Raw genomic sequence first — 72089 nt, forward strand, 5'->3', positions numbered from 1 at the left:
AAATGTGATTTTTTTTATTTTCCCTTATAATTTGGGACGGAGGGAGTATTATACTGTAATAAGTTTGATCGATTGTTGTGCGTTTTGCATTTATTTGTCAAAACTTATTTATATTGTTGTTTTTAAATTATAGGATCTCAATAAATGTAGTGATACTGTCACTAATGAATCTAGAGTTGAAGGAGCCGAGGCAAGAGTCGAGGTAGGAGCCCAAGCCAGGGCAAGAGTCAGGGAACGAGCTAGAGTAGGAGCATCATCACCATAACCTGCAAATATTAACATTTAAATTGAGAACCAAACAAGGGTAGTATTAAATATAGTGTTCTGGGCCGAGCTCAGAGCTCGAGCATCAGAGGGTGTCGAACACATATACCATCCGAGCACGTCCTAACGGTCAGATACCCTTGCGTATTGTAACGGCCGTGAACCGGAATGATGAGCATTTACTGCACATCAAGGCCTCCAAGCCGTTTTCCGGCAGCCACTTGATGGCCATTAATGTCATCAAGGGCCTTAGCCCAGCGCTGCGGGCTATATATATGCATCTCCACTTCATTTGCAAGGTACGCATTTTATAGCTAAGAAAACCTCTATAAACACAAACTGACTTGAGCGTCGGAGTGCCTGCAGGTACACAACCCCCCTCCGCTTCAACAGGGGTCTCAACGCTCTCAACCACCGCAAACGCCGGCGAAGTCGCATCATTCTGATCAACACGATCAGTGGCGCCGTCTGTGGGAATACTAGTTTCCCTGTTTAACCAAACCAAAAACTAAAACTTCCTTCAAAACACCTTCTTCGCGACCAATGGCTGGCGTTAACAACCATCAAATCCCGGAGCACGTGGCGGAGAACAACGCTCAACCAATGGACTACGCGCCGTACCACCCGCTGGACGGCCAGTTCGCCTCCGTAACGGAAGATGGCCAAGAGGGGCAAGACGCACACTACGAGCCCTACAACCCAGAAGAACCGCAGATCCCTGTGGCTACCCCGCCACAGGCGACTCCGGCAGTAGCTGTCCCTCCGGGCGTTCCCATGCAGGAAATGATGGCTGCGCTGGTCAATGCAATCAACCGCTAGTCGGACTTATTGCTGCAGCAGAACCAGCGATACGAGCAGCAGAATCAGAGGCTCGAGCAGCAAAGCCGTCGCATCGACGCAATTGCTGAATCGAGGATCACGGCGCAAGCTCGCCCAGCTCGCCGTTCGCCTACACCTGTGAGGAGCAGAACCTACTCCAGGTCACGCTCACCACCTCGCCATAGAAGCGAAAGGAGGTCGAGCCCAAGGAGAAACGAGGCTATATCTCGAAACTCCACCCCACCGAGGAGACATTCCCCTAGAAGGGACAACCCTCCTCGCCGCCAAAGGAACCGATCCCCGGAAGAAAGGGACAGTCACCAAGGCCCCCTCTCCCGAAGGATCCGAGAACTCCCTCTGCCGGTCGGACTCGAGAAACCACCGGCAATGGATACCTACGATGGCTCGACAGATCCGGACGAGCACATCGAAAATCTTGAAGCTCTCCTCGAGTACAGAAATGTACGAGGCTCTATCAAGTGTAAGCTCTTTCCCACAACTCTGAGGAAAGGCGCTATGGCTTGGTACAAGAGCTTGGCGCCAGGATCCATAGACTCTTGGTCGGACCTGTGCGCCCGCTTCCGGGCTCACTTCACTTCCTCGAGGCGTCACCCAAAAACTGAAGCAACCCTCGAAGCCATTATCCAAGGCGAGAACGAGCCTCTAAGGGCCTACCTCGAACGGTTCAACAAAGCAGCCGTAGAAGTGAAGGTCGGGGAGAGTATGAAGCTGTATCTCCTCGACAGGGGACTACATCCGGACAGCGACTTTGCTAAAGCTGTCGGTATCGAAGAGCCGAAGACGCTGGATGCATTCTTCGAAAAGGCAAAGAAGTACATTGCCTACGAGGAGAAACAGAGGGCCAAAGATCTAAGAAGGCCTAAAAGTCAAGAAAAAACCAGGAACCATGAAAAAGATGAAGCTGGAACCTCGCGAAGAGGTAACGAAAAGCAAAAGGAGGAAAGGATTAAAGATTCCAAACCTCCTCGGGGAAAATTCACAACATACACTCCACTGAATGCGTCAAGAGATCGCATTTTCGCCGAAGTCTCCGCTGCGGACTTCAAAAAGGCTGGGATCCACTTCCCAAGACAGCAGCCCATGAAGGCAAATACTGATAGGACGAAATTCTGTCGCTATCATAAAAGTCATGGACACGTCACTGAGGACTGTGTCCACTTAAAAGATGCCATAGAGATTCTGATACAAAAGGGTTATGCCCGAAGATATGTTCAGAACGACGAACAAGCACAACAACAACAACAACCAAGGCGGGAGCCTCAAGAGGTCGCAATGGCCATTGATGTTCCCGAGCAGGAAAACGGAGGCATCGTCCCTCAGGCGCTTGCCATCTCAGCACCTGAAATTCCACTCCCATCCCCGGGGTCAGACGAGGGAGCGCTCATGAGGCATTTCAACGCTCACCTGAATGGCTCATGGGAAAACTTCCCAAAAGCACTGGTGATAACAGGTGGAGGGCTAAACAAAATCACCCTCGGATCGGTAAAAAGAAAGTTCGAGGAGTTGGAAAACGTTTGCTCGGTGACTCCCATCACCGTCACCAAACCTGAGGGAGACTCCGACCCGCTGGCCTTCTACAAATCAGAAGTTCCTGGGGGCTCGCCAAACTATCAGATACCACTGTTGGTAAGGGCTCGCATGGCGAACTTCGACGTCCACCGCATCCTCGTAGATCAGGGGAGCTCGTGCGACGTAATGTACTCGGGGCTATTCAAAACTCTACAGCTGTCGGAGAAGAACTTGGTTCCATATGTAGGACCCGACCTTCAGGGGTTCAACGGGTCGACTACCAAGCCTTGGGGATACGTGGACCTCATCGTCACCTTCGGCGAGGAAAAGGCTATGAAATCCGTGAGGACGCAATTCATGGTCGTCGACTGTCCCTCGCTGTACAGCTGCATCATCGGCAGAACTACTTTGGCGGAGCTGTTTGCTGTGTCGTCCACCGTTCACTTGAAACTGAAATACTACACACTGGACGGCCAGGTCGCCACCATCAACGGCGACATAGCTGCTGCGAGGAGATGCTTCGAGGCCGCGGCAAAAAATCTGAGCACCGTGGCAACCCCCAAGAAAACTGAAAAGAAAAATCAGGGGGTAAACACTATTGGAGGTTCCATCGACATCGATGCTCGACTCACAAAAAAGGAGCATCAAGAAGAAAAACAGAAGGACCTCGCCGATGCTGAAAAGAAAATCTACCGCCCCATCCCGGACGGAGATTTCGAACTGGTGCCCTTGGGCGAAGACCCCCTCAAAGGGATCAAGATTGGAACTGGACTCCCCGACTTGGTCAAAAAACAGCTGATCGCCTGCCTTAAGGACAATGCTGAACTGTTCGCCTGGAGCGCTGCAGAGATGCCTGGTATCGACCCTGAGGTCGCTTGTCACCAGTTGACTTTAGATCCTAGGGCTAGTGCCGTTGTTCAGCGGCGTAGGAAGCAGTCTCCCGAAAAAGCGGAGGCTGCTGAAAAAGCTGTAAAAGACCTCCTCGAGGCAAATTTCATTTCGGAAGCTAGGTATACCACCTGGCTATCCAATGTTGTACTTGTTAAGAAATCGAATGGAAAATGGCGCATGTGTGTTGATTATACCGATCTTAATAGGGCTTGCCCTAAAGACGCTTACCCTTTACCTAACATAGACAAATTAGTAGATAATTCATCAGGATTTAAATTACTATCGTTTATGGATGCGTACTCGGGTTATAATCAAATAAAAATGGCTGAAATCGATAAAAAGAAAACAGCGTTTATGACCGAATCCGGTAATTATTATTACAACGTAATGCCTTTCGGGCTTAAAAACGCAGGCGCCACATACCAAAGGATGATGAACAAAGTCTTCAATAATGAAATCGGTGACATGCTCGAAGTCTACATGGATGATATGATCGTCAAATCCGAAGAGGAAGTCGATCATACAGCCCATCTAAAAAGAGTATTCGACCAAGCGAGAAAGTATAACATGAGATTCAATCCTGAAAAATGCACGTTCGGCGTAAAAGCTGGGAAATTCCTCGGATTTTACTTAACCGAAAGAGGAATCGAAGCTAACCCCGATAAATGCAGAGCATTCTTTGAATTTCCCACGCCGGACTCAAAGAAATCAATACAATCATTGAATGGGATGCTCACAGCCTTATCTCGTTTTGTCGCAAAATCCGCTCAACACGCGCTACCTTTATTCAAATTACTTAGAAAAGAATCCGCATTCGAATGGACAAAGGAATGCGAGGATGCGCTACAACACTTAAAACGAGCACTATCCGAACCTCCAGTCCTAACGCGACCAAACGAAGGGGAAACCTTATATCTTTATCTCGCCGTAGCATCGGAGGCCATCAGCGCCGTTCTCATAAGAGAAACCGAGCAAGGGCAAAAACCCGTCTATTTCGTGAGCAAGGCTCTGCAAGGACCAGAACTCCGGTATTTACAGATTGAAAAAACGGCCTTAGCAGTAGTCATGGCCGCGAGGAAGCTAAGACACTATTTCTTAGCTCACTCCATCGTGGTTCGAACCGATCAACCGATTAAGCAACTCCTTGCGAGGCCAGATATGACGGGACGAATGCTAAAATGGTCGCTCGAGTTGTCCGAATTCGAAATCTTTTTCGAAAGCAGAAAGGCTTTAAAAGCCCAAGTACTAGCAGACTTCATAGCCGAAATGACCACGTCATCTACCCCGGATAAAAACAAATGGACCATCTTCGTAGATGGATCCTCAAATCCACAAGGGAGCGGTGCAGGTATCATACTCGAAAGCGGTGAAGGAGTGCTCATAGAAGTTTCACTCGAACTCGCCTTTCCAACCACAAACAATCAAGCCGAGTACGAAGCTTTCTTGGCAGGATTAAGGTTGGCTCAGGATATGGAAGCCGAGGAAATTAAGATATTCACGGACTCACAGCTCGTCGCATCACAAATAACCGGAGAATACCAAACAAAAGACGAGCGACTCACGGAATACTTAAACTTGATCAAAGAAAAATTAACCAAATTCAGACAAACCGAAATCAAGCACGTTCCTCGCGAACACAATGCAAGAGCAGATATCTTATCAAAGCTCGCAAGCACTAAAAGAAAGAAAGGCGGAAATCAATCGCTTATTCAGGAAACGCTATCCAAACCAAGCATAGTGAAACCCACTGAGGTATTCCTGATATGCGAGATCGACGCCAACAGCTGGATGACGCCTGTGTTCGAATTTCTGAACACTGGAAACCTCCCACTTGATAAGAAGGAGGCAGCTAAGGTAAAAAGAAGAGCCTGCGCATACGTAATCCTAAACGGAAAAATGTATCGCCGAGGATTTTCCATCCCTCTACTAAGATGTGTCGAGGAAAGCGAGGTAGCCTCGATCCTCGGCGAAATCCACGAAGGAATAAACGGGCAACACATCGGTGGACGCTCCTTGGCCAGAAAGGCCTTGCGAGCAGGATTCTATTGGCCTACCATGCAAGCAGACGCAAAGGAGCATGTCAACAAATGTGACAAATGCCAACGTCACGGGGATATGCACTTGGCCCCGCCAAACGAGCTAAGAACGCTATCGTCCCCGTGGCCGTTTTCTTGGTGGGGGATGGACCTCTTAGGACCGTTTCCAACGGCAGCAGGACAAAATAAATACTTAATAGTAGCTGTCGACTACTTCACGAAATGGATCGAAGCCGAACCTCTCGCCCACATCACAACATTCAACGTGTTGCGATTCTTCAAACGCAATATACTTGCGAGGTTTGGGATCCCTCAAGTTGTCGTTACAGATAACGGGACTCAATTCACGGACAAGAAAGTGCGAGAATTCATGGCAAAAATAGGTACAACCCAACATTTCACCTCTGTCGAACACCCTCAAACGAACGGCCAAGCCGAAGCTGCAAATAGGGTTATACTACGAGGACTCAAAAGAAGGTTGGATGAAGCAAAGGGAAAATGGACAGAAGAACTACACAGCGTACTATGGTCCTACCGAACCACTCCACATTCTACAACGGGAGAAACGCCCTTCCGACTGACGTACGGAACAGAGGCCGTAATTCCAGTAGAAACCGGAGCATCCTCCTTCCGAACGGAAATACCCCTTGAAGGGGAAGACAACCACGAAATGCTCAGAGAGGAGCTCGACCTCTTGGAAGAACTCCGAGATGGCGCAGCCCTCCGAGAAGCTACTTTGAAACAAAAAATAGCAAAACGGCATGACAAAAAGGTCATCAAGCGAGAATTTGACGTTGGGACACTAGTACTCCGACGCAACCAAAAAGATTCTCGCGAGGGTAAACTCGCGGCAAATTGGGAGGGACCTTATCGTGTTCGAGCCAAAACCGAAAACGGTGCCTATTATTTGGAAGATCTTTACGGAAAAGAAATTCCTCGACCTTGGAATGCCGAAAAGCTCAAACAATACTACAGTTGAGAGAAGTTCAAAACCGTCCCTCAACGAAGGCTGTGTTTTCGCCCATGAGAAGCACGCCTATACAACGGAGGAGTGCTTAGGTACGGGCATGAATCTTAAAATATAAAACAAAGTCGAGACGTTTTGAGCTCGATGATGTTGGCGAGGAAAGCTCTAGACCACGGAGCACCATCGTCATAGTACACGCCCGGTAGAACCCCAGCTCGCGATGGGATGTTCACACCCCGAGGAGGAAAGCTTAACAACAGCCCCTCTCCTCGTTGTTAGTTTGGATTAACATCTCCAAACACTTAGAATGGTTCCCCGCACCTTCTGAGCTCGGCATCAATGATACCAGCTACCATAACGATGACCACCATCCAGACACACACTAGCGCGAAGAATTACATAGCTCGGCGCATAGAATGTTTGGAAATTTATCAAGTTAAAAACCTCAAAACTAGTCGAGCGCAAGCATACAGGTCATCCCAACGAAAAAAAATAATCAACGCACGAACCTAAAAACGTTGAAGCGTATAAACGGCCGATTCGACATTCCGAGGAAATTAAAAGCATCGCCATACAAACCCTAAATCTAGATATAAGATAAAGGCGAAAAGGCAAGAGAATAAATTAAAGTACTGATAGTTAAAGACCCCGAAGGGCCATAATTGTCGATTACATCAGAAGGGCAAACGCCCGGACGAAATAAAGAAAGAAAAACAAATCTACACTTCATCATCATCAGGAGTAACAATAGCTCCATCCCGCACCTCCTTCTCCTCATCTAAACCCTCCTCGATCAAGCCGGGGTTGAGAATCCTGAGCTGAGCCACCGCGTTGTTGAAACTAAAGGCTGCAGCAGCCACCATGTTGGACTCAAGCTCCTGGATCTTGGCGATCAGATCAGCGCGAGAGGAGGAAGCATACTCCCCTTGAGGATCGAGCTCCTTCTCCCGATCTTCAACAACCCCGGTGACTTGGAGCCTCTCCAACTTCCCTTCCAGCTCGCCAATCAAAACTTTCTGCTCATCAGCCTTCTGCACCGCACTGTCCCTCTCCTCCGACACCGTCTTGAGCCTATCCTCTGCTTCCTTGAGGTTGGCCGAGAGGGTTTTGCGCTCTTCCCTGTACACCTCGCAGGAGGCCTCGGATTCTGCCAGCCTCCGCTGCAGCAAAGGCAACTCCTTGCGAGCTTCGTCCCTCTCCTCCAAGTACTTGCACTCCCGACCATTCAAAAAAGTCGCCACCTCGACCAATTTGAGCAGAGCCATGGATTGGGCGGCTATCTCGGCACGGAGAGTCTCAGGACCCATATCCGAAAGGATGGCTTCGTCCGCCGGGTTAATCTTCACTTTGGTAACTCCGGTCAGTAGCTCGCTATGAGCATAGAGTGGAGGAAGGACAAAATCATCGGCAGGAACACCGGCAGTCAACCTGTGGGGACCGGCGAGAGGAGGATCATCCTGGCCAGAAAGATCCACAACCACATGATCCTGACGAGAAGAGGTTTCCTCCTCCAGTCGAGTCCTCTTCGAGCGATCCACGTTGGAAGCTGTGGGAGACTGAGGGGCAGAAGATGTTGTAGCAGCACTGCTCGCCTCCCTCTTGTTCTTGGCAGCACGAGCTTTGCGGAGAGCAGCAGACCCACTGGTCATTGTACCTACACAAACCAGAGCAACAGTTAACAAAACAGAAGGCGAGCAAATAAAAGAAGCGAAAACAGTTGGTAAAAAGTAAATAAAAGAAAGCTGCGAGCATACTCTAAAAAGCAGTCAATTTTTCCGAGGTATCGCAAGCGAGCAACTCTTTCGTAGCGATCACCTTCGGGCAGGTCAACCTTCGACCATCTTCCCCAAGCAAAGGCTCGCCATTCGAGTCACTCAGAAGGAAAGGAGGCAAGCCCTCCACAAACTCTAATAATTTTTTATAGTCAGCTCTCTCCTCAGCTGATAACGCTCCCAGCGTAAACACAAATTCTTTGGTCGACATGGAATAATGATCCCTGCGCCAATAGAACGGGAATCTAGCAAAATCCTCCTCTATAGGGAGACCCTGCTCATCAAGCACTTCCTGTCCAAACTCATCAATTCGATGCCCCCTACGAACGAAATTGTTCCAACCTTTCGTCGTGATTGGCCTAACTCCATAGAACACGGATTTGAACCCCCGGACCGACTCGTCAAACATATCAAAGAGGCGTTTCCGTTGCCTCAAAGAAACCCATCCATGCTTGGTGCCCGGTACTGGGGCTCCCTTCGCGAGCTTCCCTTTCGCCTGTTCCCCCCGAGGACAGCTCCGTTGAAGGCCAAAATGATAGAAAAATAAAGGCAAGGTGGGGCCCAGACCCAAATACTCAGCAGTCTTTTCGAAAGCCTTGATAAAGGCCAACGAGTTCGGGTGCAGTTGAGAAGGGGCTAACCGAAGATGCCGAAAGATGGACACTTCCAGATCGGTGAAGGGCAGCCGAATTCCCAAATGCTTAAAAGCAATCTCATACATGGGAATCGTTCCCCAAGCCCAATTGCCGCAGATCCTGTGGCGAGCAGTGGGAATCCGCACCTCGAAATCTTCGGTATGAGGAGTCTGTATATCCGTGCACATCGTCTCTGGGATGTCACTCTCGCAATCCTGATAGACTGACTCCGTCTCTCGAGGTTCATCCGCCACCCACGAAACGTCGGCTCGGATGCGAATTGATGAGGAAGGCTGTTGATCTATGAACGTGAATTGACTTTGAGATCCCTCAGCCATCTAGAAAACCTGAAAAAGCAGAGGAAGGAAAAATGAATTCGACATTCAAATCCACCCTTCCACCGCCAAATCAAGCGAAAGGGCGAGGGTCTCAAACAAAAGATTACGCGGAAACTAAAAGGGACAAAATAATCTCTCCGAACGCGAAATTCATGTAAACAACCGAGCACGAAATGCATGTGGTGCTCGACACTGTTCTAAGATAAAACCCAACCGTCAGTTGGTGAAAACAAGCGATTTTTCGCCTAGAAACCGCGAAAAACCCTTCTTTTGGGGGGAAAAGGGTGCTAATCACCATCTACAACCTCCAAAAAAGACTACCAAAGCTACATGAAAAACACACACTACAACCCCCTACCGCGTGAACTATCTACACAATCAAAGTAAAATCCAAAGCCAAATCTTCAAAGATTAACAAGGATAAAACACTTACTTGGTGATTAATGGAAAGGAGAAGAAGACGCTTGAAGTATAGCAACAAAGAAAATGTAAATCGCCGGAAGGAATGGAAGCAAGGAAGTTGGTAAGGAGTGAGTGAGAAACTGTAAAGTTTCAAACGAAAAAACCTCCCTCCTATATATAGGCTAACGCATCCGTACAGGAAAACCCGCGCCACTTCCATCTGAACCACGGGATCAATCCAACGGTCCGAATCAATCACGATCAAGTGGCTCAGATTTGATCTCAGGAGAAACGAAAAGGCGCGAAAATCCAACGGTTTAGGACGACCTCGAGATTCAAATCTCACTAATAGCCACTCGAGTACTATTTAATAGTCTTTACACGTGGCGAGAGGAAACAAAGCGACTCGTCTTTTCAAGTCACATCCGTCTGCTCGCGCAAATCTCGCGAAATCCAAGACACCACATCCCGAGAAAATCGCAACCAAAAAAGGTAATGCAAGATCCTCGGAACCCATTCCCCTTATTTCTTTGCTAAAAATACGGGGAAGGCCGCAGCAACCGAATAAGAACACCGTGCTCCTCGACAAATTTGTAAAGTCGAAAACATGCTCGAAAAAGGAGTACGGTTTTCGATCGAAAAGTCCGCTCGGGATCGTTCGGGAAATCCTCGACATCATTTAAATTAAAGGCATACATAAAGCATGAATGCAAATAAACTATGCTCGGAAAATTCAAAGGAGAATTATTTTATTAATGATAGTCCATTACAAAGGGAAGAGGATTACAAGGGAAACCGAGCACCTAATCCTCGTGCTCGGAACCTGAGCTAATTGCGGAATCCGAATCAGTCCACAGCACCTCCTCTGGCCATATCTTAGCCTCTTTCCCAACCTGGGACCCTCCTTCACCAGAGGCAGGGCCAGGTGGATAGAGGTGGGGAGATTGACGAGCCCTCAGGAACTCCTCAATTGCCCCAATGAAATCCGCCGATTCGTCGGAACTTGAGGTATCAGAAGTATCCGAGGAAGGGAACATCACCTTAGCTTCTTTCCCCTTTTGAGAACGAGCCGGCGCAGGCTTAGGAACCTCCGCTCTCTTTTTTCCTCTTCGAGACTCAGAGCCATCAGCAACAACCTTCTTGGAATCCCTATTATCCATCGCTAGCCTTCAAACTCAGGATATGGGAAGCCAAAGGATAAGCAAGTATTTATAGCAAAACTTGCCGCCCAAAGGACCAGTCACCACACCTGACATCCCATAAATGCGAGAGGCGGCTGCAGAAACCTAGGATTGACCACTTGGAATAAACGATTTTCCCTTTCCAAAGTTTGACTTTGACCACAGGGACACTGCGAAAATTCACCTGCCCAACTCGGATCTGTTATGTTCGGCAAATCGAGATGAATCGGTAAAGCTTCAAGTCATTACCCTCGCCTACGAGCATAACGACTTGGGGGGCTCCTGTTCTGGGCCGAGCTCAGAGCTCGAGCATCAGAGGGTGTCGAACACATATACCATCCGAGCACGTCCTAACGGTCAGATACCCTTGCGTATTGTAACGGCCGTGAACCGGAATGATGAGCATTTACTGCACATCAAGGCCTCCAAGCCGTTTTCCGGCAGCCACTTGATGGCCATTAATGTCATCAAGGGCCTTAGCCCAGCGCTGGGGGCTATATATATGCATCTCTACTTCATTTGCAAGGTACGCATTTTATAGCTAAGAAAACCTCTATAAACACAAACTGACTTGAGCGTCGGAGTGCCTGCAGGTACACAACCCCCCTCCGCTTCAACAGGGGTCTCAACGCTCTCAACCACCGCAAACGCCGGCGAAGTCGCATCATTCTGATCAACACGATCATATAGTAAACGAGAATTAAAACCTTGAGCAAGGGCAGGAACCAGACCAAGAGTCGGGGCAGGACTATTGTTGTTTTTAAATTATAGGATCTCAATAAATGTTTAGTATGAATATTTAGGATAATTTAGTAAGCTTGATACTAACTAACTTTATTATATTATTATTAACGATTATTAGTAAACTTTGTAGTAATATTGTTGATGTTTCGGCTATAAAAAAATTGTTTATATTTTTATTTTTCATAGAATATTATTTATTTTTTTCTATTTAATTTCCTATTTTTATGGGTTTCTTCTTATTTTTATATATTTTTTTATTGGCTAAAATTTCTATAATTTTTTTATTGTTTTTTTCTTTCTATTTATATATATATATATATATATATATATATATATATATATATATATTGTTCTGTTTTGTTGCTATCTATGGTCTGTTTTATTCCACTATAAAAAAATAAATAAAAAATGATCTGTTTTGTTCATATATTTAAGCATATCATCTTTCTATATTTTTTATATTTTTTTAGTGAAATTACAATGAAAGATATAAAACTTGTAACGTGGTTAAAAGCAAGGCTTAACTATACATTTGGTCCCTTACGTTTATTTTAGGTTTCAATTTGGTCCCTTACGTTTATTTTAGGTTTCAAGTTAGTCCTTTCCGTCAATTTTGTCACATGTGGCAGTCAATTTGCATATGTGGACTGACACGTGGCACTTGGACATGCTGACACGTGTACTGTTCAAACGGTGTTAGTGACAAAACTAACGGAAAGGACTAACTTGAAACCTAAAATAAACGTAAGAGACCAAATTGATACTTTTTAAACGTAAGGGACCAAATTGAAACCTAAAATAAACATAAGGGACCAAATGTGTAGTTAAGCCTAAAAGCAATAAGGATAATTTATGAACTTTGGTAGTAATCGATTTTAATATATTATAGTAAAGTAATAGATATCAATTTAATAGTTATAGTACTTTAAAAAAAAAAATTAATAGTTATAGTAATGGTATATTTCGATCAAAATTATTTATTTTTATGTTAAAAATTAAAAAATTTGTATCATCTTATTCATATTTTTAAATTTTATTTATATACTGTATTATATTATCATATTTCCTTCAAATTTGAATATAAATAAAAGTCAATATGTCAAAAAAAAAATCAATATGTATTTAATTTTGTTTTAATAAAGTATTTAATCTAAATTTGAACAAATATATTTTAGCTTTATTTGAACAAATAAAGCTATGTTTGGATATCTCAAGGATAGAATGTGGAAGAAGATTCAAAGCTGATTAGGGAAGCATCTGTCTAAAGCAGGTAGAGAGGTGTTAGTTAAATCTGTTGCACAGGCCATTCCTGCCTATTGTATGAGCACAATTCTTTTACCAGAATCACTAGGTGAGGAGCTAGAAAGAATGATAAATTCATTTTGGTGGGGATCGAATAAAAATACAGGAAGAGGTATTAACTGGTTACGATGGGAAAAGTTAACTATGAGGAAAGAACATGGAGGTATGGGATTCCGTCATATGTATGGATTTAATTTGGCAATGCTAGGGAAGCAAAGTTGGAAACTTGTTTCCAACCATGATACTATATTATCTCAAGTCTTCAAAGCTAAATACTATCCTATAGAGGGATTTCTTGATGCTAAATTGGGTCATAATCCAAGCTATGTGTGGCGTAGTATCAATGCTTCACGGGTGATTGTTAAAAGAGGCCTACGATGGAAATTGGGTAGTGGGGCGAAAGTTCATGGTTGGAAACAACCTTGGTTACGTGATGACAGAAATGCTTTTGTTACAACTGCGATCATTGAAAGTAGAGCAAATATGAGAGTAGCTGATCTCATAGTTTATAATACGGGGATGTGGAAAAATGACTTTATTCAACAAACCTTTATTTCAAGAGATGCTGATGAGATCATGAAAATTCCACTAAATTTGCTACAGAATGATGATATTCCAATATGGAGATTTAGCAAGAATGGCGTTTACTCGGTTCGATCTGCATATTATCAGCTCATGGAAACTATTGTAGACAACAATCATCTTAAAGTGGAAGGTAATTGGAAGAAACTTTGGCAATTGCAGGTACCGAATAAAGTCAAATTATTCTTGTGGCGAGCACTGCGTGGTTGCCTTCCGGTTCGGGGTCGTTTAGTGCAGAAAGGAATACCATGTAATAATAAATGTCCTCATTGTGATAGTTATGCAGAGAATGAATGGCATTGCTTTTTCGGTTGTAAAACAGCCTATGAAGTGTGGCTAGAAACTGATGAATGGCAGCAGATAAATCATTTCATGACAGACGCGAGAGGATTTGTATCGATGATGTTTGAGATGATTGAAAAGATTGAACATGAAACCATGTCAAAAATTGCTATGATGCTTTGGACAATTTGGTGGAGAAGAAATAAAAAATGTTGGCAAGATAGAAGTCCAACAATCTTTGAGGTTAGGAGAAGAGCAAAAGAGAATTTGCAAGATTGGTTGAAGGTACAACAACAGAAAAATACGAGCTGCAGAAACATAGCACCAGAGGATTATAAGTGGACAAAACCATCTCGAGGGATGATCAAGTGTAACATCGACTCTGCGTGTTATATGGAGCAAAATATCTACAGTGTTGGAGCATGTATTCGTAATGAACAAGGCCAATTTGTACAAGCTTACGCGAAGCGATCTGCAGGCCGCCCAAATATTGCAGAAGCCGAAGCCATGAGTCTGCTAGAAGTATTACGTTGGTTGAAGAGTACAAATAGAACAAGTACACCAATTGTCATTGAAACAGATTGTATGCAAGTAGCAAAAGCCATTCTAGCAAAACCAGTAAACAAGACTGAATTTGGTAGCATAATCGAGTTGTGTCTTAGAATATTAGCTGAATTTGATAACTGTAAGGTCAGTTTCGTTAGGCGACAAGCCAATCGAGTAGCTCATGAATTAGCTCAGGCGACTCGTATTTTAGCTAGTCCTCAAGTTTATAATTTTTGTCCACCTTATATTGAACTTATCATTATGAATGAAATGCACTAAATTTGCTTGCGTCAAAACAAAAAAACTTTTGTGTATATTCCTTTAAGTAAAAAAAAAACTTCTGTGTTTATTCCTTGTAAAAAAAAAAAAGGAAAAAACTTTTGTGTACTGTTAGTTTTTTTTTTACCAAAGTACACGAATACCAGTTACTCCTATTTTGAATCAACATGGGGAATAGTATTTTTTTTTTTTTTGACCAACTAACATAGGTAATAGTTACTCCTAATTTTTATAAAATCAAACTAGTAATTAGTCAATGTTTTTTAATCATAATTAGTCAATGTTTGACCTTTTTTTTGGTGATTTTTTTTTGACTGAATTTATTATTATGATTTAATTTAATTTAATTTAATAAATGATACATTTTTCCACCCCACATTGTTCACATCTCTGTATTGGATTTATTTTAACTAGCGGGCCAGATAGGCGCGTTCTGCGCCTACCTGTGTATAACTTATGTAAAAAAAGACATTTTTATGTTATGGTGAGTTTGTTAATAAAAAAAATTTGCTGCTAAAAAAAATAGAATGCCTTATGTTATAGTGAGTTTGTTAATAAAAGATTTTTATTGTTAAAAAAAAAAATATTGTTGGTATTATGAAAAGTTTACACCAAAATTTTTTGTATCATCTTTATATATAGTATCTAGGGTTAAATATGCATAAGGTCCCTGCACTTATGAGTCATTTGAGTTTTAGTCCCTGCATTTTAAAAACATTTCATTTTACCACTGCACTTTCATTTTACTTTAAAAATGGTCCTCAGACCTTTTTTTTTTTGTTGAAATGACACATTTTTGCTAATCTGTCACTGTTGACTGGACTTTAGAGTTGATGACTCATTTAATTTTGCAGTGAATCGATCAAAATACCCTTAAATAAGTACTTTTTTAAAAGTAAAATAAAATTGACACATCATGAAAAAATGTGTCATTTCAACAAAAAATGGGTTCAGGGACCATTTTTAAAGTAAAATGAAAGTGCAGTGGCAAAATGAAAGGATTTTAAAATGCAGGGACTGAAACTCAAATGACCCGTAAGTGCAGGGACCTTTTGCATATTTAAGCCTAGTATCTATACCCAGGGGCGGCTCCCATGCAAGTGCAAGATGTGCTATAGCACAAGACCTCTGATTTTAAGAGCCTCGTATTTCTAGATAGTTGGAGGTCCCATTTTATAAACTCACCATTTTATAAACTCACGTGATGTTTTATTGTTACTAAATCACTTTGCAGTAATAAGTATTTCCCTTTGTCAAAATGATATTTGGTCCTTATAGTATTTTAGGTTTCAAGCTAGTCATCTATATTTAAATATAAGAGATCAAATTGAAACATAAAGTAAACTCAAAACTAAATTGAAACTTTTTAAGTAAGAAACCAAATTAAAATCTAAAATAAACACATAGCACGAAAAATGCAATTAAGTCACCCCGAGTCACGTTCATGTTAATTATTGATTATAATATGACATTTTTATGTTAGTTATAATATAACTATTTTGTATGTCATTGACAATTTAAATAAAGGATTGTTTTTTTTTAAAAAAATTGTGTTTTTAATAGGGTCTATTCTTAATATTCAAACAGAGTCTCGAAATAGTCAGGGACGCCCCTGTCTATACCTATATATAAAGATGATACAAAAGTTTTGGTGTCGACTTTTCATAATACTAATAATATCCTTGATTTTTTTTAGTAGCAACAGAAATATTTTATTAACAAACTCACCATAACTTAAGACACATCTTTTCTTTTAGCGGCAAAAATATTTTATTAACAAACTTATCATAACATAAGAAATGTTTTTAGTTTTTATGAATAAAAAAAAACCAACAATTTAATAACAATAAAATATATTTTATCAATTTAATAAAAAAAAAAAGGAATTATCAAAGAAGGTTCGAGATGAAGCCGCAAGTAGTAGGTATGCAGAGTCAAGTAGCAGATTCCCCCCGAAAAATTGCAAGTGGACGCCACATGTACATCACAATGCTGTAACAGTGAACGCGATCGACCAATCAATGATTGCCAAATCATCCATTAGAACTTTTCAATTTCCAATAACACAACACTAATTTGACATTTCACAAACTTCCTCTATTAGTAGTATTAAAAAAAAGATCTTCTTTTATAAAAAAAAAAACTTGTTAATTAATATTTTAATGATTTAAAATCTACTTCATTAATATCGCACGATGGTACCACGAAATTTCTACTGATGTTCCTTTAAAACCCTAAATTAGTTAATTAATCACCATTAGCCACGCAAACTGTGATTGTGAAAGTGATACATATCCAATCACATTCACACACCTTAGCTTACTCAATAAGCACACTCTTCGATGCGTTTTGTTCAAACCTTTCTCTTTCATACTTTTCCTTTTCTTCACTTTCAGTTTTCACCATAACATAACAACAAACACAAAATACCCCTTCGATTCGCGATCTCTTAATCGCTTTTTATTTTAATCGATTCCTTTTCCACAATTAGGGTTTCCGATTCAATCCTATCGTATCGATTTCTTTTGATGAATTAACTTGGAGAAGCAATTTTTGTTTCTATTCAAAATTGTTTTCTCCTTGTTTATTGATTAATTGGATCTGAATGGGGAAAGGAGGTGAAAATTACGGGAGAAAAGAGGACACGAGTTCTGGTAATGATAATTCAGACGCTGAAATTTTCAAAGCGTGGGCGAAGGATGTGCGTGAATGCGAAGAACACTTTAAGGTGAGTGTGAAATCAGGGTTGAGTAATGAAGAGGTTGAGAATCGGCGTAAGATCTATGGTTTGAATGAATTGGAGAAACACGATGGTCAATCGATTTGGAAATTGGTTTTGGAACAGTTTAACGATACTTTGGTTCGGATTCTTCTCGCTGCGGCTATAATTTCGTTTGTTTTGGCTTGGTATGATGGCGAAGAAGGTGGCGAGATGGAGATTACGGCTTTTGTTGAGCCTCTGGTGATATTTTTGATATTGATTGTGAACGCGATTGTTGGTGTTTGGCAAGAGAGTAATGCGGAGAAAGCATTGGAGGCTTTGAAGGAGATTCAATCGGAGCATGCTTCGGTGATTCGGAATGGCGAGAAAATTCCTAGCTTACCTGCTAAGGATCTTGTTCCTGGTGATATTGTGGAGCTTAAGGTTGGTGATAAGGTTCCTGCGGATATGCGAGTTGTGGAATTGATAAGTTCTACTTTGAGATTGGAGCAGGGTTCCTTGACTGGTGAGAGTGAAGCGGTGAATAAGACTAATAAGCCTGTTGCTGAGGATTCTGATATTCAAGGCAAAAGGTGTATTGTTTTCGCTGGGACGACTGTTGTTAATGGTCATTGCTTTTGCCTTGTTACTCAGACTGGTATGGAGACTGAGATTGGGAAGGTGCATAACCAGATACAGGAGGCGTCGCAGAGTGAGGAAGATACTCCTTTGAAGAAGAAGCTTAATGAATTCGGAGAGAGGCTGACAATGATGATTGGACTCATTTGTATTTTGGTTTGGCTCATCAATGTTAAGTATTTCCTTACATGGGAGTATGTTAATGGATGGCCTGCGAACTTCAAGTTTTCGTTTGAGAAGTGTACTTATTACTTTGAGATTGCTGTGGCATTGGCCGTGGCTGCTATTCCCGAGGGATTGCCTGCGGTCATCACTACTTGCCTTGCACTCGGTACTCGCAAGATGGCCCAGAAGAATGCCCTAGTTCGGAAGCTACCAAGTGTTGAAACTTTGGGTTGTACAACTGTTATTTGTTCTGATAAAACTGGTACATTGACTACAAACCAGATGGCTGTTTCGAAACTAGTAGCTATTGGCCCTAATGTAGATGCACTGAGAGCTTTTAAGGTGGAAGGAACTACCTATAATCCAAATGATGGTCAAATAGAGAATTGGCCAGCTGGTCGATTGGATGCCAATCTTCATATGATAGCAAAAATAGCTGCTGTTTGTAATGATGCTGGAGTGTCACAGTCAGAGCATAAGTTTGTTGCCCATGGAATGCCTACTGAAGCAGCTTTGAAGGTAAGATATATCTTTATATGTTCTTTGGCCTATTTCTCATGTGTTATTTGCAATTATCTCTGCATGAACTATCCTTTTTAGATAATTGCTTTGAGTTTTAGCTTAGCTGTCTCAAATTAGCATTGTTTCTTGATGATCCGTAGGCAAATTGGGCTATTTCATTATATCGTCCCTGCAAAATTGTCTGCTTTAGCCATAAAAGGTGTCTGACTATTTTTTGTATTCTCCCTTGGGATTCCAGGTGTTGGTAGAGAAGATGGGCCTTCCTGAAGGATCCAAGGATGTGCAATCAGGAAGCAAAAGTACCATATTGCGTAAGTTCAAGTGTCCTTGTAAAATATAATTTGTGGTGATGATTTGATAGCTCCTTTTCATAAGTGTGCAACATGAGCCACTCACTAACCCTACAGATAGCAAACATCAGACTGTAAAACATCATACTTTTGAAAATTATGCACTCACCTAAAGGCTAATCCACTTTCACAAGTTTTTTTTTAAATTTTTAAATTTATTTGTTTTTCATGGAAAAGTAAAAAGTGATACTTTAATCAAAGGCTTGAAAATTTGTAATAGATTCAGAGATTGGCAGAGAGACCAAGTGTTAAGACCAAAACCTGTGGCTTTATTGTCATTTATCTGGTTTGTAATGATACTGATTCAATAAACACGCTTAGATTCCTTACCTTCTAATTTTGATCTAGGTTGTTGTGAATGGTGGAATGAACATGACCGGCGGATTGCTACTCTTGAGTTTGACCGTGACAGGAAGTCAATGGGTGTTATTGTAGACTCTGGTGCGGGGAGAAAGTCGCTTCTGGTTAAGGTATTATCTCTTTCTGCTATAACATAGTTTTTCCCTACTCTGCACTTATTCTCTAGTTGTTGAATTAATATTTGCTGAGCGACAATACTGCTTAATTTGGATTGGTGTAAGATTTTTACTTTTATACCGTATTCTACCATACAATGTATGAAAGATAGCTTTTTTCTTGAGAGGTGAATCTTCTGCCCATTTTTATTTGAGTAAGGTCTTTGTATTGTTCTTCTGGAATAAGGAAATCACAGCAAAAGGTTACTCATGTTGTCACCATTTATAAATAAACCATAAATTATTATTATAATTATAATATTTAACAAAAAAGTATCATCTTGGATCTCCAAAATGCATCTGACATTTTTTTTTTGAGAGTAGTCTATGAACAAAAATTGTGTATTTTTCCATCACTGGTGTAGTACTATGTTATTGACACCAGTTCTGTAGCATAAAGACATAAAGTTCTTTTCAAAGAATGATATTTTTCATCTGAATTTTTTAAGAATGGGACTTTATGACCACTCTATTCCTTTTCTCGTTCACCTTCATCAGACATTTTTTTGGACTGTCTAAAGAGCAAAATTTATGTGTATTTTGCCATAACCGGTATTGGATTTTATTAAATACCAGTTCTGTAGCATGAAGTACAAAACTGGTATTTAATAAAATACAATACCGGTTATGATAAAATACACATAAATTTTACCAAAGAGACAGTCCCAAAAAATGTCTGATGAAGGTGAACCAGAAAAAGAATAGGCTGGTCATAAAGACACATTCTTAAAGAATAGACTGTCCTACATCTGTTGCCCTTAGTCTATTTATATGCCTAGATATCCTTTGGTTTCTGGTTCCCTTTTCTGTAGTTTTGGGAAATATTTAAAACTGACTCTTGGCCCTAACTGTTGATAGGGTGCTGTTGAAAATGTGTTGGATAGAAGCTCTAAAGTTCAGTTGCGTGATGGTTCAATTGTGAAACTGGACAACAATGCTAAGAACCTCATATTGCAAGCTCTTCATGAAATGTCCACCAGTGCATTACGCTGTTTGGGATTTGCCTACAAGGATGAGCTAACTAATTTTGAAGGCTACAATGGTAACGACGATCATCCAGCCCACCAGCTTTTGCTTGACCCTTCCAATTATTCATCAATTGAAAATGAACTCATTTTTGTCGGCTTGGTTGGGTTGAGGGTAAGTTTTGAGCTTTCCATTTTGCATTTTGGCCTTTCTCACTTCTATTATTTTGTTTGTTGTAGTAACTGTAGAACTGATCGTTGAATTGTGTTCAGGATCCTCCTAGGGAGGAGGTATACCAAGCAATAGAAGACTGCAGAGCAGCTGGAATTCGTGTTATGGTTATAACCGGAGACAACAAAAACACTGCTGAAGCTATATGTCGGGAAATAGGTGTATTTGCACCCAATGAAGACATTAGTTCAAAAAGTGTAACTGGTAGAGATTTTATGGAACTCCGTGATAAAAAAGCTTATCTGAGACAGAGTGGTGGGCTTTTGTTTTCGAGGGCTGAACCAAGACACAAGCAGGACATTGTGAGGCTTCTTAAAGAAGATGGGGAGGTTGTTGCTATGACTGGAGATGGTGTCAATGATGCACCCGCCTTAAAGCTTGCAGACATTGGTATTGCAATGGGCATTGCAGGGACAGAGGTATTTTGTTTATTCTTTTGATATGGGCTTTGTAATTCAAAATGCATGTGTTTTGAATTTGGTGATGTGGATTGATGCAAATTTATTGTTTTCAATGTGTTCTCTCCGACTAGTGAGTGAAATAGGTTAAGGAATACAAATTAATAGTTATTTTCTATTCGGTGATGAATCCTTTTTATTGTATGGTGTTAAATCTAGGTGGCCAAGGAAGCTTCAGATATGGTGTTAGCAGACGATAATTTTAGTTCAATTGTGGCTGCTGTTGGGGAAGGTAGATCTATCTACAATAACATGAAGGCTTTTATCAGGTAAATTAATTCATCTTTATAATTCGTATCCGCTGAGATGTTGTGGGTACCCTGCAGTAGGCTCTTACTCCATCCATTACCTGGATTGACAATTGTTACATATAATGACTGGTTAACCACATAAACCAATTCTGTAAAGGAAGGATATAATTTACTACGTTGTTGTTTCAATCTTTGTTTAGTTTCTTATTTTAAAAATAAAAAGTTTCTTTTTCCCCTTCTTCTTTACTATGTCTATGCTGGATGTAGTTATCTCTTCAGAAACAGTAGGTCATGAGATGTGCTTTCATGATGTGTGTGTTGGTTTATTCTTTTGTGTGTGCATGCCTATGAACATCAAACAAACAAAAACATAAAGGAAAGTGTTAGGAACCCAAGAATTGAATTCCAAAGAAATAATTTATTAAGAAATAGGATGAAATATGAGGGAATCTCTCCTCAATGGTTTCCCCCCTCACAATATAGAATACTCTATTCACAATTAGAATATTTAAAGATGCTCTCTAATCTCCGTCTTCTCTGTTTTATAGACATACTCTCTAACTCATCCAAACAACTAACTACTAACTGTAACAACTCTTAACTATGTTAACCATTCTAATTAGTCATTATTCTGTACTCTATCTAACTATATACCCCTCCTGAAAACAATCTTGTCCTCGAGGTTGACATCTACTATACTCTTCTAGTAGGTCCAATAGTTGATAACAAGCTTGGGCTTTCCTTTTCCCCTCAACATATCTATTACTAATATATTAAAATCGATTACTACCAAAGTTCCTAATTTATCCTTGTTACTTTTAACCACGTTGCATGTTTTATATCCTTCATTGTAATTTCACTAAAATAAATATTAAAAAATCTAAAAAGATGCTATGCTTAAAAATAGAAACAAAATAAATCATATATAGGAACAAAACATAACAATCTATACATGAAAATAGGAAGAAAAAATAATAATTAATACTAATATAATAAAGTTAATTAGTATCAAACTTACTAAATTCCCAAAATATTCATAATAAAATTTCTAATTTTTTATTAAAAAATGTACACGGGACCATTATTTATCACTGAAACATAAAAAATTGAATAAATAAGTTTACAAGAAAAAACACAAGAATTCCCCTTATATTTTAACAATATTATATAACAATATATTTAATTCTAAATAAATTTTCAATAAAAATCAATGGACCGTGCGAATGCACGGGTCTTTTAACTAGTATTCTTTAAAATTGAGGTGTTGGCACCCCCTGCAGCATGCACCCATTTAGAACATTATTCTATATCCTAACTGAAGATAGAAGCTTGTGCTGTAATTAGTTTGGTCTAATTTTGATTCTGGAGAAGTTTGAATCTGTTGAATTAGTTTTGTCTTTAATAACAGAGATGTTGTGGTGTGGATGGTTCAGGTCCGGATTTGCTACAATTGATGTACAATTTACTATTTTTTCTGCCAATTTCTTCTTTTAACAATTCCAAAGTGCATACTTGAGAATTTTAGTCAATTGGAAGGGCATGGCTTCCGGTTTACATATTAATGTTTGTAATTTATATCTAGCTACATACTTTGATTAATTACCTATATATGCTGTTATTTTAAGTGCATCCAATAATAATAATAAAGGTAAGATTTTAAGAATATCTTGTGACTGAAAACTAAATTTTGCAGGTACATGATCTCTTCCAATATTGGCGAGGTTGCATCTATATTTCTTACAGCTGCACTAGGAATTCCTGAAGGACTGATACCTGTCCAGCTTCTGTGGGTCAATCTCGTCACTGATGGACCTCCTGCAACAGCTTTGGGATTTAATCCTCCAGATAAGGATATAATGAAGAAGCCTCCTCGTCGCAGTGATGACTCACTAATTAACTTGTGGATTTTATTCCGCTATCTGGTAATTTGCCTTCGCTTTCTTTCTGGTTATGTCTTTATTGGGTTGTAGCTATTATATGTTTTGAACGATGAAAATAAATGTATCACTTATCTATAATCTTCTCCCTAATATTTCACAGGTTATTGGGATTTATGTTGGATTAGCTACTGTTGGTGTCTTCATTATATGGTATACACATGGTTCCTTTTTGGGAATTGACCTCAGCGGAGATGGACATACTCTTGTGACTTACTCCCAGCTTGCCAACTGGGGTCAATGCTCCACTTGGAATAACTTCACTGCTGCTCCCTTCACCGCTGGTTCTAGAGTCATATCTTTTGATGCTGACCCATGCGACTACTTCCACACTGGTAAAGTGAAAGCCATGACATTGTCCCTCTCTGTGTTGGTAGCCATTGAAATGTTCAACTCTCTCAATGCCCTGTCTGAAGATGGAAGTCTTTTGACAATGCCCCCATGGGTGAACCCTTGGCTTCTTTTGGCAATGTCCATTTCATTTGGGCTGCACTTTTTGATCTTGTATGTGCCATTCTTAGCACAAGTATTTGGCATCGTACCGTTGAGCGTCAACGAGTGGCTTTTGGTTTTGGCGGTTGCATTGCCTGTCATTCTAATTGACGAGATTTTGAAATTCATTGGGAGATGTACAAGTGGGTCTGCAAGAAGCTCAAAGCAAAAAACAGAGTAGACAACTTACAGTAGTCTTTAGAGAAATTGATCAGTGCTTCAATAGTTCGAAAGTTGTTATCTTTAGACTGAATAGCTGGAGGTGGCCTCAACACCGATTAATTTTATATAAGTACTATTTTAGGCCTCTATGTAGTCATCATCCCATTTTATAATGAGGGATGGCTGGGCTTGCATTGGGTGCACTATATGTTTCTTTTAATCTTTTATTATTCATCCTTTTTAGTTTGTTCTTTGAACCTTTTTCAGGATTTTCAAAAGGAAGGAAAAAACCTTCTATTTATTTTTCACTTTTCTCTTCCTGAAAAATCAGAAAACAGCTTCTTGTTGTTTTTTGTTTGGTTTATTTGCTGATGCACAGGAAGTCCTTGTGAACTCTAGAAATCATAAGATGAATAGCTTTTTTTGGTTATATTGTGTGTTTGAACTTCAGTTTGAAAGCCTTAACATAGAATGATGGATTGATTGAAACATATGTTTGAGTCGGTGCAATGTTAGAGCCGTTCCAAACTTAAATCCGAAAAGATAACTAGTTTTTCTTTATCAATGTGCTTATTTAGCCCTTTCTGATATTATTATTGCATCACTTCTTCTAAGGTTATCTTTTGGGGTCAATTTTTAATTAGATTGAGACAGGAAGCTAGAAAAACTTAGTGCCATACGCAAAGGATGCATGGCATGGTGTTTGCTCATTCCATCATGACCTTTGTGCTCTCCATGCTAATCTTTTTGAGTTTTACTATTTGCCTCATTATGACTTTCTTATGATGGAATGTCTTCCACTTATTTTGGACCTAGCATGATTAACTTTTTAAGGGACCTTCTTCCCCCTCTAATTCTCTCGTGTTTCTCTTAAAAACTCAAAAATCTTCAAGTTAAGTTATACTAACATAAAACTTGTTTTTATGTTTTGAGTTCTAGAATTTAAAATAGGGAATGTTGAGTTTTAGAATCCGAACCAATGTTTTACATGAAGTAAAATTGTACTAGAAAACAAAAATCAGGGGCCACAAGTGACTATACGTCTCCAAGTGACTAGAAAACAATTATTTATTTGCTTTGGTTTATTTTGGAAATTATTTTTAGTGCTTGAAACAAATATATACACACACACACACACACGTGGAATATCAGTTTTGACTTGGATTCACTACCATATACTAGTAACTATGTTTCCTATTGTTTCTAAAATTATATCATATAGTAACTAAGTTTCCTATTGTTTCTCAAATTAAACTTCTTTAATGTGCATCATAATTTTAGCACATCTTCCCTTAATCTTCTCTTTTAATGTTATTACTTATGAGTAGAGCCTATAAAGGAAAACCTATTTACACTGTATATGCAGACTGAGAAAATAGAATAAATGAAAATATTTATTAAGAGGCAATTTAAGAGGCAAATACTGGATATGAATACTCATATTCTCTCTATTGATCTAGTCCTCTCTTCTTTTCCTAAAGACTACTGTAGACAACTTAATAAAAGGTGAGCTTCTTCAAAAAATAAAATAAAAGGTGGAGGTGGAGGTGGCCTCAACACAGCTCTGTGGAAGTAAATAGCAGTAAATGAGATAGAATTAAGCTATGTAGCTTCTGCAGAGGAGCATAATTGTTATGTGCATTTGATTGTGATAATCTGCTAGGCAATTTAAGAAACTGAGATAAGGACTGAGATAAGATGAAGTTGGCAATTGAAGAGGTGGAGACTGTCAATGTTTATGCAGATTGAGATATGTTTTATTGAGAGGCAATTTAAGAAACTGAGATAAGGACTGAGATAAGATGAAGTTGGCAATTGAAGAGGTGGATACAGTCACTGTTTATGCAGATTGAGACAGTAGTGTTTATTAAGAGGCAAATACTGAATATTGATACTCATATGCTCTCTTTTGATCTAGTCATCTCTTCTTTTCCTAAAGACTACAACTTAATAAAAGGTGGGCTTCTTCAAAAATAAAATAAAAGGTGGAGGTGGCCTCAACACCTATTAAGCTCTTTGGAAGTAAGTAGAAGTAAATGAGATGAAATTAAGCTTCTGCAGAGGAGCATAATTGTTATGTGCATTTGATTGTGTGAACCTGCTAGAGAAGACATGTTTTGTCAAATTTAAGAGGGCAGAGACTGTGCTTGCCCATTGACAAAGTAGAATAAATGAGAATATTACTCATACAGTATTTATTAAGAGGCATGTTTTGTTATTTTTCAATATAAATTTGGTATACAAAAAAGAGGCTGCATATGCAGACTGAGAAAGTAGAATAAATGAAAATATTATACATCAAATTTAAGAAAATTTAAGAGGCAGAGACAGTATAGAATAAATAAAAATATTATTCAGTTTTGACTTGGTGTAGTAACCAAGTTTCCTATTGTTTCTAAAATCATATAGTAATTAATGATTGACTTGCTAATTATAGCATTTCAATGACTTCCTTTAGTTGTTTTATAGTGGAGTTTCCTCCTAGTGAATTCAGTAAATTGCTTTTATAATGTGACTCCAAAGAAGCTTACCCAATAGGGCAACATCATATTCTAAAGATGCATAGACCTCGTACCCATAACATCAAAATGCAAAGTTTGAAGGATTTTCTTCCAGCTCACCATACGCATGGCCATATTCTTCGTACCATTCCAAATGAAGTTTCTCAAGTTTATGTAGAATAATGAAAATATTATTCAATTTTAACTTGGTCTCACACTATCATATACTAGTAACTAAACTAAGTTTCCTATTGTTTCTAAAATCATATACTAATAACTAAGTTTCCTATTGTTTCTCAAATTAAACTTGTTTAACGTGCATCGTAATTTTAGCACACCTTACCTTAATCTTCTCATTTATTGTTATTACTCATGAGTAGAGCATATAAAGGAAAACCGACTGATATACTTTTTGTAGAGCAGTAATGTTTTCTTCAAACACAATAACTTAGTTTATAAAATAATTCTTTCACAGAAAGGCCCGAGTCATATTGGTGTCTATTTCTAGCTATCGAGATAGCCTCGACATATTTATCATCGAGAAGAATAGGTTATATTCTAGGAAAGATGCAATATCTTAAGAATGCTTTCTTAATTCAATTGACTAGGTGCCTCCGATGATTTACTTTACCTAAGGTTAGTCTGTTTGTTATTTATTTTGCCCAACCATGTTTAATATTACCACCATATTCACCATCAAACAAAATGTTGACTCAACAAATATCTTCTCATCCAATAAGGGCAATCCGCGTATCAATTTCGTGGGATTTTCAATTTCGTGCCCAAATGAATGACCAATTTTTATGCAATGCAGCATGGTGAGCTTGAGTCCAAAATTAATATGCAATTGACTGTACCCATTTTATATATTATGTTTAAGCACTTGACTGTGAGATTCCAGACAATTTGATATAACAAACTTGTCAAGCTTTTAAGAATATTTATATTTCTCCTCAACTGTGCTTAACTTTTTGGTTTGGTTTAGACTTAAAGAAATATAACTAAAACATATTTGAAGTTGAAAATTTAAGAGGCAGACTGTCACTGACTATGCAGACTTAGATATATTTTATAGTATTTATTAAGAGACAGTTTAAGAGATAAGGACTGAAATACGATGAAGTTGGCAATTGAAGAGGTAGAGACTGTCACTGGGTTTGCAGACTGAGATTTGTTTTATAGTATTTATTAAGAGACAGTTTAAGAGATAGTGACTGAGATAAGAAAGGACTGTGTATGCAGAGTGCATGAGAAATGTAAAATGATAATGAAAATACATCTGACACACTTTAGTGATACATTCTCATTCATTGCACCACTTCATCAAAATTTTCAACCTCTCACTTGGTTTCTTCATCCGGTGAACAAATGAACATTGAACCATATAAATCTCAACTATATGTTTTTTCATTTTTGCCAAGGTGGCTATGTTATTAAAAAATGTTGAATGGCCACATGCACACTTTACTCTCTTCTTTAACACTCTTTGCTTTAGAGAAAAGATAAGAGGAGAGAAAGAAAGTAGGTGAATAGATCCATTATTTGGATATGGATACTCATATGCTCTTTTTTGATCTAGTCTTCTCTTCTTTTCCTAAAGACTACCGTAGACAACTTAATAAAAGGTGTGCTTCTTCAAAAAAATAAAATAAAAGGTGGAGGTGGCCTCAACACCGATTAAGCTCTGTGGAAGTAAATAGAAGTAAATGAGATGGAATTGAGCTCTGTAGCTTCTGCAGAGGAGCATAATTTGATTATGTGAACCTGCTATAGGAGGCATGTTTTGTCAAATTTAAGAGGGCAGAGGCCGTGCATGCCGACCGACAAAGTAGAATAAATGAAAATATTACTCATACATTATTTATTAAGAGACATGTTTTGTTATTTTTCAACATAAATTTGATACACAAAACAGAGACTGCATATGCAGACTGGGAAAGTTGAATAAATGAAAATATTATTCATCAAATTTAAGAAAATTTAAGAGGCAGAGACCGTCTATACAGACCGAGAAAGTAGAATAAATAAAAATATTATTCAGTTTTGACTTGGTTTAGTAACCAAGTTTCCTATTGTTTCTAATATCATATAGTAACTAAGGATCGGCTTGCAAATTATAGCATTTCAATGAGTTCTTTTAGTTGTTTTATAGCGGAGTTTCCTCCTAGTGAACTCCGTAAATTGTTTTTTTATGATTTATTTGAGGCTTGCATGGCTAAAAATGTTAGACTAACTATTTAGATTTTTTTGTTGGCTTAGCCCTCTTTTGTACAAAAAAAAAAAAACTAAGTTTCCTATTGATTAAACTTGTTTAACGTGCATCATAATTTTAGCAAATTCCCTTAATCTTCTCTTTTATTGTTAGTATAGCCTATAAAGGAAAACCTACATATATACTTTTTGTAGAGCATTAACGTTTTCTTCAAACACAATAACTTAGTTTATAAAAGGCCAAAATCTTTTTCTAAAATATTGTTTTATTGAAATTTAAAGAAAAATCTGGCAAAATGTACGAAGATATTCAATAAAACCTTCATATCTTCATCTTCCTCATCATATTTTTCTTTAAATCAAAATAAATTTTCACTCAAATACATCTCCAAATAACATAAATCTTTATTTTATATTCTCTTCAAATCTCTCTATAAACTCAAACAAGAATTTCTAAACTCAAATTAAAATCCCCAAATTTTCAATAACCCTAAAAATTTCTAAACTCAAAAATTTCTTGGCAACTCCTAATTTTTGTGACAGTAACAATTGTGTTAATTTCCATCATAATTTCTCAAAAATCAATCATATGTCTTTAATTTCGTCACTGATATATTATGGAATATTGAGGGAAAGAATCATGAAATAAGTAGGAACCGAGTACACCACTGATCTTTTAATAACTCTATTCTTGAGAACTCCGAATTGGAATTTTTAGGGTTATTGAAAATTTGGGAATTTTAATTTGGGTTTAGAAAGAGAACGAGGAGAATATAAATTAAGATTTATGTTATTTGGAGGTGTATTTGAGTAAAAATTAATTTTGATTTAAGGAATAATATGATGAGAAAGATGAAGATATGAAGGTTCTATTGAATATCTTCATACATTTTTCAGATTGTTTTTTTAATTTCAATAAAACAATATTTTAGAAAAAAATTATCTATGTAGAATGTCGTCTCAGCATTTTTTTAATAAAAAAAAGATGTATATGTGCGTTGTACAAAAGATAAATGACTAAAATGTTACCAAAATAAGATAAAGGAGTAAAGTGTTACAAATAAATAAGATAAAGAACTTTTAGCGTAATTTGGCCTTTATAAAATAATTTTGTCATAGAAACGCCCGAGTCATATTAGTGTCTATTTCTCGTGTATGGAGATAGCCTCGAGAAGAATCGGTTATATTCTAATAAATATCTTAAGAATGCTTTCTTAATTCAATTGACCGCGTGCCTCCTATGATTTACTTGTTAGGCTGTTTGTTATAATTTATTTGTCCCAACCATGTTTAATATTACTACCATATTCACCACCACCAAACAAAATGTTGACTCAATAAATATCTTTAAACAAATCTAAATTCTACTTAAGTAGATGGTAGATACACCGCTCCCACTCTACATTAGTTTTAACACCCACACCTAATCTTATACTCCCTCCGTCCCAAATTATAAGGGAAAATAAAAAAATCACACTTATTAAGAAAAAGTAAAACATGAGAATTTGAAGTATGTTTTTGTGAGTTTTTCTTGGAATAAGTTGCATAGGAAGATGTAAAAACAATTTTTATTGGTTGTTGTTTATTGAGAAAATGAGAGAGAGGATAAATTAAATGCAATTTGCATTTAATTTTATGAAAATAAGGAAAAAACATTCTTGAAAATAATTTTTTCTCTTATAATTTGGGACAAAAAAAAATGAACTTTTTTCTCTTATAATTTGGGACGGAGGGAGTATAAAATATTCAGAAATTTTTCTCATCCAATACAATAAGGGCAAGCCGCGTATCAATTTCGTGGGATTTTCAATTTCATGTCCAAATGAATGACCAATTTTTATGCAATGGACCATGGTGAGCTTGAATCCAAAATTAATATGCAATTGACCGTACCATTTTATATATGTACTCCCCCGGTCCTTTTTATAAGAAACAATTTAGAGAAAAAAAAATTAGTCATTTTTATAAGAAACAATCATTAAATTTTTTCTTATAATTTCATTTTTACCCTTATTAAATTGTATCCATTCCAAAGTTATGCATTCCAAGGAGTATTCCCTAAGGATAAATTAATACATTAAGGTTAGTTTTGAAATAGATTGTAAAATTTTTATTAAGAAAAATAAAGTTTCTTAGTATGTGTATTTTTTTTAAATTATTCCTTATAATAAGGATCGGAGGGAGTATTATGTTTAAGCACTTGACTATGAGAACTACCTTTTAAAAATATTCATGTTTCTCCTCCAAGTGTGTATATGATTGGATTTTTCACATTTATCTTTTTGGTTTAGACTTAAGAAATAAAACTAAAAAAATATTTGAAGTTCAACTACTATGTATCAAGTTTGCCAGTGATTTTGTTAACATGAAGAAGAAAGAGTGACCTTGGATGCATTATAGATTTTATTTTCCAGACATTGACATCTCACCAAGTTTCTTTCTAAAAGTAGGTGGGGTTGGGAGCCTAGGATATGTGTTACAATATATATTAAGAGACATCTTGGGAGTCTGAGATATGTTTTACATAAGTTATTAAGAGGCATTTTGTGAGTTTGAAATATGTTTTATAATATTTATTAAGAGGCATGTTTTGTTATTTTTCAACATAAATTTGGTATACAAAAATTTCACACGTATCAAGTTCGAATAATTCATGGAATCTTTTAGATTAAACTAAATTTATTTTTTAAAAATGTTAGATAAATATGACTCCGAGGAATGATATTTGAACACAAATCAACTCATAAGTACTATTTGACAACTAATGAAATAAAAGAATGATAGAGTGTGCACGCAAATTGATAAAGATGAGAATATTATTTAAAAAATGAAAAAGGTACCGGAACAATATATTTGTCGGATGTGTCTTCATAAAATTGTGTTCACAAAACATTTTCAGGTAAGTATAAACACCGTATATTACTCTTGTTAAATAAAGTTGGTTGCCTTTTTGTACCATTTCATCCTCCTCGGGAGTGTGTACATAGAGGAAATATGAGTTGGACACTATAAAATATGAGGTGTGTTATATAAATACAAAAAAGTTGGATAAAAATACAATACATTTTTTCTTTACTCAAAGCACGGATATCGAAACGGACAATAAATATTAAAAAAAATAAAAAGTGTAGTTTTGTTGTATTTTTGTTAAAACTTTGTGTTTAAATAATATTTTTCATAAAATACTGTACGGTGTTGCGCATACTAGTTATCACTTCTTTACTTTTAAATTGAACTTCGAATTATTAAAGTACGTTTTTCTTTTTTGAAAAAAACCGGAGGATTTGATAATAAAATTGCTAATCATATACCATAATAGTTTTGTTATGTACCTAATAATTTTGGTCAAGCATTTGTCAAAAGTGAAACACATGGAAGGTGATAAAAATGACAATATAATAATGTAGTACTAAAAATATTAGTTATCTGTTTGATGAAGGCTCAATAGTAAGTAGTAAGATAGCGTCACAAAACTAGCTTACCGCTTAGCTAATCAGATAATGTCACAACTCCCCTTACCTACACATGCACCTGCTAATCACCAATCCTAGTTAAATTAAGCAAGCAACGTATGGGTTTGAAATTAGAAAAACTTATTGAATAATTGAATTATATATAAAAACCCACTCTTATTTCTCACCTTTATATAAAGTCCATTAATTCCATTCTCTTTATATCATGCATGTCTCATGACTTATAATATTGTCTTACCCATGCATGCAATCTATCTAACTTGATCATCACAACATGCTTCCTTTCTTCAACCAATCTATGGAACTCGTTCCGAATCCCATCAGAACTCGAAACAATCTCTCTCCGACACTCGGAGAACTCCTCAAACGCGTCGAAGATGCTCAAAACGACAAAAATATTGCCGATCAACCTCACCATACTCTCGACGTTTCTTCCTCCTCCTCTTCCACCACCCTTCCCCCATCTTTCTTCCTTTCTTTCACCAACTTAACATACAGCGTCAAGCTACAAAAGAAGTTTTCTTGCTTTTCCTCAAAAGAAAATTCTCTTCCAAATGATCCAGAAGCCGAAACAAAACAAAATGGTATGAAGATTCTCCTCAATGACATATCTGGTGAAGCCAGGGACGGAGAGATCATGGCAGTTCTCGGCGCAAGTGGCTCCGGCAAGTCAACACTAATCGACGCTTTGGCTGATAGAATCTCCAAAGATTCTCTCAGAGGCACTGTGACACTAAACGGCGAGGTTTTGGAGTCAAGTCTTCAGAAGGTGATTTCAGCTTATGTTATGCAAGATGATCTTCTCTTCCCCATGCTTACGGTGGAAGAAACTCTCATGTTCTCCGCCGAGTTTCGCCTCCCTCGCTCCCTCTCAAAATCAAAGAAAAAGGCTCGTGTCCAAGCATTAATCGATCAACTCGGTCTCCAAAGGGCCGCCAACACCGTCATCGGAGACGAAGGTCACCGAGGTGTTTCCGGTGGAGAACGTCGCCGTGTTTCAATAGGAACAGACATCATTCACGATCCAATCATTTTATTCTTAGATGAACCAACCTCCGGATTGGACTCCACCAGTGCTTACTTGGTGGTGAAGGTTTTGCAGCGAATTGCTCAGAGCGGTAGCATCGTGATGATGTCCGTTCATCAACCAAGTTACAGAATCCTCGGTTTGTTAGACCGTGTGATCTTCCTCTCCCACGGTCAAACCGTCTACAGCGGTTCTCCGGTGAACCTCCCTAATTTCTTCTCCGAATTCGGCCATCCCATACCGGAAAACGAAAACCGAACAGAATTCGCATTAGATCTGATCCGTGAACTTGAAGGAACTTCCGGAGGAACCAAAAGTCTCGTCGAGTTCAACAAATCATGGCAGTTAAAAAATCAACCACCGTCTGCAACCATCGTTAATAATAACGGACCTAGACTGTCCGTAAAAGACGCCATCAGCGCAAGTATCTCAAGAGGGAAATTAGTTTCAGGAACTAACGGAGGAAACGGAAACACAACTGCATCGTTAGTTGCCACGTTTGCAAATCCATTTTGGATTGAAATCGCGGTTATTGGAAAAAGATCTCTAACAAACTCAAGGCGGATGCCCGAATTATTCGGTATCCGTCTCGGTGCAGTTATGGTCACCGGAGTAATCTTAGCCACCATGTTCTACCATCTTGACAATTCACCAAAAGGTGTTCAAGAGAGATTAGGATTCTTCGCATTCGCCATGTCAACAACCTTCTACACTTGTGCTGAAGCAATTCCAGTATTCCTTCAAGAGCGTTACATCTTCATGAGAGAAACTGCTTACAATGCTTACCGTCGATCTTCCTATGTCCTTGCTCATTCCATCGTCGCCCTCCCTGCACTCATCTTCCTCTCTTTCGCCTTCGCCGTCACAACTTTCTGGTCAGTCGGACTCGCTGGCGGCTCATCTGGTTTTCTCTTTTACTTTTTAACTATCCTAGCTTCCTTCTGGGCCGGTAGTTCGTTCGTGACGTTTCTCTCCGGTGTGGTTTCTAATGTGATGCTTGGTTTCACTGTTGTGGTTGCAATTTTAGCTTACTTTCTTCTCTTCAGTGGATTCTTCATCAGTAGGGATAGAATTCCACCCTACTGGATATGGTTCCATTATTTATCACTAGTTAAGTATCCTTTTGAAGGAGTGCTTCAGAATGAATTTGATATTAAGCCGCCCAGGTGTTTTGTGAGAGGAATTCAGATGTTCGATAACACGCCGCTAGGCGATGTGCCGAGGAGTCTGAAGGTGGAGCTGTTGAAGAGTATGAGTAAGACATTGGGGATTGACATAACTAGCTCTACTTGTGTTGTTACTGGAGCTGATATATTGAAGCAGCAGGGGGTTACAGATCTTAGCAAATGGAACTGCTTGTTCATTACCATTGCTTGGGGTTTCTTCTTTCGTTTCCTGTTTTACTTGGCGCTGCTATTTGGAAGCAAGAACAAAAGGAAATAAATTCAAGAAAGTTTATTAGCTAAAATTAAAATTAAATTTGTATTTTGTCGTTCCTATATATATATATATATCCTTGTAATAATCAAATTAAGAGTGCAGCAGCAGAAAAACAATACTAGTAGCTTAATTTGTCAAGGTTAGTTTATTATCAATAGCCTCTTCTGCTTGTATTTTCTTTTAGAAAACTGATGATGAATGTATTGCTAGTATAATTTTACTTTTTTCGGTTGGAGTAATTTATATATATATTCTCAATTTATTTCTCTGTGAAATTTTTTTTCTGGTAGTTTTCATTTTCATTGATTCATACAATTAAAAATAAAGTGTACGAGAAACAAAATGTAATATGATACTTGAATTTGAATATCTAAAGTGGGAAATGGATCCAGTGAAGTTGAATTTTTGGTGCAGTCATTTTATAATCGTTCGACCACGATCGGACGGTTTAAATAAATGCAGTCAATAAATACATTTTAAATCATGATCGTCCGATCTTGATAGGACGCCTACAAACAGCCCGACTGCATGAATGCGCCGAAAAAACGAATTCATGGAATCCAGGTCCTCTAAAGTGTTTCGTGATTTTCGACACATTAATACATCATCTCTTTGTTTTAGAGAAAGTTCCAATCTAGGAAACTTGTAACTCAAAAATATACGGGAAAATGGTTGAGTTTGTGTCTAAAAATTAAAAAAGAAAAGAAAAGGAAAAAGAGTTGGGTTATTGAGTTATGAAGCACGGACACATTTAGATTAAACGTGTCGCGGCGTCAGACACGTGTCGGTTTTCGACAGTTGTACGACATTTGTGCGACACATGTCGGATTGTTGCAGACTGATGTCCAAAAAATATTCAATTATTCCTTTACTTAGACACTCATTTGATTGGGGTTCGACACCTGTAAAATACTCGTACGACACGTGTCAGACAAGTGTCCAAAAAAAAATATTTTTTCTTTGTTTATAGTCCTTAGACAAATATTAGATATATCTATAAGAGTTAAAAATGTGTCGAAACAACATTTTTTATCAATTAGGGGTTGAAGATATTACATTTTGACTACAATATTTTTAGTTTTTTTGATAGTAGATGAATAAATAAAGGTAAAATATCATCATATCTTGTTTTAATTTTTTTTTAAGAAATAACTTCCTCAATTTAGATTTACATGTATATATTCTAATTCTCAATTGATATTATTTTATATATATGTAGCAGTGTAGATGTCTTATTTTTTTACATTAACGGTGTCACCGTGTCCGTGTTGTGTCGTGGTGTCCGTATCAGAGTCCGTGCTTCATACTTATTGCGCGACTTGGATTGGATCACCTATTGCGACAACACGTGTGGTTTTGTGTGTGTGAGGAGAAAAACTAAGAATAAAAAAGTGACTATGAGAGGAAAAAATAGTGATGAGCTAGACATAAATTGCGGCAGAAAAAAATAAAGGGAAGAAGGCTTGGGATGTCCCATATACAGTATGTTAATGTTATTGATTGAGGAATAAAGTAGTTGTGGTGAGGTTGAAATAAATAAAGCTTAGCGGTGTGGTAGGTTCAGGTTGCCAGGCTATTTATTGGCATTCAGTATTTATTGGCATTCATTCAGGTTGCCAGGCTATTTTTTGCACGTCTCTCCCATGTAATAATTAATAATTTAGAGATCGACATATTATATGAAATTATAACACACTTACTTGATAATTATAATCACAAATCATCGTTACCGGAAGCGCACCAATATCGAAAACATCGATATACTAGATAAGGTCTTCCTCTGCCTAATCACATGCTCCAGTCTTTGAGGTCTTTGATGGGGAAGACAACAAATGAGCGTTCAGCTTATGCTAGCTTGACAACGTGACGGCAAAGGGGGTCTAGCCTATCTATTTATAAGATAACAACCCTAGTACCACCCATCATGGACTCTAGAGTTGGGCCTACACTTTGTTTCTACACAAATCAGAATTAGTGTTCAAGCCCATTATTACTGATCACAATTATCGGACTTAAGCATCATCAAATGGATCATAACAACATCAACCCGTTTTTATTAAAATTAAAAGCCACAATTGATTGCAACCCACAAAATATTAGAAAATATTCTAACATTCTCCCACTTGGGCAAAATCAATTGTGTATATTTAATTTAAAGAAAAACTTTGAAAACGACTCTCGGGTTGATAACATACTCCCTCCGGTCCTTATTATAAGGAACAGTTTGGAAAAAACACACATACCAAGAAACCTTATATTTCTTAATAAAAATTCTAAAATTTTACAATCTATTACAAAACTAACCTTGGTGTATTAATTTATCCTTAGGGAATATATCAGTCTAATTAATGCATAACTTTGGAATGGATACAATTTAATAAGGGTAAAAATGGAATTGTAAGAATAAATTTAATGATTGTTTCTTATAAAAAGGACCAAATTTTTTTTCCAAATTGTTCCTTATAAAAAGGACCGGAGGGAGTATTTATTAACGTGGCCACAATGATCCCAAGATGCAACATCTAATTAAGACTCCGTCCAACAAAAGTTAAATGATATTGAATCATAGCGGTAATTATATCATTATCGATACAACACCTTCCATGGTTACAAATACCACCAAACTTCGTCGACTAGTCATCTGTGTAGAGTGTAGCGAGAAAATGATATGTCTGTGATCTCAACCATACTATCATTTTCTTCGTCAGTCCTCAATTTCTCTCAAATGCCTTAAAGCCAGAGAAATTCTTTGGTCCATAAGATACCACAAGTCCAAGCTCCAAAACAATGTTGACTACCGCGGTATAATGATTTAATCAACATCGAGCTCCAATATTTTAGACATAATTTCTCTCAAATGCCTCAAAGCCAGAGAAATTACATGGTTCTTAAGATACCATAATGCCTCAGCTCCAAAATAGTGTTGATCACCGGCTAAGTGATCCCGACAACACTGAGCTTATTTATTTATGTTTACACATAATGCCTCAGCTCCAAAACAGTGTTGATCACCGGCATAGTGATCCCAACAACATGAGCTATAATATTTATTTATATAATGCCTCAGCTCCAAAATAGTGTTGATCACCGGCATAGTGATCCCAACAACACTGAGCTATAATATTTATTTATATTTCAAATTTCAAATAATTTCAAATTTATAAAAGGAGTTAATATAAAATTTTAAACTCCCACTAATAAAGCATATCAAAAGAATATAAGTTATCTCCCACTAATCAAGTGATCTATGATGTTCAACATTTCAATGAAACATAACGAGAGAAATTCATTTGAATCAAAACCAAATTGGATTAGTATTATTAAAAGAGACCAATATAATAGTACAATCACCTTTGGGCAGAATGTACAAACTAAGGTCAAATCCTCAGTCAAAACCTCAGATGAGTTAATTAATGAGTATACATTGAGCTTTGAAAGTTGTCATCTTTGGGCTGGCAAATTCCTCCGTTCAACGCATTCTCCAATAACTTCATCTCAAATTAATTTTTAATCGTAATATATAATAATCACCTTTGAGCAGAAAATTACATGTTACAATTAAAAAACATTCCTCAAACTACAAAGAAAATCTCATCGATCGATATAAGCGGTCCCACTTTGGTGGTGACGGTTTATACCAACGCACAAAATTTTCTTGCATAGGAATCATTTGCTCTTTTCAAAATAGGAACAGTAAAAATATGCACTATATAAATGCATCTAGACTGATCATTCATTATTTTAATTCGCATTCCCAACATTTTTTTTTAATGCGAAAATTAGCATTTTAGGGGAGAGATCATTACTATTAAACAGTCAACTCATAAGAGATCATTACTGTGAAACAGTCAACTCAATATAATAAATACATAATTTATGCAGCGGAATAACATGAAACTTCATTTGAAATATTATTGAGGATATAAAGCAAATAGTCCCGAACTTTTATAAATAACATAGAACTCCTCAATATAAGTCTCTATAAACATTTATAAATAGTTGACATGTAAAACTCTCCCACTTGATAGAGAATTATAGTTGAATTACCAATCCAAAAGTGTTAAAATATTTAAATAAATATTCAACTATTTTCTCTATCACACAATGAACATGTCAAACAATGTCACACAAATTTATATTTTTCCAGGATAAAACTCTCAAAATATTAAACTTGAAATACTCACACTCAATAGAGTAAAATTTAAAAAGTTGGAGTATATAACATGAAATCAATTAATTATTATATAGAGAGTTTCTTAATTTAGAATATTCTGGAAAAACAACAAAACTTTAGTATATAATTGCACATTTAATTTCAAACGGAGTAGATGATATTGAAAACAAATTTCTCCTTATATGCAATTGTATAATAAGTCACAACATGAAAAATAATTGCACAACTAACCTTCAAGAGTGTGACTTACATCCTTGCAAATAGAGTCGATGAGCATTGATGACTTTACAATAAGATCTTTGACAATGTCATCTCAAACAGCTCACAAATCAACAGTAAACCATTATATCATAATAAAAAGACTCTAATAATAAATCAATGCAAAGATAATTCAATTTTCAATTACCTTTAATAATTGCTCAAAAGACCAACTTATTTTTACACAAAGCTACAATATATATGCGGTGTCCATGGCATAGTTAATCTGTCCCAAATTTGATTCCACCAGAACCGGCTACATCGAATAAGATTTATGGTATTGTGTATAACAACTGTATAGAAATGCTGAATCAATATATGTAGACATATAAGTAAACTGCACAATACCAAGGAAAATTACCTCATAAAAATATAAGAGCCGAAAAACAGAAAAAAACCAAACACGGCTAAAAATTATTTTTCTCAATGATTAAATATATAAGGCTCTCTTATATCTCCCAAAGTTAAACATTAAACCCTACTAATTGCAAGGTCAGAAAACTTACTATCACAAAATTGAGATCAAAACCCAACTTGATAATCAATAGCCGGAAAATAAAAATTTAAGATGAGAAAATATGTTTTATTTGTTTTTCTCATCTTAAAGCCAACAGTGATCGCAAAATTAAACAAGTAAATATTGATAGTGTTGGAAACCCCAAATTAAAATTTATTGTTTCAACAAAACCATAAGATTCAAATCCAAATTTTGCCTCACAAATTCTAAAATTGATTTAGAATAAAATAAAAGCGAAGCAAAGGTTAATTATAGCAAAGAAGTAATGATGACGGTTTAATGTTTTCAGTGACCTGAACTGAACTCAAACATATTCCAAGTTACCCTTTAAAACAAAATCTGGAACCATAATGGACAAATATGCTTTGCAAAATTTGTGAAAGCCAATATGAATGATTAGATATATCATAATATAATGCTAATGATCAGTCACGTAGTGGTACTGGGTTAATGAAGAAACAAATAAAATAATTTCCAAAACTTTGTAATCTTTGATAATTCGATCATAGTTGAAAAAAGGGCACAACCTTTTCCTTATCAAATGGCGATTGAATAACAGTCAAATGAATGCACAATTCCATAAATTAAAAGTTTTAGGTCTGGCCAAAATTAAAATTAACATGATTGATCCAAAAACAAATACTACCGGAATAAAAATTTCTCAACTATCAATCGTGTCTATGATTCACAAGAAAATTAGGGTTCTAATCATATAATATCATGCTCTGATACCACATGTAATAATTAATAATTTAGAGATCGACATATTATATGAAATTAGAACACACTTACTTGATAATCATAATCACAAACCATCGTTACCGGAAGCGCACCAATATCGAAAACATCGATATACTAGACAAGGTCTTCCTCTGCCTAATCACATGCTCCAGTCTTTGAGGTCTTTGATGGGGAAGACAACAAATGAGCGTTCAGCTTATGCTAGCTTGACAACGTGACGGCAAAGGGGACCTAGCCTATCTATTTATAAGATAACAACCCTAGTACCACCCATCATGGACTCTAGAGTTGGGCCTACACTTTGTTTCTACACAAATCAGAATTAGTGTTCAAGCCCATTATTACTGATCACAATTATCGGGCTTAAGCATCATCAAATGGATCATAACAACATCAACCCGTTTTTATTAAAATTAAAAGCCACAATTGATTGCAACCCACAAAATATTAGAAAATATTCTAACATCCCATGCTATTGAAATTAAAAGGGTGAACGTTAATTGACACATTTACAAGGGTGTGTTTGATCGAGAGTGTTTGAAAGGGATGAAGACAATATTTTAAAATTTACGGTTTTGGTTCAATTTTTAGAAGGGGAGAAGAGAGAAGAATAAGCGAATAAAATTCCTCCTGTGACCACTTAATCTCGTTCGGGAGTCAGTTATGTCAAATTAATATTTATATTTAACCAAGCATTATCAATTAAGTCCTTGTCTTTTGGGGAGGAAAATATGTGCACTGAGTTTTTAGCAAAGCTTAGAGCAAGGTCAAGTGATGATCTAATGTTAGTTCTTGATCCTCTAGCATATCTTCGTTTGTTGCTTCTGACAGACATTATGGGTGTTGCATATCATCTGAGACAATAATTTTTTCTTCCTTTTTTTCTTCTTTTTATCTTTTCTCTTGTAACAAAAAAAATCATCCTAAGATTAATATGACTGAGTCTAAGGCTAATTTAGTGGCTTACTCAATAAAAATTAGCGCATATAAGCAAATTTAAACATGCCAAATTATTATTATTATTATTTTTATTGTAAAAAAAACCAATTTTCTTTTTGTGGAGCTCTTATTAGACCATATACAATGGTAGTGTTGAAAGTGGGGTTCAACTACCAAAATGAGTCCAATGAGATGTTTACATGAGTGTTGAAAATGAGATGAATGTGAGAGAAGATGAAAAACTTCAACACAGTTAAAACCAAAAAGCAGAACACGCGGCAGGCTTTGTGTGGCTTGCAGCAGGCGCGTGTACACCACGTGCGAGGGGGAGAGTGGCGAAGCGCAACACGCGAAGAGAGAGTCTTAAATTGATAAGATCCAGCCACGTGGCTGACTGCTATTGGCTGAATTTTTATCCATTTAATACTTTGAATTCAATTATTTCGTTGCAAATTAATTTTTAATTTTATAATTTTTTTACCAAAATTCATGATTTTTTTTGTCTATAAATAGAGACTTGGTTCATTTGATTTGGACACAAAAAAAAAATCGATTTTTTCACTATATTAATCTTATTATTATCTTTCTATTAGTGTTAATCTTGAAATGGATCCCAATAATCACTTCAATGGCCAAAATTCTTCTAATTATCCCAACAATTATCAAAATCCGAACAATTACCAAAATCCCAACAATTTTCAAAATCCAAATCAATTTTCCAACCAACATCCTCAAAACATACCTAATTTTGGTTTTGCACCAAATTTCAATCAGTCATCCTCTATTCCAAACTTTCATCCATATTATGGATCTATGATGAGAAATTCATCTCAAACACTCATGTTTAATGATTATATGCCAATGGTGAATGAAAATGTTCCGAGTGGTGGTGCACCTGAATTTTCAACACAAATAACTATTGCTAATGAGGATTCAACTCCTAAGAGCAAGAAAAACCAGCAACCAGCATGGAACACTGAACAAAATTTGGTGCTAATTAGTGGGTGAATCAAATTTGGAACAAGCAGTGTTGTCGGGAGAAACCAGAAAGGTGAAACATATTGGGGTCAAATTGCTGACTATTGTAATGAGCATTGCTCATTCGATCCTCCGCGTGATGGAGTTGCATGCTGAAACCGTTTTAATTATATGAACAAAATATTGGGTAAATGGATTGGCGCTACGCGTTTCCAAGGAAGCGGTTGGTCCGAGAATGATGTCTTGGCAAAAACGCAGGAAATATATGCATGTGGGAAGAATGTTCGATTCACTTTAATGGAAGAATGGAATGCTCTCTGTGATCAACCACGTTATAGTAATCAAGTAGGATCTGGAAGTAGTGGATCTAAGAGATCTCACGAGCAGGGGCGTAGCCAGGTAGAGCTGAGGGGGTTTCAACTGAACCCCCTGAACTTAAAAAATTTGTACGTATATCCTTATATATTTTGCTTTATGAACTCCCTAAGATATTACTTTTCCACCCACCTAAGAGAAGAAGAGAACACAGAGGAATAGAAATAGAGAAATGCAGGCTGTTGGGTTTTTGTATGTTGGCTACATTTTGCAAAAACATATTTTAGCCAAGTGTTGAGACATATGTGCTGACCCCAAGTGTTGTGACAAATGTTGGTACACTTTGGAACAACACCTGTCTATGTATCTGTGCGCGCCAGCTAGCGGGTTTTTAATTTCTACTCAATCTTTTGAAGATTTGATTGAAGAATTGTTTCAAGGTTTCTTACAGAGGAAGGCGCACGTGTTTAATGTGTTTCAGGAGGCAGCTGAAACCCTAGTTATATCTTCTAAAGGAATTATATTTTTGGAAAATATATTTTTGTGTTTCAAAAATAGAACTATTATTTTCAAAAATATATCACTGCTGCCGCAATTCTAGAAGCCCTAATTTTGTCTTGAAGCCCAAGTCGTTCTACTACTATAAATACGAAGGCAAGCATATGGTTTCAAGCATCTAAAATCGTGTCTTACAAAGCGTGTGTTTTAGGGATTTTAGAGTGTTAATTGTGAGCCTTTCTTGTGTCTTATTGATGCAAGCTTAGGACCTGAGTGTTATTGAGTTGTAAGTGTGAACTTCTCCTAAGCTTTGAAGTACGGAGATTGTTCTATTGTGTTGTGTGGTTTGCTCGCAAGCTTTTAAGCAAGAGTGAATCCTAGTTTCTTAGGAGTGTGTCTCCACCTGTTGTAATCGTTGAAGTTTATAACAACGCTGTATGTGTTGTTAAGGTGGGAATTGGGACGGGGTCTCATATCTAGGAGTTCCTAGGTAGAAGTGTCATTGGGTAGTGATTAAGTGAGAAGTTGTAAACGGGTGAGTTTAGCTTCGAAGTAATACTGCTGATAGTGGACTTCATTCCTGGATTGGTATCCCCCAGAGTAGGCAAGTTGGCTGAACTGGGTTAACAACTCTTGTGTGTTATTTACGTTACTGTCTTTATTATTTTGTGTTCTGTGTTCTGTGTATAGACAAGTGTTGACGCACCTTGGTCAACATCTGTCTACTACGTGACGGACAAGTGTTGACACACTTTGATCAACACTTGTCTACTATGTGCCAGGAATTTCACAGGCAAAAAATAATAAAAGGATCAACCATTCACTAGAAGATAGAGAAACAGAGAATGAAAAAAGAAACTGAAAGTGAGAGAGCGGCTGCTGCAATCGTTCTCTGAAAGATGATAATATGATACTATTTAGGGTTTTTTTCACCAATAACTCATTTTGGGCTTTTTTTTCTACGTGGCCAAATTGTTATATTTGTATATTTTTTTGTTACATTGGGTTTAATTCCATTTAAAACAAACATATAAAAGAAAAATTGTATCCCATAAAAACTATACTGTTTTTTATTTTTGGCTCTAATGTTATAAATTATTGTTCTTTTTATTTGACATTTTATAACAAGTTAAATTTCCATCAAATTATATATGCAAGAGTTAGAATCCGAACCTCGGACATTCTACTTATTTATTTTAAGAGTGAAATTTTAGCCTCTAAATTACTTACCAAAAAAAATAAATAAACATATGAAATCAAACAAATGTGCATGATGACTTATCTCATTTGTGCAACATAAATTTGACATATTATATCAAGGCAACTATAAAGTTGATTCACCCTATAAAAAATTTATAAAGTTAACTAACATTTTATTGTAAAGTAATAACCCCAACTATAAATTTTGGTAGAATATTTTTCTTATGAATTTACTTTTTAGGATCGAGTTTTTTGTGTAAATATATATTTTTAAAATTGTGTTAATTGTAAGTGATTTTTAAGAAAACTTGCTCATTCAAAAAAAAAATGCTAACACGAATCTAAGACAAAAAATTTATTAAGGTAAAATTATCCGCACCCCTGCCTCGGGTTCCTGACTACGCCACTGCTCACGAGAGTGATGCATGTGGCTCAAACTCTGTAGGATTTAGTGCTCGTCCTATGGGTAGGGAGACAACTATAAAAAGGGTAAAATTGAAGACACAAACAAAGACGTGAAATTGAAGACACTTATATACTCAATCGATTTAGAGAGCGTCGACAGAAAATATTGGAAGATAATGCACCTCGTACTAGAAAATCAATAGAGATCATGCAGCGGCAAACCAAAGACTAATTGACGACTACTTTGCCGATGAACCTACATATGACGATGCAATATTTCGTCGTCGCTACCGGATGCAAAAACATGTTTTCCTTCGAACTGTTGGGGACCTTTCAAGTAGTGATAACTACTTCACCCAACGACTTGATGCAGCCAATAAAGAAGGTATATCACCTTTAGCAAAATGTACCACAACAATGCGTAGTTAGCATATGGTATGGCAGCAGATGCGGTCGATGAGTACATCAAAATAGGTGGTACTACAACATTGGAGTGCTTACGTAGATTCTGTAAAGGAATCATACGATTGTATGAGCAAGTGTATCTGAGAGCACCAACCCAAGATGACCTGCAAAAAATACTACATGTTAGTGAAATGCGGGGGTTCCTAGGGATGATTGGGAGTATTGACTGCATGCACTGGGAGTGGAAAAATTGTCCTAAAGCATGGGAAGATTAATTTACTAGAGGGATAAGGGAACCGCCACAGTTATTCTTGAAGCAGTTGCATCTCATGATCTATGGATCTAGCATGCCTTTTTTGGATGTTCGGGAACGTTGAACGATATAAACGTTATAGACTGGTCACCAATGTTTGATGACGTGGAACAGAGAAATGCTCCTACTGTTAATTTCTTTGTGAATCAGCATCCCTATAATATGACATACTATCTAGCTGATGGTATCTACCCTTCTTATCCAACTTTCGTTAAATCGATTAGACTTCCTTAAAGTGAACCCGATAAGTTATTTGCAAAATATCAGGAGGGATATTGGAAGGACATCGAATGTGCATTTGGAGTGCTTCAAGCTCGATTTAAAATCATTCGTGAAACAGCTCGCTTGTAGGACATAGCCGATTTGGGTATCATAATGAGATCATGCATCATATTACATAATATGATTGTTAAGGATGAACGAGACTCATATGCTCAACGTAGGAACGATTTTGAGCAATCCGAGGAAAGTGGATCTAGTGCACCGCAACCATACTCGACCGAGGTGTTACCCGCTTTTGTAAATCATGTGCGTTCTAGATCCGAGTTCCGTGATCCAAAAGGTCATCAAGAATTGCAAGCAGGTTTAGTGAAGCACATATGGACAAAGTTTGGAATGAGACGTGATTGAAGATGATTTGTATCGTACTAATTATTACGTTGCTTGTGTGTTGCATTGCATTTTAAATTATTTGTATCGTACTAATTATGTTGCTTGTGTGTTGCATTGCATTTTAAATTATTTGTATCGCACTAATTACGTTAGTTGTGTGTTGTATTTTAAATTAAGTTAAGATGATTTGTATCGTATAAATTATTTAAATAAATTTTGTTTTTATTAAAAAAATTAAAAAATAAATTGCTAAGTGTTTATTATTTTAATTTAATTTTAATTGATAATTGTAATTTTATGTAATCATAAAAACAAAAATATAAATATAAATAAGAATATGAAATAAAAAGTGGTGAAGTAGAGTGTTGAATGAAAAAACTAATGGAGAGGGTAAAAGTTGAATGAGTGTTGAATGAATAGGTGGAAGAAAGAGAAAATGATGTGAAGCAAAAAAGGTGGTGTTGACTGTTGAGTGTTGAGACTATTATAGATGGTCTTAAAAGTTACAACATGCATAAACTGTCAAAAATTCAGTAAAAAAACATGCATAAGGCCGTACCAATCGAAGCCCACGAGGCCCAATTAACTTTGAAAGGGAAATAAAATCGTGACAAGCGGCAGAGCTCTTAATATAAATAGTGAAACGTACAATCAGAAACTTTCAGATCAGAGGGTTAGGTTTTCGGCAATCTACTCGTACAAGGTACATCTTTCTCTTCTCTCCTTTCCCCTTTTTCCCCAATTCAATTGATCTTCCTTTCAATTTTGTTCTTTCCATCGGATCTAGTAATTGCATTCATCTCCTTCAATTTTGCAGTTCCTGTTTTCAATTTCATCGATTTTTTTAATCCCCTTTCGATTTTGGATTTAAAATTGGTTAATTAGATCTAGACATTATCGATGCTTGCAACTAATTTGTGCTCGCAATTAAGTTAATTTTGTTGATTAATAACGCAATTTCAGTTATTTGTTTAATACAGCTAGAAGAGATCGACAATGCCTCGCTATGATGATAAGTATGGCAATACTCGCCTCTATGTTGGTCGCTTGTCCTCACGGACCCGTTCACGCGATCTGGAGCGGGTTTTCAGCAGATATGGAAGGTAATTTTCATTTTTTTAAACTCAATTCATTATAATTCTATTAACAAGTGTTGAATTTTGTTATCGCTGTATGCAATTGTACGTTTTTTTTTTTTTAAGATTTTATGTGCAAAACCATTTGTTTTTATGTAATATTTGTGTTTGCTTGAATGACTTTATTTGTATGTGTATCTAATTCTTAGATTAGATGGTTAGATTAGGTTTAGCAATAATTTTGTTGTCCTACTGTGTGGGGTTATTGTCGGTCTTGTTCAGCTTATGTCAATGTGTGAATAATGAATGAAAAATGATTATCATGTCTCCTTGATTCATTTTCCTTTGTTGATTTGCAAAGGAGTTAGATTAGTGATAAGTAGGGTTGGGGTGTTGTCCTAGTCTTATAGAAAGTTAGGGGGGATAAAATACAGGTTCTTTCCAAGCTATGATTTGCGCTTGGGATTTATGTTGGTTATTCCTCATGTTATGCGTGGGATCCGTATCCCATAGGTGTCATTTTTAACTTAAATGATCTTGTTGAAGGTTTTTTGGGTTTTTGCCAAACCCGGAGGTCTGTGGTGGGAGGGTGGCCATGGTGGAATTGGTGGAAATTCCTACCTGAGTGTTGACTTTGGCGATTCTTTCTGTAATGTTATTGCGTGTTTTTATGGAATTGGCAACAATCACAAACTGGTGTTTAGTTCGTCTTTGAGGGGCGAAGTATCATACAGTTCCAGTAGTTAAGTAATGATGGCCTTACTGTTTATGGAAACCATTTCCGCAGAGTTCGAGATGTGGATATGAAGCATGATTACGCCTTCGTTGTAAGTTCTCACCTTTCCCTGCCTTGTTACTTTTTTTATTTCTCTTCACTTTGATATCTGCTAATTGCTCTGCTCAAAGGTTGCTTTTAGTATCTACTTGGAGGAGTTCAATTATAGATTGTGGTAAGATTTTTGCGTTTCTTTCCTGGCTTGTTCCTTACATATTTTGAGCAGGAATTTAGCGATCCTCGAGATGCTGATGATGCAAGATACAATTTGGATGGGCGTGATGTTGATGGAAGTCGTCTTATTGTGGAATTTGCAAAAGGGGTATGGATCACTACTTCCCTACAGTGCTTATTATACATTTTTGTTTAAAATTTATATTTCTTTAGTATGGATGTTCCTGTTTGATGTTGATGCATTAGATGTTTCATTTGAAAGTTCCTGCTCTATGTATATACTTGTTCGAGTGTCTGATCTTTAGTTGCATATAGCTACATATTGGCAATTTGCAAGGGATGCTTATGTGTGTGTGTGTTTGTTTGATTCTGCCATAATATGTATTTAGGATTTTTGCTATGCTAGCCCTAGTGCCCCATAGTTTTATTTTTGGCAATCTTAGTGCCTCATAGTTAATTGTTCCTGCTTTTTGGCATACTACTTTTGTTATTTTCTTTCGAATTTCAATTAATCAATTTTGTTTAGCAGGTAATGTCCTTAACTCCTAATCTGAATCATTCCTCGAAAATGTATAGGAGACCTTCATTTAATTTTGTAATATTCAACTAGTTTGCTAGCTTTTTATTGGTTTTGTATTATTAACTCCTCCTCATGTTATATACCAGCATAATAACAAGCAATTTACATTAGTGTACATTGTACAACAATGTTGGTCTGTTTTGTTCATTTTGGTGGCTTGCATTTATACTTGAACGGTTTGCTTGAATACTTATAAAATCAATTGCACTTGTACCTTGCCATTTCTGATCATATTGCTATTTTCCTTTGGGATTCTGATTACTCAGGTTCCTCGGGGTTCCCGCGACTCTCGGGATTCTCGGGAATATTTGGGTCGAGGTCCACCTCCTGGTTCTGGACGCTGCTTTAACTGTGGCATTGATGGCCACTGGGCTAGAGATTGCAAAGCTGGGGACTGGAAGAACAAGTGTTACCGCTGTGGGGAGAGAGGTCATATAGAAAAAAACTGCAAGAACAGTCCCAAAAAGTTGAGGTAGGCCATGGTGTTGAGTTTCCAAACTGTTGCTGTATTTTTAATTTGTTGTTGACGTGTTTATTGCCACAATGCTTTCTAATTAGTTTTATGAGCCTTTAACTGATGATTTCAATTCGACTTGTTCTAGCAGCAGACATGCACGGAGTGTTTCACGTTCTCCAGGCAGGTCTCGTTCTCCAGCCAGGTCACGTTCTCCAGTCAGGTCACGTTCTCCTGCCAGATCACGTTCTCCTGCCAGATCACGCTCTCCTAGGCGCGGCAGAAGCCGAAGCTACAGCCCAGCTCGCAGCTATAGGTCAGTACTCACACGCTGTAAAATGATTTAAACTGTTTGCTGTTAGACATTATTGTTCTTTACTTTTTAGCTGAACTTTGGGTGCTCTTCTTTTTTCCAGCCGATCAAGATCTCCTGTCAGAAGAGATAGGAGCCCAGTTGCTGATGATAGATCACGGAGTCCTCCACCCTCCAAGTCAAGGAAGTATAGTCGATCTCCTGAAGGCAGTCCTCAAAAGAGCACATCACCTGGGAATGATAGGGTGGTTGCAACCCAAGATGGGTCTGATTACAGTGATGGTCCTAAAGTGAAGAGCAGAAGCCCCTCAAGAGACAATGAAGATAGCCCTAAGGCTAATGGGCGTAGCCGAAGCCGTAGCCGCAGCCCCAGGGATGAGGATAGGAGCCCCATAGAGGATGATGACAACAACCGCCGCTCTCCATCACCTTAGAAGTATTTTTCCTTATAAAAACGAGCTCAGGACGTGGCCAGGATATTTATATGCTTTGTTTGTCAAATGCACTATATCCAATTTTTTTTGAAAGAAACTTAATTTATGCTTTAGTTATGAACAACAGTTTTATGTATGTTATATTTAATTTTAAACCTCTTGGTTGTGACATTTGTGACTTATGTTTTTGAAAATAATTTTCTAGTGTTGGCATAACTTAAAATCAATGTCATTCGTTGTGAGAAATTCTAAAACTGCATGTTCTAATCTTGGTATTGTGATTTTGGAAGCCTTTGTTGCTTGGTAAATCTGAATAGTCTGGAAGTTTATAGCTGGTTCTATTTTATCTAAATTTGCGATCAGTGATGATTTATAATTATTGATTGATCGTTGATAGGTATTGTTTCAATTTTTTTTTTTGACGGAGGTATTGTTTCAAAATATGTTTGAGTAATTTAGTAATTTGTTTTTGTCTTGTCTTCTCACCTTAAAATTAGATGTCGGCTCGATGTAGAAAAATCTTTATAAAAATAGCTGTTTTTTTTTGGACGTTTAAAATAATTTTATTAATAAAAGTCCGGCAACAAATAAAAAGTCACGAATGAAGAAATATAAGGCGGAGTTTCTTCAATCTATATGTAATCCTCAATAATAGAACCAACATAGTGGGAAGATTGTCGACGATTAGTCGATGCCAAAATCACATTTGAAGCATTTGATTCCGCTATAAGATTCACAAAAGACAAATCTTTTGCAAATTCCAAACCTTTCTCATAGCTAAAGCTTGTGCTACTTCTGAGTCTGGTACCTCCCTCAATCGGATGTGCTGCATCAACATTAAGCTTGTAATATCCACTAAGTGAGGTTGTCCAATGAACATCAAATATAGGCATATTTGGACCTCCACTTAGCATCTCCAACAACACTCCACTAACACTTTTAAAATTAGTAATAGTTCTTTGTGCCTTTTGAACAACGGCATTCACATCAGTATAAGTCCCTTCGAAACATTTTTTATTTCTAGCGCACCATATTTCATAACACACGCCATCACCTGAACTATAACATTCTCAATTGCATCAATAATATTTTTTTCTAGCACACCATATTTTTTTTTATAAAAATAGCTGCTTAGAAAAGAACTTAATATATAAAAAAACATTATCGGGAGAATTATTTTGAAAGCGATTCTGGACTTATGGGTTTGTGATCATTTTCTGATTAAAAATACAACTTTAATTTTCAAATTGAATTCAATTTCTTTTGTCCCTATGACTCTCATGGTTATCAAATTCGTATTAATACATTAATTTGTACGAATCTTATAAACACAAAGTGAATCAATTTGTAGATTCGAAATCAGGTAAATTTTCTTGTAAATTTGCTTATACCCACTTTTATAGTGTAATTTCCATTGAAGTTATTGTTCCAAATGCAACAATCCTCAATAATTTTAACGAAGCAAGGGGTGGATTCGACATTAAAAACTCCCACAATTTAGAATGTGACTCCAAACAAGCTTACCCAATAGGGACCTTCTTCCCCCTCTAATTCTCTCGTGGTTCTCTTAAAAACTCAAAAATCTTCAACTTAAGTTATACTAACATAAAACTTGTTTTTATGCTTTTGAGTTCTAGAATTTAAAATAGGGAATGTTGAGTTTTAGAATCCGAACCAATGTTTTACATGAAGTAAAATTGTACTAGAAAACAAAAATCAGGGGCCACAAGTGACTATACGTCTCCAAGTGACTAGAAAACAATTATTTATTTGCTTTGGTTTATTTTGGAAATTATTTTTAGTGCTTGAAACAAATATATATATATATACACACACACATGGAATATCAGTTTTGACTTGGACTAACTATCATATACTAGTAACTATGTTTCCTATTGTTTCTAAAATTATATCATATAGTAACTAAGTTTCCTATTGTTTCTCAAATTAAACTTGTTCAATGTGCATCATAATTTTAGCACACCTTCCCTTAATCTTCTCTTTTATTGTTATTACTTATGAGCATAGCCTATAAAGGAAAACCTATAGAGACTGTGATATTTATTAAGAGGCAATTCCTAACACAAATGGAAGTAAATGAGATGGAATTGAGATGTGTGGTTTCTGCATAGTTAGTTGTGTGCATTTGATTGTGATATGTTTTATAGGTCTGGACTGTTTATGCAGATTGAGATATGCTTTACAATAGTATTTATTAAGAACTGGGATAAGGACTGAGATAAGATGAAGTTGGCAATTGAAGAGGTGGAGACTGTCAATGTTTATGCAGATTGAGATATGTTTTACAGTAGTATTTATTAAGAGGCAATTTAAGAAACTGAGATAAGGACTGAGATAAGATGAAGTTGGCAATTGAAGAGGTGGAGACAGTCACTGTTTATGCAGATTGAGACAGTAGTGTTTATTGAGACAGTAATGTTTATTAAGAGGCAAATACTGGATATTGATACTCATATGCTCTCTTTTGATCTAGTCATCTCTTCTTTTCCTAAAGACTACAACTTAATAAAAGGTGGGCTTCTTCAAAAAATAAAATAAAAGGTGGAGGTGGCCTCAACACCTATTAAGCTCTGTGGAAGTAAGTAGAAGTAAATGAGATGAAATTAAGCTTCTGCAGAGGAGCATAATTGTTATGTGCATTTGATTGTGTGAACCTGCTAGAGAAGTCATGTTTTGTCAAATTTAAGAGGGCAGAGGCTGTGCATGCCCATTGACAAAGTAGAATAAATGAGAATAATATTACTCATACAATATTTATTAAGAGGCATGTTTTGTTATTTTTCAACATAAATTTGGTATACAAAAAAGAGGCTGCATATGCAGACTGAGAAAGTAGAATAAATGAAAATATTATACATCAAATTTAAGAAAATTTAAGAGACAGAGACAGTATAGAATAAATAAAAATATTATTCAGTTTTGACTTGGTGTAGTAACCAAGTTTCCTATTGTTTTTAAAATCATATAGTAATTAAGGATTGACTTGCTAATTATAGCATTTCAATGAATTCCTTTAGTTGTTTTATAGTGGAGTTTCCTCCTAGTGAATTCAGTAAATTGCTTTTATAATGTGACTCCAAAGAAGCTTACCCAATAGGGCAACATCATATTCTAAAGATGCATAGACCTCGTACCCATAACATCAAAATGCAAAGGTTGAAGGATTTTCTTCCAGCTCACCATACGCATGGCCATATTCTTCGTACCATTCCAAATGAAGTTTCTCAAGTTTATGTAGAATAATGAAAATATTATTCAATTTTAACTTGGTCTCACACTATCATATACTAGTAACTAAACTAAGTTTCCTATTGTTTCTAAAATCAGTTTTGACTTGGACTCACTATCATATATTTGTAACTAAGTTTCCTATTGTTTCTAGAATCATATCATATAGTAACTAAGTTTCCTATTGTTTCTCAAATTAAACTTGTTTAATGTGCATCATAATTTTAGCACACCTTCCCTTAATCTTCTCTTTTATTGTTATTACTTATGAGCAGAGCCTATAAAGGAAAACCTATAGAGACTGTGGTATTTATTAAGAGGCAATTCCTAACACAAATGGAAGTAAATGAGATGGAATTGAGATGTGTGGTTTCTGCATAGTTAGTTGTGTGCATTTGATTGTGATATGTTTTACAGGTCTGTTTATGCAGATTGGGATATGTTTTACAGTAGTATTTATTAAGAGGCAATTTAAGAGGCAAATACTGGATATGAATACTCATATTAAGCTCTGTGGAAGTAAATAGAAATAAATGAGATGGAATTAAGCTCTGTAGCTTCTGTAGAGGAGCATAATTGTTATGTGCATTTGATTGTGATAATCTGCTAGGCAATTTAAGAAACTGAGATAAGGATTGAGATAAGATGAAGTTGGCAAGTGAAGAGGTGGAGACTGTCGCTGTTTATGCAGATTGAGATATGTTTTACAGTAGTATTTAGGGTTAAATTGCACTTTTGACCTCCTATGTTTGGAAAACTTGCGATTTTGGCCCCCTATGTTTCAAAATAGCAATTCTAGCCCCCTATTTTTACCCCCTTTTGCAAAAGGTCAATTTTGACCAAGTCAACGCTGATGTGGCAAGTTTTAGGTGACTCAGCTGCCACATCAGTTTTTTTTTTTTTTTTTTTTGCATCTTATAATTTAAAAACAATTAAAAAAATAAAACAAGGAAGGAGTCACGTGAGGGAAAATCCTTCAGTACATCTATTTGATTTTGTTGAGATATATATACTTGATGGTTGACTATTTTAGCGAGATATACCAAACAGAATAATAGTGATATCTCTGCATGATTATTGTGAGCAAATAAAGCTAATTATGTAGGAGACAATTTAGGAGATTTTGTTTCTTTACAATTATTTTGTTTCTGTAAATGTGCATTTTGCTACCTGTATGTATTGGTACCTGATGTATGAATAAAGACAAGGGAAATGGTGCAATAACACATGAAGGTTCAAGTAACATGAAGATTCCTGACAAATATATCTTAAAGTAAGTTTTCTTTTGTCTATATACTATGAATTTATTGTTTTGTGATTTAAATATGGTTGGTGGAACAATATTAAAGTGTTGGTAGGTCAAGTTTTTGTCTGTATACGTGAATTGTTTTGTGATTTAAACATGCTTTCTTTATTATATTTGCTTTAGGGGTTCTACAAGGACAAAGAGGAATCAGTACACTGTTACATGCAATAGATGTGGAACTTTGGGCCATAACAAAAGGTCTTGCAACGGAAAGACTGTTGCTGATAGGATGATTCCAAAGGGTGGAAACAAGGTAACAAATTAGAATTTCAGAGTAACTCTTAAATGAATCAATACACTAGCTTGTATTTTATTACAGTTGAGCTAATATCATAAATATGTGAATTTCAGAGTAACGCTACCATGAATCAACCTGGACCAAGTACAACAACTAGGCATGCACCAACTGCAACAAAAAGTAAAGGACCTGTAGCAACTGGTACTAAAGGGCCTGCAACAACTGGACCAAGTGGGTTAAGGAGGAGTCCTAGGAAGAGGAAGAATGACAATACAACTCCTAATGTGATTACACCAAGTGCAGCAACTATACCAAGTGGACAAAGAAAGAGTGCTAGGATTACTACTAATGTTGTTGATCCAATTGGGACTCAACAATCTGTCAACAAGCCTTAGATTGATATTTCAGTTACGTTTTGATAATGGACATGTTATGTTATTTTGATTATGCAAGTGCCTTTTTTTTGTGTTATGCAAGTGTCTTGAACCTCCATTTTGGTTGAAATGAATTAATGACTTGACTTGTTATGTTGTTTTGATTATGTTTTTTGAGTTAGACAAATGTTTCATTTGCTCTATGCGGTGCTCATGAGGAGTAGCAAAAATACAAGTAAAATTGTAAAACTGAACAACAAAAACAAAACAAAAAATTGAGATGAGAAAGATAGGAGTAACCAACCTTGGATGAAAATGAATTAATATCATGTGAGAGGAATCAAAATTGAAACGAAGAAGTCATTCCTATTCCAATTATTAAGCAGCTTAGGATAAAAGCACAAAGTAAAAATGAAAGGACAAAAGTCACGTGACTCCTTCCTTGTTTTATGTTTTTTATTTAATTGTTTTTAAATTATAAGATGCATAAAAAAAAAATGATGTGGCAGCTGAGTCACCTAAGTGACTTGCCACATCAGCGTTGACTTGGTCAAAATTGACCTTTTGCAAAAGGGGGTAAAGATAGGGGGCTATAATTGCTATTTTGAAACATAGGGGGCCAAAATCGCAAGTTTCCGAAACATAGGGGACCAAAAGTGCAATTTAGCCTAGTATTTATTAAGAGGCAAATACTGGATATGGATACTCATATGCTCTCTTTTGATCTAATCCTCTCTTCTTTTCCTAAAGACTACACCTTAATAAAAGGTGGGCTTCTTCAAAAAAATAAAATAAAAGGTGGAGGTGGAGGTGACCTCACCACCTATTAAGCTCTGAGGAAGTAAGTAGAAGTAAATGAGATGGAATTAAGCTCTGTAGCTTCTGCAGAGGAGCATAATTGTTATGTGCATTTGATTGTGATAATCTGCTAGGCAATTTAAGAAACTGAGATAAGGACTAAGATAAGATGAAGTTGACAATTGAGGAGGTGGAGACTGTCACTGTTTATGCAGATTGAGATATGTTTTACAGTAGTATTTATTAAGAGGCATTTTAAGAAACTGAGATAAGGACTGAGATAAGATGAAGTTGGCAATTGAAGAGGTGGAGACAGTCACTGTTTATGCAGATTGAGACAGTAGTGTTTATTAAGAGGCAAATACTGGATATTGATACTCATATGCTCTCTTTTGATCTAGTCATCTCTTCTTTTCCTAAAGACTACAACTTAATAAAAGGTGGGCTTCTTCAAAAAATAAAATAAAAGGTGGAGGTGACCTCAACACCTATTAAGCTCTGTGAAAGTAAGTAGAAGTAAATGAGATGAAATTAAGCTTCTGCAGAGGAGCATAATTGTTATGTGCATTTGATTGTGTGAACCTGCTAGAGAAGACATGTTTTGTCAAATTTAAGAGGGCAGAGGCTGTGCATGCCCATTGACAAAGTAGAATAAATGAGAATATTACTCATACAATATTTATTAAGAGGCATGTTTTGTTATTTTTCCACATAAATTTGGTATACAAAAAAGAGGCTGCATATGCAGACTGAGAAAGTAGAATAAATGAAAATATTATACATCAAATTTAAGAAAATTTAAGAGACAGAGATAGTATAGAATAAATAAAAATATTATTCAGTTTTGACTTGGTGTAGTAACCAAGTTTCCTATTGTTTCTAAAATCATATAGTAATTAAGGATTGACTTGCTAATTATAGCATTTCAATGACTTCCTTTAGTTGTTTTATATTGGAGTTTTCTCCTAGTGAATTCAGTAAATTGCTTTTATAATGTGACTCCAAAGAAGCTTACCCAATAGGGCAACATCATATTCTAAAGATGCACAGACCTCGTACCCATAACATCAAAATGCAAAGGTTGAAGGATTTTCTTCCAGCTCACCATACGCATGGCCATATTCTTCGTACCATTCCAAATGAAGTTTCTCAAGTTTATGTAGAATAATGAAAATATTATTCAATTTTAACTTGGTCTCACACTATCATATACTACTAACTAAACTAAGTTTCCTATTGTTTCTAAAATCAGTTTTAACTTGGACTCACTATCATATACTTGTAACTAAGTTTCCTATTGTTTCTAGAATCATATCATATAGTAACTAAGTTTCCTATTGTTTCTCAAATTAAACTTGTTTAATGTGCATCATAATTTTAGCACACCTTCCCTTAATCTTCTCTTTTATTGTTATTACTTATGAGCAGAGCCTATAAAGGAACACCTATAGAGACTGTGATATTTATTAAGAGGCAATTCCTAACACAAATGGAAGTAAATGAGATGGAATTGAGATGTGTGGTTTCTGCAAAGTTAGTTGTGTGCATTTGATTGTGATATGTTTTACAGGTCTGGACTGTTTATGCAGATTGAGATATGTTTTACAGTAGTATTTATTAAGAGGCAATTTAAGAGGCAAATACTGGATATGAATACTCATATTAAGCTTTGTGGAAGTAAATAGAAATAAATGAGATGGAATTAAGCTCTGTAGCTTCTGTAGAGGAGCATAATTGTTATGTGCATTTGATTGTGATAATCTGCTAGGCAATTTAAGAAACTGAGATAAGGACTGAGATAAGATGAAGTTGGCAAGTGAAGAGGTGGAGACTGTCACTGTTTATGCAGATTGAGATATGTTTTACAGTAGTATTTATTAAGAGGCAAATACTGGATATGGATACTCATATGCTCTCTTTTGATCTAATCCTCTCTTCTTTTCCTAAAGACTACACCTTAATAAAAGGTGGGCTTCTTCAAAAAAATAAAATAAAAGGTGGAGGTGGAGGTGACCTCACCACCTATTAAGCTCTGAGGAAGTAAGTAGAAGTAAATGAGATGGAATTAAGCTCTGTAGCTTCTGCAGAGGAGCATAATTGTTATGTGCATTTGATTGTGATAATCTGCTAGGCAATTTAAGAAACTGAGATGAGGACTGAGATAAGATGAAGTTGACAATTGAAGAGGTGGAGACTGTCACTGTTTATGCAGATTGAGATATGTTTTACAGTAGTATTTATTAAGAGGCAATTTAAGAAACTGAGATAAGGACTGAGATAAGATGAAGTTGGCAATTGAAGAGGTGGAGACAGTCACTGTTTATGCATATTGAGACAGTAGTGTTTATTAAGAGGCAAATACTGGATATTGATACTCATATGCTCTCTTTTGATCTAGTCATCTCTTCTTTTCCTAAAGACTACAACTTAATAAAAGGTGGGCTTCTTCAAAAAATAAAATAAAAGGTGGAGGTGGCCTCAACACCTATTAAGCTCTGTGGAAGTAAGTAGAAGTAAATGAGATGAAATTAAGCTTCTGCAGAGGAGCATAATTGTTATGTGCATTTGATTGTGTGAACCTGCTAGAGAAGACATGCTTTGTCAAATTTAAGAGGGCAGAGGTTGTGCATGCCCATTGACAAAGTAGAATAAATGAGAATATTACTCATACAGTATTTATTAAGAGGCATGTTTTGTTATTTTTCAACATAAATTTGGTATACAAAAAAGAGGCTGTATATGCAGACTGAGAAAGTAGAATAAATGAAAATATTATACATCAAATTTAAGAAAATTTAAGAGACAGAGACAGTATAGAATGAATAAAAATATTATTCAGTTTTGACTTGGTGTAGTAACCAAGTTTGCTATTGTTTCTAAAATCATATAGTAATTAAGGATTGTCTTGCTAATTATAGCATTTCAATGACTTCCTTTAGTTGTTTTATAGTGGAGTTTCCTCCTAGTGAATTCAATAAATTGCTTTTATAATGTGACCCCAAAGAAGTTTACCCAATAGGGCAACATCATATTCTAAAGATGCATAGACCTCGTACCCATAACATCAAAATGCAAAGGTTGAAGGATTTTCTTCCAGCTCACCATACGCATGGCCATATTCTTCGTACCATTCCAAATGAAGTTTCTCAAGTTTATGTAGAATAATGAAAATATTATTCAATTTTAACTTGGTCTCACACTATCATATACTAGTAACTAAACTAAGTTTCCTATTGTTTCTAAAATCAGTTTTGACTTGGACTCACTATCATATACTTGTAACTAAGTTTCCTATTGTTTCTAGAATCATATCATATAGTAACTAAGTTTCCTATTGTTTCTCAAATTAAACTTGTTTAATGTGCATCATAATTTTAGCACACCTTCCCTTAATCTTCTCTTTTATTGTTATTACTTATGAGCAGAGCCTATAAAGGAAAACCTATAGAGACTGTGGTATTTATTAAGAGGCAATTCCTAACACAAATGGAAGTAAATGAGATGGAATTGAGATGTGTGGTTTCTGCATAGTTAGTTGTGTGCATTTGATTGTGATATGTTTTATAGGTCTGGACTGTTTATGCAGATTGAGATATGCTTTACAATAGTATTTATTAAGAGGCAATTTAAGAAACTGGGATAAGGACTGAGATAAGATGAAGTTGGCAATTGAAGAGGTGGAGACTGTCAATGTTTATGCAGATTGAGATATGTTTTACAGTAGTATTTATTAAGAGGCAATTTAAGAAACTGAGATAAGGACTGAGATAAGATGAAGATGGCAATTGAAGAGGTGGAGACAGTCACTGTTTATGCAGATTGAGACAGTAGTGTTTATTAAGAGGCAAATACTGGATATTGATACTCATATGCTCTCTTTTGGTCTAGTCATCTCTTCTTTTCCTAAAGACTACAACTTAATAAAAGGTGGGCTTCTTCAAAAAATAAAATAAAAGGTGGAGGTGGCCTCAACACCTATTAAGCTCTGTGGAAGTAAGTAGAAGTAAATGAGATGAAATTAAGCTTCTGCAGAGGAGCATAATTGTTATGTGCATTTGATTGTGTGAACCTGCTAGAGAAGACATGCTTTGTCAAATTTAAGAGGGCAGAGGCTGTGCATGCCCATTTACAAAGTAGAATAAATGAGAATATTACTCATACAGTATTTATTAAGAGGCATGTTTTGTTATTTTTCCACATAAATTTGGTATACAAAAAAGAGGCTGCATATGCAGACTTAGAAAGTAGAATAAATGAAAATATTATACATCAAATTTAAGAAAATTTAAGAGACAGTATAGAATAAATAAAAATATTATTCAGTTTTGACTTGGTGTAGTAACCAAGTTTCCTATTGTTTCTAAAATCATATAGTAATTAAGGATTGACTTGCTAATTATAGCATTTCAATGACTTCCTTTAGTTGTTTTATAGTGGAGTTTCCTCCTAGTGAATTCAGCAAATTGCTTTTATAATGTGACTCCAAAGAAGCTTACCCAATAGGGCAACATCATATTCTAAAGATGCATAGATCTCGTACCCATAACATCAAAATGCAAAGGTTGAAGGATTTTCTTCCAGCTCACCATACGCATGGCTATATTCTTCGTACCATTCCAAATGAAGTTTCTCAAGTTTATGTAGAATAATGAAAATATTATTCAATTTTAACTTGGTCTCACACTATCATATACTAGTAACTAAACTAAGTTTCCTATCGTTTCTAAAATCAGTTTTGACTTGGACTCACTATTATATACTTGTAACTAAGTTTCCTATTGTTTCTAGAATCATATCATATAGTAACTAAGTTTCCTATTGTTTCTCAAATTAAACTTGTTTAATGTGCATCATAATTTTAGCACACCTTCCCTTAATCTTCTCTTTTATTGTTATTACTTATGAGCAGAGCCTATAAAGGAAAACCTATAGAGACTGTGGTATTTATTAAGAGGCAATTCCTAACACAAATGGAAGTAAATGAGATGGAATTGAGATGTGTGGTTTCTGCATAGTTAGTTGTGTGCATTTGATTGTGATATGTTTTACAGGTCTGGACTGTTTATGCAGATTGGGATATGTTTTACAGTAGTATTTATTAAGAGGCATTTTAAGAGGCAAATACTGGATATGAATACTCATATTAAGCTCTGTGGAAGTAAATAGAAATAAATGAGATGAAATTAAGCTCTGTAGCTTCTGTAGAGGAGCATAATTGTTATGTGCATTTGATTGTGATAATCTGCTAGGCAATTTAAGAAACTGAGATAAGGACTGAGATAAGATGAAGTTGGCAAGTGAAGAGGTGGAGACTGTCACTGTTTATGCAGATTGAGATATGTTTTACAGTAGTATTTATTAAGAGGCAAATACTGGATATGGATACTCATATGCTCTCTTTTGATCTAATCCTCTCTTCTTTTCCTAAAGACTACACCTTAATAAAAGGTGGGCTTCTTCAAAAAAATAAAATAAAAGGTGGAGGTGGAGGTGACCTCACCACCTATTAAGCTCTGAGGAAGTAAGTAGAAGTAAATGAGATGGAATTAAGCTCTGTAGCTTCTGCAGAGGAGCATAATTGTTATGTGCATTTGATTGTGATAATCTGCTAGGCAATTTAAGAAACTGAGATGAGGACTGAGATAAGATGAAGTTGACAATTGAAGAGGTGGAGACTGTCACTGTTTATGCAGATTGAGATATGTTTTACAGTAGTATTTATTAAGAGGCAATTTAAGAAACTGAGATAAGGACTGAGATAAGATGAAGTTGGCAATTGAAGAGGTGGAGACAGTCACTGTTTATGCAGATTGAGACAGTAGTGTTTATTAAGAGGCAAATACTGGATATTGATACTCATATGCTCTCTTTTGATCTAGTCATCTCTTCTTTTCCTAAAGACTACAACTTAATAAAAGGTGGGATTCTTCAAAAAATAAAATAAAAGGTGGAGGTGGCCTCAACACCCATTAAGCTCTGTGGAAGTAAGTAGAAGTAAATGAGATGAAATTAAGCTTCTGCAGAGGAGCATAATTGTTATGTGCATTTGATTGTGTGAACCTGCTAGAGAAGACATGTATTGTCAAATTTAAGAGGGCAGAGGCTGTGCATGCCCATTGACAAAGTAGAATAAATGAGAATAATATTACTCATATAGTATTTATTAAGAGGCATGTTTTGTTATTTTTCAACATAAATTTGGTATACAAAAAAGAGGCTGTATATGCAGACTGAGAAAGTAGAATAAATGAAAATATTATACATCAAATTTAAGAAAATTTAAGAGACAGAGACAGTATAGAATAAATAAAAATATTATTCAGTTTTGACTTGGTGTAGTAACAAAGTTTCCTATTGTTTCTAAAATCATATAGTAATTAAGGATTGACTTGCTAATTATAGCATTTCAATGACTTCCTTTAGTTGTTTTATAGTGGAATTTCCTCCTAGTGAATTCAGTAAATTGCTTTTATAATGTGACTCCAAAGAAGCTTACCCAATAGGGCAACATCATATTCTAAAGATGCATAGACCTCGTACCCATAACTTCAAAATGCAAAGGTTGAAGGATTTTCTTCCAGCTCACCATACGCATGGCCATATTCTTCGTACCATTCCAAATGAAGTTTCTCAAGTTTATGTAGAATAATGAAAATATTATTCAATTTTAACTTGGTCTCACACTATCATATACTAGTAACTAAACTAAGTTTCCTATTGTTTCTAAAATCAGTTTTGACTTGGACTCACTATCATATACTTGTAACTAAGTTTCCTATTGTTTCTAGAATCATATCAGATAGTAACTAAGTTTCCTATTGTTTCTCAAATTAAACTTGTTTAATGTGCATCATAATTTTAGCACACCTTCCCTTAATCTTCTCTTTTATTGTTATTACTTATGAGCAGAGCCTATAAAGGAAAACCTATAGAGACTGTGGTATTTATTAAGAGGCAATTCCTAACACAAATGGAAGTAAATGAGATGGAATTGAGATGTGTGGTTTCTGCATAGTTAGTTGTGTGCATTTGATTGTGATATGTTTTACAGGTCTGGACTGTTTATGCAGATTGGGATATGTTTTACAGTAGTATTTATTAAGAGGCATTTTAAGAGGCAAATACTGGATATGAATACTCATATTAAGCTCTGTGGAAGTAAATAGAAATAAATGAGATGAAATTAAGCTCTGTAGCTTCTGTAGAGGAGCATAATTGTTATGTGCATTTGATTGTGATAATCTGCTAGGCAATTTAAGAAACTGAGATAAGGACTGAGATAAGATGAAGTTGGCAAGTGAAGAGGTGGAGACTGTCACTGTTTATGCAGATTGAGATATGTTTTACAGTAGTATTTATTAAGAGGCAAATACTGGATATGGATACTCATATGCTCTCTTTTGATCTAATCCTCTCTTCTTTTCCTAAAGACTACACCTTAATAAAAGGTGGGCTTCTTCAAAAAAATAAAATAAAAGGTGGAGGTGGAGGTGACCTCACCACCTATTAAGCTCTGAGGAAGTAAGTAGAAGTAAATGAGATGGAATTAAGCTCTGTAGCTTCTGCAGAGGAGCATAATTGTTATGTGCATTTGATTGTGATAATCTGCTAGGCAATTTAAGAAACTGAGATGAGGACTGAGATAAGATGAAGTTGACAATTGAAGAGGTGGAGACTGTCACTGTTTATGCAGATTGAGATATGTTTTACAGTAGTATTTATTAAGAGGCAATTTAAGAAACTGAGATAAGGACTGAGATAAGATGAAGTTGGCAATTGAAGAGGTGGAGACAGTCACTGTTTATGCAGATTGAGACAGTAGTGTTTATTAAGAGGCAAATACTGGATATTGATACTCATATGCTCTCTTTTGATCTAGTCATCTCTTCTTTTCCTAAAGACTACAACTTAATAAAAGGTGGGCTTCTTCAAAAAATAAAATAAAAGGTGGAGGTGGCCTCAACACCCATTAAGCTCTGTGGAAGTAAGTAGAAGTAAATGAGATGAAATTAAGCTTCTGCAGAGGAGCATAATTGTTATGTGCATTTGATTGTGTGAACCTGCTAGAGAAGACATGTATTGTCAAATTTAAGAGGGCAGAGGCTGTGCATGCCCATTGACAAAGTAGAATAAATGAGAATAATATTACTCATATAGTATTTATTAAGAGGCATGTTTTGTTATTTTTCAACATAAATTTGGTATACAAAAAAGAGGCTGTATATGCAGACTGAGAAAGTAGAATAAATGAAAATATTATACATCAAATTTAAGAAAATTTAAGAGACAGAGACAGTATAGAATAAATAAAAATATTATTCAGTTTTGACTTGGTGTAGTAACAAAGTTTCCTATTGTTTCTAAAATCATATAGTAATTAAGGATTGACTTGCTAATTATAGCATTTCAATGACTTCCTTTAGTTGTTTTATAGTGGAATTTCCTCCTAGTGAATTCAGTAAATTGCTTTTATAATGTGACTCCAAAGAAGCTTACCCAATAGGGCAACATCATATTCTAAAGATGCATAGACCTCGTACCCATAACTTCAAAATGCAAAGGTTGAAGGATTTTCTTCCAGCTCACCATACGCATGGCCATATTCTTCGTACCATTCCAAATGAAGTTTCTCAAGTTTATGTAGAATAATGAAAATATTATTCAATTTTAACTTGGTCTCACACTATCATATACTAGTAACTAAACTAAGTTTCCTATTGTTTCTAAAATCAGTTTTGACTTGGACTCACTATCATATACTTGTAACTAAGTTTCCTATTGTTTCTAGAATCATATCAGATAGTAACTAAGTTTCCTATTGTTTCTCAAATTAAACTTGTTTAATGTGCATCATAATTTTAGCACACCTTCCCTTAATCTTCTCTTTTATTGTTATTACTTATGAGCAGAGCCTATAAAGGAAAACCTATAGAGACTGTGGTATTTATTAAGAGGCAATTCCTAACACAAATGGAAGTAAATAAGATGGAATTGAGATGTGTGGTTTCTGCATAGTTAGTTGTGTGCATTTGATTGTGATATGTTTTATAGGTCTGGACTGTTTATGCAGATTGAGATATGCTTTACAATAGTATTTATTAAGAGGCAATTTAAGAAACTGGGATAAGGACTGAGATAAGATGAAGTTGGCAATTGAAGAGGTGGAGACTGTCAATGTTTATGCAGATTGAGATATGTTTTACAGTAGTATTTATTAAGAGGCAATTTAAGAAACTGAGATAAGGACTGAGATAAGATGAAGATGGCAATTGAAGAGGTGGAGACAGTCACTGTTTATGCAGATTGAGACAGTAGTGTTTATTAAGAGGCAAATACTGGATATTGATACTCATATGCTCTCTTTTGGTCTAGTCATCTCTTCTTTTCCTAAAGACTACAACTTAATAAAAGGTGGACTTCTTCAAAAAATAAAATAAAAGGTGGAGGTGGCCTCAACACCTATTAAACTCTGTGGAAGTAAGTAGAAGTAAATGAGATGAAATTAAGCTTCTGCAGAGGAGCATAATTGTTATGTGCATTTGATTGTGTGAACCTGCTAGAGAAGACATGCTTTGTCAAATTTAAGAGGGCAGAGGCTGTGCATGCCCATTGACAAAGTAGAATAAATGAGAATATTACTCATACAGTATTTATTAAGAGGCATGTTTTGTTATTTTTCCACATAAATTTGGTATACAAAAAAGAGGCTGCATATGCAGACTGAGAAAGTAGAATAAATGAAAATATTATACATCAAATTTAAGAAAATTTAAGAGACAGAGATAGTATAGAATAAATAAAAATATTATTCAGTTTTGACTTGGTGTAGTAACCAAGTTTCCTATTGTTTCTAAAATCATATAGTAATTAAGGATTGACTTGCTAATTATAGCATTTCAATGACTTCCTTTAGTTGTTTTATATTGGAGTTTTCTCCTAGTGAATTCAGTAAATTGCTTTTATAATGTGACTCCAAAGAAGCTTACCCAATAGGGCAACATCATATTCTAAAGATGCACAGACCTCGTACCCATAACATCAAAATGCAAAGGTTGAAGGATTTTCTTCCAGCTCACCATACGCATGGCCATATTCTTCGTACCATTCCAAATGAAGTTTCTCAAGTTTATGTAGAATAATGAAAATATTATTCAATTTTAACTTGGTCTCACACTATCATATACTAGTAACTAAACTAAGTTTCCTATCGTTTCTAAAATCAGTTTTGACTTGGACTCACTATTATATACTTGTAACTAAGTTTCCTATTGTTTCTAGAATCATATCATATAGTAACTAAGTTTCCTATTGTTTCTCAAATTAAACTTGTTTAATGTGCATCATAATTTTAGCACACCTTCCCTTAATCTTCTCTTTTATTGTTATTACTTATGAGCAGAGCCTATAAAGGAAAACCTATAGAGACTGTGGTATTTATTAAGAGGCAATTCCTAACACAAATGGAAGTAAATGAGATGGAATTGAGATGTGTGGTTTCTGCATAGTTAGTTGTGTGCATTTGATTGTGATATGTTTTACAGGTCTGGACTGTTTATGCAGATTGGGATATGTTTTACAGTAGTATTTATTAAGAGGCATTTTAAGAGGCAAATACTGGATATGAATACTCATATTAAGCTCTGTGGAAGTAAATAGAAATAAATGAGATGAAATTAAGCTCTGTAGCTTCTGTAGAGGAGCATAATTGTTATGTGCATTTGATTGTGATAATCTGCTAGGCAATTTAAGAAACTGAGATAAGGACTGAGATAAGATGAAGTTGGCAAGTGAAGAGGTGGAGACTGTCACTGTTTATGCAGATTGAGATATGTTTTACAGTAGTATTTATTAAGAGGCAAATACTGGATATGGATACTCATATGCTCTCTTTTGATCTAATCCTCTCTTCTTTTCCTAAAGACTACACCTTAATAAAAGGTGGGCTTCTTCAAAAAAATAAAATAAAAGGTGGAGGTGGAGGTGACCTCACCACCTATTAAGCTCTGAGGAAGTAAGTAGAAGTAAATGAGATGGAATTAAGCTCTGTAGCTTCTGCAGAGGAGCATAATTGTTATGTGCATTTGATTGTGATAATCTGCTAGGCAATTTAAGAAACTGAGATGAGGACTGAGATAAGATGAAGTTGACAATTGAAGAGGTGGAGACTGTCACTGTTTATGCAGATTGAGATATGTTTTACAGTAGTATTTATTAAGAGGCAATTTAAGAAACTGAGATAAGGACTGAGATAAGATGAAGTTGGCAATTGAAGAGGTGGAGACAGTCACTGTTTATGCAGATTGAGACAGTAGTGTTTATTAAGAGGCAAATACTGGATATTGATACTCATATGCTCTCTTTTGATCTAGTCATCTCTTCTTTTCCTAAAGACTACAACTTAATAAAAGGTGGGCTTCTTCAAAAAATAAAATAAAAGGTGGAGGTGGCCTCAACACTCATTAAGCTCTGTGGAAGTAAGTAGAAGTAAATGAGATGAAATTAAGCTTCTGCAGAGGAGCATAATTGTTATGTGCATTTGATTGTGTGAACCTGCTAGAGAAGACATGTATTGTCAAATTTAAGAGGGCAGAGGCTGTGCATGCCCATTGACAAAGTAGAATAAATGAGAATAATATTACTCATATAGTATTTATTAAGAGGCATGTTTTGTTATTTTTCAACATAAATTTGGTATACAAAAAAGAGGCTGTATATGCAGACTGAGAAAGTAGAATAAATGAAAATATTATACATCAAATTTAAGAAAATTTAAGAGACAGAGACAGTATAGAATAAATAAAAATATTATTCAGTTTTGACTTGGTGTAGTAACAAAGTTTCCTATTGTTTCTAAAATCATATAGTAATTAAGGATTGACTTGCTAATTATAGCATTTCAATGACTTCCTTTAGTTGTTTTATAGTGGAATTTCCTCCTAGTGAATTCAGTAAATTGCTTTTATAATGTGACTCCAAAGAAGCTTACCCAATAGGGCAACATCATATTCTAAAGATGCATAGACCTCGTACCCATAACTTCAAAATGCAAAGGTTGAAGGATTTTCATCCAGCTCACCATACGCATGGCCATATTCTTCGTACCATTCCAAATGAAGTTTCTCAAGTTTATGTAGAATAATGAAAATATTATTCAATTTTAACTTGGTCTCACACTATCATATACTAGTAACTAAACTAAGTTTCCTATTGTTTCTAAAATCAGTTTTGACTTGGACTCACTATCATATACTTGTAACTAAGTTTCCTATTGTTTCTAGAATCATATCAGATAGTAACTAAGTTTCCTATTGTTTCTCAAATTAAACTTGTTTAATGTGCATCATAATTTTAGCACACCTTCCCTTAATCTTCTCTTTTATTGTTATTACTTATGAGCAGAGCCTATAAAGGAAAACCTATAGAGACTGTGGTATTTATTAAGAGGCAATTCCTAACACAAATGGAAGTAAATAAGATGGAATTGAGATGTGTGGTTTCTGCATAGTTAGTTGTGTGCATTTGATTGTGATATGTTTTATAGGTCTGGACTGTTTATGCAGATTGAGATATGCTTTACAATAGTATTTATTAAGAGGCAATTTAAGAAACTGGGATAAGGACTGAGATAAGATGAAGTTGGCAATTGAAGAGGTGGAGACTGTCAATGTTTATGCAGATTGAGATATGTTTTACAGTAGTATTTATTAAGAGGCAATTTAAGAAACTGAGATAAGGACTGAGATAAGATGAAGATGGCAATTGAAGAGGTGGAGACAGTCACTGTTTATGCAGATTGAGACAGTAGTGTTTATTAAGAGGCAAATACTGGATATTGATACTCATATGCTCTCTTTTGGTCTAGTCATCTATTCTTTTCCTAAAGACTACAACTTAATAAAAGGTGGACTTCTTCAAAAAATAAAATAAAAGGTGGAGGTGGCCTCAACACCTATTAAACTCTGTGGAAGTAAGTAGAAGTAAATGAGATGAAATTAAGCTTCTGCAGAGGAGCATAATTGTTATGTGCATTTGATTGTGTGAACCTGCTAGAGAAGACATGCTTTGTCAAATTTAAGAGGGCAGAGGCTGTGCATGCCCATTGACAAAGTAGAATAAATGAGAATATTACTCATACAGTATTTATTAAGAGGCATGTTTTGTTATTTTTCCACATAAATTTGGTATACAAAAAAGAGGCTGCATATGCAGACTGAGAAAGTAGAATAAATGAAAATATTATACATCAAATTTAAGAAAATTTAAGAGACAGAGATAGTATAGAATAAATAAAAATATTATTCAGTTTTGACTTGGTGTAGTAACCAAGTTTCCTATTGTTTCTAAAATCATATAGTAATTAAGGATTGACTTGCTAATTATAGCATTTCAATGACTTCCTTTAGTTGTTTTATATTGGAGTTTTCTCCTAGTGAATTCAGTAAATTGCTTTTATAATGTGACTCCAAAGAAGCTTACCCAATAGGGCAACATCATATTCTAAAGATGCACAGACCTCGTACCCATAACATCAAAATGCAAAGGTTGAAGGATTTTCTTCCAGCTCACCATACGCATGGCCATATTCTTCGTACCATTCCAAATGAAGTTTCTCAAGTTTATGTAGAATAATGAAAATATTATTCAATTTTAACTTGGTCTCACACTATCATATACTACTAACTAAACTAAGTTTCCTATTGTTTCTAAAATCAGTTTTAACTTGGACTCACTATCATATACTTGTAACTAAGTTTCCTATTGTTTCTAGAATCATATCATATAGTAACTAAGTTTCCTATTGTTTCTCAAATTAAACTTGTTTAATGTGCATCATAATTTTAGCACACCTTCCCTTAATCTTCTCTTTTATTGTTATTACTTATGAGCAGAGCCTATAAAGGAACACCTATAGAGACTGTGGTATTTATTAAGAGGCAATTCCTAACACAAATGGAAGTAAATGAGATGGAATTGAGATGTGTGGTTTCTGCAAAGTTAGTTGTGTGCATTTGATTGTGATATGTTTTACAGGTCTGGACTGTTTATGCAGATTGAGATATGTTTTACAGTAGTATTTATTAAGAGGCAATTTAAGAGGCAAATACTGGATATGAATACTCATATTAAGCTTTGTGGAAGTAAATAGAAATAAATGAGATGGAATTAAGCTCTGTAGCTTATGTAGAGGAGCATAATTGTTATGTGCATTTGATTGTGATAATCTGCTAGGCAATTTAAGAAACTGAGATAAGGACTGAGATAAGATGAAGTTGGCAAGTGAAGAGGTGGAGACTGTCACTGTTTATGCAGATTGAGATATGTTTTACAGTAGTATTTATTAAGAGGCAAATACTGGATATGGATACTCATATGCTCTCTTTTGATCTAATCCTCTCTTCTTTTCCTAAAGACTACACCTTAATAAAAGGTGGGCTTCTTCAAAAAAATAAAATAAAAGGTGGAGGTGGAGGTGACCTCACCACCTATTAAGCTCTGAGGAAGTAAGTAGAAGTAAATGAGATGGAATTAAGCTCTGTAGCTTCTGCAGAGGAGCATAATTGTTATGTGCATTTGATTGTGATAATCTGCTAGGCAATTTAAGAAACTGAGATGAGGACTGAGATAAGATGAAGTTGACAATTGAAGAGGTGGAGACTGTCACTGTTTATGCAGATTGAGATATGTTTTACAATAGTATTTATTAAGAGGCAATTTAAGAAACTGAGATAAGGACTGAGATAAGATGAAGTTGGCAATTGAAGAGGTGGAGACAGTCACTGTTTATGCATATTGAGACAGTAGTGTTTATTAAGAGGCAAATACTGGATATTGATACTCATATGCTCTCTTTTGATCTAGTCATCTCTTCTTTTCCTAAAGACTACAACTTAATAAAAGGTGGGCTTCTTCAAAAAATAAAATAAAAGGTGGAGGTGGCCTCAACACCTATTAAGCTCTGTGGAAGTAAGTAGAAGTAAATGAGATGAAATTAAGCTTCTGCAGAGGAGCATAATTGTTATGTGCATTTGATTGTGTGAACCTGCTAGAGAAGACATGCTTTGTCAAATTTAAGAGGGCAGAGGCTGTGCATGCCCATTGACAAAGTAGAATAAATGAGAATATTACTCATACAGTATTTATTAAGAGGCATGTTTTGTTATTTTTCAACATAAATTTGGTATACAAAAAAGAGGTTGTATATGCAGACTGAGAAAGTAGAATAAATGAAAATATTATACATCAAATTTAAGAAAATTTAAGAGACATAGACAGTATAGAATGAATAAAAATATTATTCAGTTTTGACTTGGTGTAGTAACCAAGTTTGCTATTGTTTCTAAAATCATATAGTAATTAAGGATTGTCTTGCTAATTATAGCATTTCAATGACTTCCTTTAGTTGTTTTATAGTGGAGTTTCCTCCTAGTGAATTCAATAAATTGCTTTTATAATGTGACCCCAAAGAAGCTTACCCAATAGGGCAACATCATATTCTAAAGATGCATAGACCTCGTACCCATAACATCAAAATGCAAAGGTTGAAGGATTTTCTTCCAGCTCACCATACGCATGGCCATATTCTTCGTACCATTCCAAATGAAGTTTCTCAAGTTTATGTAGAATAATGAAAATATTATTCAATTTTAACTTGGTCTCACACTATCATATACTAGTAACTAAACTAAGTTTCCTATTGTTTCTAAAATCAGTTTTGACTTGGACTCACTATTATATACTTGTAACTAAGTTTCCTATTGTTTCTAGAATCATATCATATAGTAACTAAGTTTCCTATTGTTTCTCAAATTAAACTTGTTTAATGTGCATCATAATTTTAACACACCTTCCCTTAATCTTCTCTTTTATTGTTATTACTTATGAGCAGAGCCTATAAAGGAAAACCTATAGAGACTGTGGTATTTATTAAGAGGCAATTCCTAACACAAATGGAAGTAAATGAGATGGAATTGAGATGTGTGGTTTCTGCATAGTTAGTTGTGTGCATTTGATTGTGATATGTTTTATAGGTCTGGACTGTTTATGCATATTGAGATATGCTTTACAATAGTATTTATTAAGAGGCAATTTAAGAAACTGGGATAAGGACTGAGATAAGATGAAGTTGGCAATTGAAGAGGTGGAGACTGTCAATGTTTATGCAGATTGAGATATGTTTTACAGTAGTATTTATTAAGAGGCAATTTAAGAAACTGAGATAAGGACTGAGATAAGATGAAGATGGCAACTGAAGAGGTGGAGACAGTCACTGTTTATGCAGATTGAGACAGTAGTGTTTATTAAGAGGCAAATATTGGATATTGATACTCATATGCTCTCTTTTGATCTAGTCA

The 72089-nt window shown here is 35.9% G+C and overlaps 4 protein-coding genes and 1 pseudogene across 7 annotated transcripts; all 5 read left to right on the forward strand.

The window, feature by feature from the left end:
- Nucleotides 1-16731: 16731 nt before the first annotated feature.
- Nucleotides 16732-24389, forward strand: LOC123889304 (calcium-transporting ATPase 1, endoplasmic reticulum-type-like). Its single transcript, XM_045938586.1, has 8 exons — nt 16732-18594; nt 18836-18908; nt 19296-19417; nt 20321-20602; nt 20701-21078; nt 21277-21386; nt 23062-23290; nt 23409-24389. The coding sequence occupies exons 1-8, from the start codon at nt 17176-17178 to the stop codon at nt 23976-23978; spliced, it is 3183 nt and encodes a 1060-aa protein (XP_045794542.1). The 5' UTR covers nt 16732-17175; the 3' UTR covers nt 23979-24389.
- Nucleotides 24390-32310: 7921 nt separating this feature from the next.
- LOC123892570 (ABC transporter G family member 20-like) lies at nt 32311-34836 on the forward strand. Its single transcript, XM_045942381.1, has one exon. The coding sequence runs from the start codon at nt 32419-32421 to the stop codon at nt 34612-34614; it is 2196 nt and encodes a 731-aa protein (XP_045798337.1). The 5' UTR covers nt 32311-32418; the 3' UTR covers nt 34615-34836.
- A 7010-nt stretch (nt 34837-41846) lies between these two features.
- On the forward strand, nt 41847-45984 carry LOC123891668 (annotated as a pseudogene).
- A 544-nt stretch (nt 45985-46528) lies between these two features.
- On the forward strand, nt 46529-49943 carry LOC123888837 (serine/arginine-rich splicing factor RS2Z32-like). Of its 4 annotated transcripts, none has more exons than XM_045938027.1 (7): nt 46529-46669; nt 46947-47069; nt 47830-47869; nt 48044-48139; nt 48838-49043; nt 49174-49341; nt 49442-49943. In XM_045938027.1, the coding sequence occupies exons 2-7, from the start codon at nt 46963-46965 to the stop codon at nt 49770-49772; spliced, it is 948 nt and encodes a 315-aa protein (XP_045793983.1). In that variant the 5' UTR covers nt 46529-46669; nt 46947-46962; the 3' UTR covers nt 49773-49943. The 4 variants fall into 4 exon arrangements, with proteins under 4 accessions (XP_045793983.1, XP_045793984.1, XP_045793985.1 ...); XM_045938028.1 differs by having other exon boundaries at nt 46600-46669; nt 49177-49341; XM_045938029.1 differs by lacking the exon at nt 46529-46669 and having other exon boundaries at nt 47589-47869.
- A 4292-nt stretch (nt 49944-54235) lies between these two features.
- Nucleotides 54236-55046, forward strand: LOC123892762. Its single transcript, XM_045942622.1, has 3 exons — nt 54236-54294; nt 54451-54580; nt 54679-55046. The coding sequence occupies exons 1-3, from the start codon at nt 54266-54268 to the stop codon at nt 54958-54960; spliced, it is 441 nt and encodes a 146-aa protein (XP_045798578.1). The 5' UTR covers nt 54236-54265; the 3' UTR covers nt 54961-55046.
- Nucleotides 55047-72089: the final 17043 nt, after the last annotated feature.

Source organism: Trifolium pratense, linkage group LG6 (genome assembly GCF_020283565.1).
Source record: "Trifolium pratense cultivar HEN17-A07 linkage group LG6, ARS_RC_1.1, whole genome shotgun sequence".
In the NCBI taxonomy this organism is placed as follows: Eukaryota; Viridiplantae; Streptophyta; class Magnoliopsida; order Fabales; family Fabaceae; genus Trifolium; species Trifolium pratense.

Coding starts and splice junctions, on each gene's coding strand:
- LOC123892570 (XM_045942381.1), top strand. CDS start 32,419: ATGCTTCCTTTCTTCAACCAATCTATGGAACTCGTTCCGAATCCCATC.
- LOC123889304 (XM_045938586.1), top strand. CDS start 17,176: ATGGGGAAAGGAGGTGAAAATTACGGGAGAAAAGAGGACACGAGTTCT. Junction 18,595..18,835: donor CTACTGAAGCAGCTTTGAAG/GTAAGATATATC, acceptor TTGGGATTCCAG/GTGTTGGTAGAGAAGATGGG. Junction 18,909..19,295: donor AAGCAAAAGTACCATATTGC/GTAAGTTCAAGT, acceptor ATTTTGATCTAG/GTTGTTGTGAATGGTGGAAT.
- LOC123892762 (XM_045942622.1), top strand. CDS start 54,266: ATGAAGATTCCTGACAAATATATCTTAAA. Junction 54,295..54,450: donor CCTGACAAATATATCTTAAA/GTAAGTTTTCTT, acceptor TATTTGCTTTAG/GGGTTCTACAAGGACAAAGA. Junction 54,581..54,678: donor TTCCAAAGGGTGGAAACAAG/GTAACAAATTAG, acceptor TGTGAATTTCAG/AGTAACGCTACCATGAATCA.
- LOC123888837 (XM_045938027.1), top strand. CDS start 46,963: ATGCCTCGCTATGATGATAAGTATGGCAATACTCGCCTCTATGTTGGT. Junction 47,870..48,043: donor AGCATGATTACGCCTTCGTT/GTAAGTTCTCAC, acceptor TATTTTGAGCAG/GAATTTAGCGATCCTCGAGA. Junction 48,140..48,837: donor TTGTGGAATTTGCAAAAGGG/GTATGGATCACT, acceptor CTGATTACTCAG/GTTCCTCGGGGTTCCCGCGA.